The 70,751-nt window shown below is 48.4% G+C and overlaps 2 protein-coding genes across 3 annotated transcripts; both read right to left on the reverse strand.

Moving 5' to 3' along the window:
* Positions 1-817: 817 nt before the first annotated feature.
* Positions 818-19,006, reverse strand: RBCK1 (RANBP2-type and C3HC4-type zinc finger containing 1). Of its 2 annotated transcripts, XM_052650673.1 has the most exons (13): positions 18,952-19,006; positions 18,274-18,505; positions 16,729-16,873; positions 9,115-9,208; positions 8,813-9,011; positions 7,539-7,660; positions 7,286-7,459; positions 5,974-6,134; positions 4,844-4,955; positions 4,038-4,217; positions 3,181-3,279; positions 2,689-2,832; positions 818-1,515 (listed from the first exon to the last, which is right to left on the reverse strand). In XM_052650673.1, the coding sequence occupies exons 2-13, from the start codon at positions 18,293-18,295 to the stop codon at positions 1,435-1,437; spliced, it is 1,533 nt and encodes a 510-aa protein (XP_052506633.1). In that variant the 5' UTR covers positions 18,296-18,505; positions 18,952-19,006; the 3' UTR covers positions 818-1,434. The 2 variants fall into 2 exon arrangements, with proteins under 2 accessions (XP_052506633.1, XP_052506634.1); XM_052650674.1 differs by lacking the exons at positions 818-1,515; positions 18,952-19,006 and having other exon boundaries at positions 2,695-2,832; positions 3,171-3,279; positions 18,274-18,765.
* A 12,956-nt stretch (positions 19,007-31,962) lies between these two features.
* On the reverse strand, positions 31,963-43,228 carry TRIB3 (tribbles pseudokinase 3). The gene is made up of 4 exons (XM_052651131.1): positions 43,099-43,228; positions 39,120-39,410; positions 35,261-35,553; positions 31,963-33,229 (listed from the first exon to the last, which is right to left on the reverse strand). The coding sequence occupies exons 2-4, from the start codon at positions 39,408-39,410 to the stop codon at positions 32,740-32,742; spliced, it is 1,074 nt and encodes a 357-aa protein (XP_052507091.1). The 5' UTR covers positions 43,099-43,228; the 3' UTR covers positions 31,963-32,739.
* Between the last annotated feature and the right edge of the window lie 27,523 nt (positions 43,229-70,751).

Consider the following 70,751-nt stretch of genomic DNA (forward strand, 5'->3'; position numbering starts at 1 on the left):
CCCTGGGTTGGGAAGATTCCTGGAGGAAATGACAACCCACTCCAGTATTCTTACCTGGAAAATCCCATGGACAGAGGACAGAGAGGGCTACAGTCCATGGGGTCCCAAAGAGTTGGACATGACTGAGCGACTAACACTTTCAAAAATCCTGGAGCCTGGAGTCTAGACTGTGAGCCGCAAAGATGCCCTCCACCTGTTATAATGATGCTCCACATCCTGGCTCAGACAGTGTGCTGGCCTTCATTGGGGGCAGGGGGGAGTTAGAGGGGTCCAAGTAGGAGGTAAAAACTTCCAGAATGAACACCCAGAACCATATTTTATTCATCTGACCAGCACAGAATAGGTCTAGTAAAGAGCACTGGACCAATAATGTGCCATCTTATCTCAGATGTTAAAAATGCTCACAGCATCACCCTGCAACAGCGGCATGTTCACCTCTTCCTGAAATATCTCTGTTCCCTGACAGTGGATGCCCACTGAGAGGCTAGAAATTCACAGCAAGAATTTCCTGCCAGCCTGTAGCTGCTGCCCCAGCCCCTCCCTCCCCGCCTGAAGCCCACACACACCTGCAGACACCAGCTGGCAGACTCTCAACACAGTGCAAGCTGCCTGTCCAGGTCAAGGTTGACCCAGAGGATGCTGCCCTCAAGTGGCTACAGGGTTGCCAAGTCCGGAGCAAGGATCCCTGTGCTCTGTTCGCACCCTCGTTCTACACTGATAGGGGTGACATATCAACTTTTGACTGCAATTCCCAGAGAGCTTGGGCCCCTGCCTGTCTCGGTGCAGAGTCCCAGCCCATGACCCCTCTGCTCTCTCTCATGACATCACACTCAGGCCTTCCTGGAAAACCATTTTAATCAGTGTACACAGGCAGCGAAGAGGGAGTGCAGAAGCTGAACTGGCTGGGCTGTCTTCAGGATGCCAGGTCTCCCTCCTGGCTCTAAGCAGAATTAGCAGCAATTCTAAGAGGCCCCCAGGCCTCCAACAGCAAAGCCAGAGAAAAGTCACCCCCAGAAAGCCAGTAGGAGAGGCCGCAGGCTGAGAGCGTGGTGGATGAGGGGTGTATGGACTCATCCAGAGCTCTCAGAGGCTCCATCCAGCAAGGCCGCCGGCTGGGGCTATATTTAAGGCTGGGTCAGACAGATAGGAGCCGCAGAGAGATGAAAGGTCTGGCTGGTGAGCCCCAGGGGAAGGACAAAGGCACTGGAGCAGATGCAGCCATGGACAACGGCCAGCTCAGGCAGGGCCCTTACAATGCCCACAGCAAACAAGGCCATCCACGCAGCTCAGGGGCCTTGGCCACTTCAGGGCCCCTGTCTCAGCCGAGCGCAAAGGCATCTTCCCGGCCAGAAATCAGAGCCAAAGCACCAGGCCTGTCTCACAGAAGCCTGTAGATGTGAGGCTGGGTCAGCAGGGGGACCAGGCCATCCCAGCTTAGTGGCAATTCTGACAGCTGGGGTGGCACGGAATCCCATTCACCCGGCAGCGGCAGCCCCCGCTGGTGTCTCCCGGGCCCTAGGGGATGAGGGGGGAGAAGAGAGAAGGTCAGGGCAGAGAAGAGAGCAGTGCCCCTCCCCCGCCCCAGGCACCCCATCACACCCATGAAGCGCACTCGCCCACCCTGGGTCTTGGCCTGGGCACATTCTGCTGCTAAGAATGATCCTCATAGCCTCAGCTACCAGATGGAGGCAGTTCTCAAGGCTTTTCTGGTCTCTGGTAGCACCCTCAATTATGTGGTCTCTATCTACCCAACCTGAGACCCAGAGCCACAAAGGACCTGATGAATTTTTGCATATTTGGAGGGGGTCAGCGCGCTGGTGGCAGGAGGGAGCACTCCTTCCACCTCTACCTGTCTCACTGCCTGCCTGGACATGAACAACACCAGCCCCAACTCCAGGAACACTCCTCACGATGACAGATACCACTGCTCTCGCATGTTTTCCATTTGATTCTGACAGGAAGCCTGAGATGGGCTCTGCTATCATCTCCATTTTACAGAAGAAACTGAGGCTCAGAGAAGGGAGTAACAGCATAACCACACGGTCAGTGTGCGCCAGAGCCAGGGACCCACTCCTCCACTTCAGAATCCCACATGCACCCTCTAGGGCAGCGGTGGGCAAATATTTCTGTAAAAGATCAGACAGTTATCTGAGGCTTTGCCAGCCAGACGGGCTCTGTCCTTGTAGCACAAAAGCAGCCACAGACAGTATGCCAATGAATGTGCGGGGCTCCCACAAAACTGTACTTATGGACACTAAACTTCGGGTTTCATATAATTTTTACATGTCACAAAATATGCTCCTTTTAATACGTTCAACCATTTTAAAAATTGTATTTCTTTTATTATTCTCATTTAATCAAGAATATACGCACAATTAGTTTGTGGAAAAGTTAAAACCCAGGCTTTCTAGCTTCAAGCCTCCCTCGTTTTATAGAAATTAATTTATTTTTAATTGAAGGATAATTGCTTTACAGTATTGTGCTGGTTTCCGCCAAACATCAACATGAATCAGCCATAGGTATTGATATGTTCAACCATTTTAAAAAATGCAAAAAGCTTTCTGAGTTCACGAACTTCAAAAATGCAGGCGCTGGGGTTAGACTTGGCCTATGGGCTGACTTGTCCGAACTCTACTCTCGAGCACCCTTCCCCAGTACTCCTGAGCCCTCTGCTCTCAGGGCACTCACCCCGGGGCCCCAGCGGGGGCCCTTGGTGACCCAGCAGATCTCAGTGCGGCAGACAGTGCACCGGATCCAGTCGCAGCCGTCCTTCTTCTGCACCACGATCTGGCACTGTGGGCAGTGCATGGCCTCACCCTGCTGCAGCATGGTCTGGAGCAGAGAAGGTGCTGACTTCAGAGCCAGCCCACTCCCTGGCCCTCGCCCCACTGCAGAGAGAAACCGGCCACCCTCTAGAGTCTCAGATTCACTCTCCCATGCTGCTCTACGCAGGCCCAGCTGCATGCAGCCTCCTCTCCTGTGTCTGCAGTCTCCTCCCTTTACCCTGACACTCCCTGCTGCCCGCCACCTGACCACGTGTCCTGAGTCCTGTCTCTGGACAGGAGAAATGCCAGCAGGCGCTCAGAACCTCCAGGGCTGCATGAACCACAGCCCTGACTAAGAAGCCCCCATTGCTCCCCAATCTCAGATCCTCGGCCTTCAGCCCTGACCCAGTCTCACTCTCAGCATCTCCGTCGTCTGCCGGGCAGCCATATCGTTCTGAGCTCGCAGGGCCAGGTCATCTTGATACTCCTTGCAGTTCATCTGCTCATGGATGGCCTGGAGCGGATGAGGCGCTCAAGATGAGAAAGTTCCCAGAAAGTTAGGGCCAAAGCAGGCATCCGCACAAGCACTTAATGCCTAGATGGTGTCAGTGACACAGCCTTCCTTTGTAAACTACATACCCACTTTATAGAAGAGGACACTGAGGCCAGGGTGGTGAAGCAAGGGTCATCACATATGATAATAATCATATATACCTATTTAAGTCCTGAGAGGCACAGAAATCCCTAAAGCACCTCTCCCCCAGGGCACAGCCCCTTGTCCCCAGCTGAGCTCTGCCCTGGTTGCCGGGGTAATGTTCTAAGAGTGAGCTTACTGGACTGCGACCAGGCTCGGCCCTGTCTACCCGCTCAAGACCAGTCTCTATAGTGGTCACCTGTTAAGAGAATGATGTCGGGGATGGCCTGAAGTGAGGGTCAGGTAGGGCTGTCTGGGTTTGGGGTCAGGGCTCATTCAGGACAGAGGTTGACAGCCTGAGGCCAGGGCTGGGGTTGGTCTGTGACTAGGCTCAGGGTTAGTCAGAGGGCAGGACTGGGCTCAGTCTTGGGCCAGGGTCAGTCCAGGTTCAGGGCTCAATCTAAGAGTTAGGCTCAGGTCAGGACTCAAGCCACACCCGGCCACTGACACGCAGCTCTAAGCCATGGGAACCAGGTCAGTATATCAGCTCCCTTCTCTTATTCCCATAATAAGCTTGGACTTGCAATGAGCTCCTGGCAGGACCAGAGTGACTGGGCAGGGTGGGTCCCTGTCCCCACCTTGCAAAGCAGGCAGTTGACATGGAAGCACACAGGGCAGTGGAACGCATTGACATCATCCTCAAAGAAGCACCATCCCTTGCAGTCCGGGGTCTTGCAGTGGTAGCTGAAGGCACTGCGGTTTTCCGCAATGGAGATGCCCAGGTCCAGAAACCGCTGGTATTCCTCGGGGCTCAGGAGCTGCCAGCAGACCACAACCTTGGTGCATGCCCTCTTGGCCACCCTCAGGAAGCCCCCAACCCATGAAGTCCAACACAGCAGTGTTGACAAACTCTATCCAAAGAACAGGTTAGTGCCTTCCCTGGCGGTCCAGTGGTTAAGACTGTGCTGCCAATGGAGGGGGTGAGGGTTTGATCCCTGGTTGGGAACCGTGAGGCATGGCCAAAAGGAACGCCATGGACAGAGGAGCCTGGCGGGCTACAGCCCACCGGGTCGTAAAGAGTTGGACACGACTGAGCCACTAACACTTCTGCTATCACTTCAGATGAGCAGACCAAAGCACCGAGGGGCTGTGTATCTGCCCTTGAGGTCACCCGGGCCATCTGGCCCCAGAAGTCCTCTCCCCACTGTTGTTAACTTCTCTGCTGTCTTTTCCTCACAAGGGTGGTTTCTTTACTAGCTATTTCCCCCAATTTCTATCCTGACCACTACTTGGGCTGCCAGCATCCCACACAGAGAAGGCTCTTGACAAATGTCTGGAACCCAAGACTGGGACTCTCAAATCCGTTCCCACCAGCCAGCTCCCAGCCTAGTTCCCTGGGATGGGGGGGCGGTAGGGGGCTGCCCCTCCGTCCCCCAGGCCTTACCGCTCGGATCTCCCTCTCCAGCAGCTTGCCCGAGCATGAGTAGGTGTTGTCAATGAACGGGCAGGACACCTCGGCCTCCTGGCTGTTGCGGATGGTGCCCTGCAGACACTCCCTGAAGGAAGGGGGAGGAGGGGGGAGGGGTGGGGGTGAGGGGTCATCTGAACCCCACCCATGAGGACTCCGGCCCGCGCATGGTGAGGCCTGACCTCGGGCTGGCTCCTCCCCAATTTCTTCCTTTCTTCCGGTGCCTCCCATCAACCCACCTTGTCTGTCCACCTCACTGCTATACATATTGCTCCAGCCAAGGTTGCCTCACCCCTCACCTGAGAACTGTAGAAGCCTCTCACTGGAGTCCCTGGATAGGCCACGTCCTTCCTCAAAGCCTCCCATCCGACCCCACCCAGAGCAAACCGGAGAGCCCTGGTGACTCACCCCCTCTAATACCTCTCTGTCCCTATGCCTCACCTGCTCCATCCCTCTGCTCCAGACACACTGACCCCTTACTGCTGCAGGCAGGCCAGGCACGTGCCCACCGTGGATCCCCTGGTCTGCTCAAGCACGGCTTCCCCAAGGGTTTCCCTGACCTGTTCTAGGGCAGGGCCTCCGTTGCTTATTAAAAGCCACTGCCACTTATGACACAATTTACAATTATATCAGTGATTATCTGATTAACATCCGCCTGCGCATGGGAAGGTAAGCTTCAGGAGGCAGAAACTGAGCTTTTGTGGGCATTTGGGGATTCCCAGGCCTAGTCCAGTCCCTGGCACCCAGCGCAGCTCATCAAATGTGTGCTGTGAAGGAGGACATGCTCTCTACATCCAGGGCCAGGAGGAGAGCCTCAGAGGTCAGACTATCCACCAGCAGGCGGCAGGGCGGGGCTGGCCCAGGCTGTCAGGCAAGGGACTCACCGCCCTTGCATGGGCCCGGCGGTGGTGCGGAAAGGTGCGGGCTCTGGCGCCAGAATGTCTGAGCTGAGCAGCCTCTCTGTACCTCACATCCTTCCTCGGCAAGACGAGGAACTGGTGCCTACCTCCCAAGTTTGTGAGGATGCCCAACTAGCTCTGAGTCCTGGGCCCCACCCCCTTCCAGCCCCGGGTACTACATCCCCGGGGCCGGGGCCGGGGCCGCACCTGCAGAAGGTGTGCAGACACTCGCGCAGCACCACGGCCTCGCCGGGCGCCAGGACCGAGTAGCACACGGGGCACTCGGCGGGCTCGGTGTTCAGAACCAGGCTCCGCTGATCCAGCTGCACGTGCTTGTCATAGTTGCTTTCCTGCTGCTGCTGCTTCAGCTGGGCACACGGGGGTGGGGCCGCGGGGCGGGTCAGGGTCTCAGGGGCGGGCGGACCAGGAAGGGGGCAGGACCAGGTGGGGATCAGGACCGGGTGGGGGGTGGGCGGGATGGGTCAGACCACCTAACGGGAGGCAAAGGGGGGCTCATGGAAGGATCCTGGGGTTAGGGTGGGGCTGGGCATGGGGCAGGCAGTGAGCAAGCACAGGAGATGATGAGAAGGGTGGGACCAGGAGCGAGGCGACCAAACACGGGCGTGGGGCAGGAGGTGGGCCAGGCAGGGGCAGTTTAAGGCTAAAACCTAGGGTCAAGTCAGGGGGAGATGGGGTCTGGGTCTGAGTGGGGAGTCAGGGGTAGCAGGGCTCCCATTTCTGCCGAGAAGTACGGCAGGGGTAGCTCCAGGGGGAAAGGCAAGGGGTCGAGGGGTGGTGATAAAGCGAGGGAGCAGAGCAAGGCGGGAGCAAGGCCAGGGTCTGGGCCACGGTTGTAGATGGGACCAGCAGTGAGGTCACGGCCAGCACTGGGTCCAAGGGCGGGATGGGGACATCGGATCAGAATAGGAAACCGCTCAGGGTTACGTATCTACGTAATCTGTGAGTGTGTAACACGACGGTGGGATGGGGCAGAACAGGGGGCGGGTCAGCCTCCAAGTGGGCAGCGAGAGGCTGGGTCCAGGCTCTCAGGAAGTCTAGGAGGGCTACAGCCAGGAAGGAAGGGGTGGGAGGGTGGGGGTCAGGAATAGTAGGATTCAGGATGAGGTCAGGGCTAATGGAGCAAGACCTAGGTCACAGCTGGATAAAGCTGGGGCGTGGTCTGGGTCTTGTCTAGGATGCTGGGATCAGAGCCAGGTACCCTTGAGTGCACGATGGGAAAGTAAGTCAAAGCCAGGGGTGGCGCCACAGCTCACGGGGACGGAGGAGGGGGGAGCACAAATAAGCTTGCATGTGCATCACAGCCGGGGAGGAGGGTCTCAGCGATAGTATGAATGACCTCAGGGAGAGGCCGGTCACAGTCAAGTGTAGGGTCACCACCATCGGTGTGACCACAAGGGGGCAGCAACGGGGGCAGGAGCAATGTGGATGTGTCTCCCTTTCTGGCCTATGCCTCCCCCGTCCAGGCTGCAGGTGTCTTTCCGGGGACTTCGGCGCCCACCTGCTCAAACTGGTGCAGCGCCTCCTTCTCACCGGCCAGGCGTGCTCGCTCCTCCTCGTCTGGCTGGTACGAGGCGGGTACCTGGTAGGCCTCGGGCCGCGCCTGGCAGCACATCTCGCAGCCGGGCCTAGTGGGCTTGTTGATGAACGTGCAGCCGGGGCACGTCCAGCCCACCTGGGGGTAGAGGAGCAGTGATGGCAGGGAGACTAAATGGGGGGGCGCGGGGCACAGGGGCGCATGTGGGACAGCTTACCGGCGGGGGCTCTGGCACTGCATCAGGCTGCCCCCGACCTGGCTCTTGAGGGGCCTCAGGCTTTGGGGGAACTGGGTCCAGGGGGCCCCGTGGCTGCAGCGTGAGGTCCTTGAAGCCCAGATCTGGGGAAAAGGGGTCAAGGGGTGGTGGATCCATGTAGCCAATATCATCCACACCCTGAGCCAGCCAGGAAACCCCCCTTCTATCCTCTCCCTCTGCTCCAAGGAATTTCCAGCTCTGTCTTGCCAGGTGTGCCCAGCCATGGCTGAGCGTCCGGGCTCCCACAGGGTGAAAGTCCCTCCTTCCACCCACCACTGCTCCTAGGTCCACCCGGCTTAAGAACCCTGCTTGAAAATAGATCTCCTGTGGGCCTAAGTGTCCACACAAGTGTCCGCACCAAGAGGGATAAACAACACTTCTGAAGTGGCCCTGCCAAAATACTGAATCTGAATCCATTCCCAAGGGCACATAGGACAGAAAAGCTAAAAACAAAACTGGCCTGGAGAGTCAAGACCGGAGATCAAAGACCGAAAAAGACTGAGAAACACCAAGGCCAAGAGCCAGGTCTTTCACTATAAAGGACATGAGTGAGACAGCTGGTAAAATTTGAGCAAAATCTGCACATTAGATAGTGGTAATGTATCAAAATTAATTTCCTAAATCTGCTAACTGTACAATAAATGGAAGAAAATGACCTTTTTTTTTTTTAAGGAAATATAAACTGAAGTATTTAGGGAAAAGGGACATCATGTCTGCAACCTACTCTCAAAACAGTTCCAAAAATTATTTAGGCATTAATAAATAATTTTACATGGAGACAATGATAAACCAAATACAGTCAAAATATTAGTATTTGGGGAATCCACATGAAAGGTACATGGGAATTCCTTATGCAATTCTTTGTACAATTTTGCAACTTTTCTGTAGGTCTGAAATATTTCAAAATAAGAAGTAAAAAATTTAAAAACTAGCTATTACATCCAATTTACAGATTTAGAAAACTGAGGAGGAGAGATAGGAGAGAACTTGCCTGAGGTCAAGGAGTTGATAAATGCCAGGGTGGGGACTGAACTCAGCCCTTCTCCCCCAGACTGGCTGTTCTCTAAAGGGTTCCCCAGGTGGCTCCCTCCTGGGGTGTCCTTTGTCCTCTCTTCCCCACTATGGATAAGGTCCTCCAGGCAAGTCCCTGATGGAAAGCCCCTGCGCTCTGCTCCTTGCTCCTTCCTGCTCTGCGACCACAGGGAAGTCCACGTCACCAGGAAGCAGAGCCTTACCTTCCAGCATCCGCAGCTGCCTCTCCCGCTGCAGCTCCTGAGGGTTGAGCGAGGTGTTGCAGGCAGACAGCAGGTAGAGGTAGGCGCTGTCCCCATTCCGCCTCACACCGTGGGAGTGCAGAGTCTCCTGGTCCCGAGCCAGCCGCTGCCCAATCACCCACTGCTGCAGGGTTGGCGGGAAGCCATAGTCTAGGAACACCTGTCAGGGAGGGTGGACAGGAACCGTGGGGAGGGAGGAGCAGAGCAGAGACAGGTGGGGGCCAAAGGGGAACCTCTGCCCTCCCTTTCACCCCTTCACTCACCATGTCCTTGAGGGAGGCCACCGTCATGTCCGGCCGCACGGTGAGCCAGATAGTGACCGTGTGCATCTGTGCATCCTCCACGCTCACCCACAGCCTGCAGGGAGGGCAAGGGCTCTGGACAAAGGTCCAAGCTCAACCACCAGCTAGCTCCTGGATTCCCACTCCCCTGCGCTTCCTCCTGGATCAGAACTCGCTGCTTAGGCCCTGCAATGGCTCCACACGGCTCTCAGAATAAAACCCAAACTCACTGCGGCATCAAGGGCCTCAATGCGCTGGCCCCTCCAGTCTCTTGTATTACTGGCTATTATTGGCTCCTTAACCAAACCACAGCAGCTATTATTAACTGTATGCTAAGACTCTTTAAAGCACTTAACACGTATTAACTCAGTTCTCTCAGTGAACCCATGAGACACGTACTGTCATCTCCCCTATTTTACAGATAAAAACAAGAGGCACAGAGAGGTTATAGTGACTCTGCTGAGTAAACAATAACTGTTAAGAGGCAGGATTGAAATCCAAACAGAAGTATTTCAGAGAAAGTGGTTTTAAACACCAACCTTCTCAAAGATGTGAAAACTGTTTGGGAAGACCAATGGCACGAAAATGGATGGCTGAGATGAAAAAACAGAACTGATTTCAGGACACAGGAAAAAGCCCGCTTAGAACCTCCAGAGCAACTTGGGAAAACGGTGCATCCTTAAAGCAAGAACAGCAAAAAGCAATCCGAAAATGAAGAAGAGTTGCTGGGAATCTCACAGTAACTCCTGACTCATCTAACCTTCACAGGACCCATCTACAGGTTCACAAGGAAAATGAGAAATACCAAATGACACTCCAAGGAGGCAATTCGTAAACTCAGAATGTGGGAGAATTCTGGAGATCAAAAACCAGATTTCTAAAAAATTAATGCCACTAAAAATAGAGAAAGTGGATAAAAGAGACTCAGACAACATTAAGAAATGCTATGTGTCGATTCTCATTTGGCTCCTAATTAGAACAAACCAACTATAAAAAATACTAATGAGATAATCGAGGAAAGTTTAATACAAATAGAGTATTAGAGGATTTTAAGGAGTTGTTAACGTTTCAGGTGTAATAATGGTATTGAGGTTATTTTTTAAGTCATTAGTTTTAAAGACATAGCAAGTTACTTATGAATGAGCTAAAATCTGAGACTTGCTTTAAAATACTATAGAAAATACCCTCAAAATTTCTCAGGATAAAGATTTTCAACATCTAGCCAACTATCAATGAAATGAGCAAGTTTTAGACACGTAAAGACAACAAACGTTTACCATCCACTTCTCCACATGAAAAGTCTTTGAACACAAGAAACAAGAATAGCTGAGTCTGACGCAGAATAGAAAACTAAAAGAGAATTTAAAGAAGGAAAGGAAATTTAAAGATCTTAACCTTCAAGACATTCTTCTTCAAGCAACAGGGGTTTTGAAACATGAAAGATACAGTGTCAACTGCACTACTTATTTTATACTGAGTAATATTTCCATAATCAAAATACTATAAATGCTATTTTACTGAGTTTATGTTTTTAGTATCAACCTAGAGGCAAAGCATAGAAGCCTTAATTTTACTTAGAAAACAAAATCTAAAAGCTATAACCAACACTTCCCTGGTGGTCCAGTGGCTAAGACTCCGAGCTCCCAGTGCAGAGGGCCTGGGTTCGATCCCTGGTCAGGGAACTAGAGCCCACATGTCACAACTGAGAGTTCGCATGCCACAACTAAAAAAAAAAATTCTGCATGCCACAATGAAAATCAAAGATCCTGTGTGTCACAACTAAGACTCAAAAAATAAATAAAATTTTAAAAATAAAATAAAAGCTATAACCTTAACACCAGTAACAGAGAAGCACAGTTGGAGCCCTCATTTCTGCTGTCACCAGACCAGTAGTGATCAGTTAGTCAGAAAATTCATTACAGCAGAGAAATGCAGACACAGTTGCAGACTCCAACACTTAATTTTACCTTATAGGATACAAATGCACATTCAGTGGCCAATCTCTAGGCAAAAAGGCCACTGTTTTTTTTATTTAGTACAAATCTGCTACTGGAGTTTCCCATGATTTTTTTTTCTTTTTGTATGAACTATACCCATTATACAAGGTTTCTGATCTCTAGTATCAGCCTCTTTAAAGTGGAGCAAGAACGTAAGACTCTCAAAGCATCTGAGTACAGAGAGCCCTTTTGGATTTTTACCTTTTTTTTTTTCACAATTCACTCACCCTCAAATGAATGGCTTTTTTTTTTTTTGGTGCCTCATCTCTATTTTGTCTTTCTAAAGCAATCAGTTTAAGTTTTCATAGACAAAATTCTCTTTTAGCACTCGTGTTTTATTGATTGATATAACAGCTATTAAATTATAATATGGAAATAACAAGTACAACTGATATAAACAAGCTGTGTGTGGTGGTATGTTTTACAGCAGCAACTATAGTGTCATTTAATTGGGGGAATCAAGTGGAGGTCAACTGGGAGCACTTCTACTACAGTACTAAGAAAACCCAGGAAGTTAGGAAAAGGGATCAGTGAGATGAGTATGTCAAATTCCTCATTTTTCATAACAAGATGTGTACACAGATACCATCTTAAGTGGATATATCAAGAAATGGATATACAAGTATTTTATTTGAAATCAAATGGCCAATTGATCAACAGATGCAATGTAATCCCTGTCAAAATTCCAGCTCACATTTTTTTGCAGAAATTGACACACTAACCCTAAGATTCATATGGAGATTCAAGGGGCCCAGAATAGCCAAAAAAAAATCTGGAAAGAGAAGAACAAAGTTGGAGTACTTATGCTTCTGTTTTAAAATTTTACTACAAAGCTATAATAATCAAAACTGTCTTACTGGTATAAGGACAGACATATAGAGCAAAAGACAAGAAATTAGGTTTCAGAAATAAACTTTAGACTTATGGTCAAATAACGTTCAACAAAGGTGCCAAGATATTAAACAGAGACAAAACAGTCTTTTTATTTTTAACAAACAGTGCTGTGACAACTAGATATTCACAAGCAAAAGAATGAAGTTGGATCTCTGTCTCTCACCGTAACAAAACTTAACTCAAAAAGGATCAAAGATGTAAATGCAAGAGCTAAAACTATAAAACTCTTTAAAAACAAAAATAAGGGTATACCTTTATGACCATGGATGAGGCAGTGGTTTCTTAGATGACATCAAAAGCACAAACAAGAGAAAACAGATAAACAGTATTTCATCAAAATTGAAAACGTGTGCATCAAAGGACACTATCAATACAGTGAAAAGACAACCCACAGAATGGGAAGTGAAAATAGGTATCCATTGTATACATACACACCACAGTTTCTTTACTTAGGTTGTTTCCAAATATATACACAATGAAATATTATTCAGCCATAAAGAGAAGGAAATTCTGGCATCTGCAACAACATGGACATTGTGCTAAGTGAAATAAATCGGACAGAGAAAGACAAATTCTGTATTATACCACTTATATATGGAATTAAAAAAAAATCAATGTCAGAGAAACAGAACAGACGATTGGGGAGGCGTGGGGGTGCAGGTGGCCAAAAGCTCCAAACTTCCTGTTTTAAGATAAGTAAGTTCTGGAGAAGAGATGTACAGCATGGTGACCATAGTTAACAATATCGTATATTTGAGAACTGCTCAGAGAGTAAGTCTTAAAAAGTTGTCACAAGAAAAAAATAATTTGTTACTATGTCAGGCAATGGATGTTAACTAAACTTACCGTGGTAATCATTCTGCAATATATACATATATTAAAGCATATGTCATACACCTAAAATGGTTCTGAGGCTCGATTTCCAACACGTGGAAGGGGAAAGAGAGGGAAGGCTTCCCACATAGCACCAAGCAATTTTCAGACACCAGCAGGGCATCCTACAATTCAGCTTGATTCTGGCCCTCTCCACCCAGAGACAGTGTCAGCTCCCACAGGCTGTGGGCTCAGTCCTACAAGGCTGCCCCCACCACTTCATATACCAATCGAAACCCCAAGTTGTCACCTGTTCTCTGACTTACTGGATATAGATTAGGGATTCCAATGACCTCCTCCATGGGTTGACTATTTTGCTAGAACAGCTCACAGAACTCAGAGAAATATTTACTTACTATATTATGAAAGGATATAATAGCCAAATGGAAGAGATGTATGGATCAAGGTATGTGAGAAGGGGCATCATTCTCTCCAAATTCCAAACCCTGTCTTTTTGAGTGTTTATGGAGGCTTCATTACATAGGCATGACTGATTAATCCATGGGCTACTGAGATTCAACCTTCAGCCCTCTTCCCCTCCCTGGAGATCAGGGTGATGAGACTGAAAGTTCCAATTCTTTAACCACAGGGCTGGCTCCTCTTATGACCAGCCTCCAACCTTAGGCAATTTAGGGGAAGTTCAAGAGTCACCTCACTAACATAACAAAATGCACCTTCATCATTCTCATCGCTGAAGAAATTCCAAGGGTTTTAGCAGCTCAGTGCCAAGAACAGGAAGAATATACCTTTCTTACCGTAAGTAAGTCACAATACCTTAAACTAACTCTGTTTTATATGTCAATGATATCTCAATAAAACTGGGGAAAAAATTATGTCCATATAAAAACTTATACACAAATGTTCATAGCAGCATTGTGTATGTTAGCCAAAAAGTGGGAACAACCCAAATGTCCATCGACTGATTAATAAAGAAAATATGGTATAACCACACAATAGATTATTATTCAGTCATAAAAAGGAATGAAGTTTTGATACATGCTACAACATGGATGAATCTAGAAAACATGCTGCTAAGTGACAGAAGCCCAGACACAAAAGGCCACATAGTGTATAATTCCATTTCATTTATATGAAATTCCCAAAGTAGGCAAATTTCTAGAGAGAGAAAGTAAATTAGTTGTTGCCTAAGGTTGAGGGGTTGAGGAAAGAAAACTCGGGAGATAGGGAGTGTCCATTAATGGGTATGAGGTTTCTTAATGGGATGATGAAAATGTTCTGTAATTGGTTTTGGCGATGGTTACACAACTGTGAATATACTAAAAGCCTTGAACTATGCACTTTAAATTGATGAATAGGGTCTGTCAATTATATCTCAATAAAAAATCAAATGGGATCCAATACTGAAAATTAGAAACTGTAAAAGTGTCTTACTACACAGCAGGAAAAAAACATTTGAGTGTTTAATATGTGCCAGGCACTGTACTGAGTATTTCAGCATCAAGTTTAAGTCTCCTGGGGCAGACAGCCTCCCTTCAAGCTGCGTGTGGCTGTGCAAAAAAGTTCTGGCCATGGGAGTTAAGTGGAAGAAGTGTGTGCAATTTTGTGAGCTGTGTTCTTAAGAGGAGAGTGGCAGGGTGTGCCCTTTTTCCTTCCTATTGACAAGAATGGTGATGCAATGGCTGGAACGGGAAGAGCCATTCTGGATCATAAGGTGAACCTGAGAAAGGAGGTCATGAATGGCATAATAATAAAACAAAAGAAGCAGGAGCTCTGAGAACTACAGAGAGCAGAGCTTCCACATCTGGAGTGCCTACCATCAAACTTGTTTATGCCACTGTTAATATGTTTTTTCCTGTTCTATGAGACCTATCATTCTAATACACCTCCTAACAACCCTATTAACAGCTCTACTATTACTGCTCCATTTTTTAATTAAAAAATAAAAAACTCTGACAGCCCAGAGATAAATCCACACACCTATGGACACCTTATCTTCGACAAAGGAGGCAAGAATATACAATGGATTAAAGACAATCTCTTAAAAAAAAAAAAAAAAAGACAATCTCTTTAACAAGTGGTGCTGGGAAAACTGGTCAACCACTTGTAAAAGAATGAAACTAGAACACTTTCTAACACCATACACAAAAATAAACTCAAAATGGATTAAAGATCTAAACATAAGACCAGAAACCATAAAACTCCTAGAGGAGAACATAGGCAAAACACTCTCTGACATAAATCACAGCAGGATCCTCTATGACCCACCTCCCAGAATACTAGAAATAAAAGCAAAAATAAACAAATGGGATCTAATTAAAATTAAAAGCTTCTGCACAACAAAGGAAACTATAAGCAAGGTGAAAAGACAGCCCTCTGAATGGGAGAAAATAATAGCAAATGAAGCAACTGACAAACAACTAATCTCAAAAATATACAAGCAACTTATGCAGCTCAATTCCAGAAAAATAAACGACCCAATCAAAAAATGGGCCAAAGAACTAAATAGACATTTCTCCAAAGAAGACATACGGACGGCTAACAAACACATGAAAAGATGCTCAACATCACTCATTATCAGAAAAATGCAAATCAAGACCACAATGAGGTACCATTTCACACCAGTCAGAATGGCTGCAATCCAAAAGTCTGCAAGCAATAAACGCTGGAGAGGGTGTGGAGAAAAGGGAACCCTCCTACACTGTTGGTGGGAATGCAAACTAGTACAGCCACTATGGAGAAGAGTGTGGAGATTCCTTAAAAAATTGCAAATAGAACTGCCTTATGACCCAGCAATCCCACTGCTGGGCATACACACCGAGGAAACCAGAATTGAAAGAGACACGTATACCCCATTGTTCACTGCAGCACTGTTTATAATAGCCAGGACATGGAAACAACCTAGATGTCCATCAGCAGATGAATGGATAAGAAAGCTGTGGTACATATACACAATGCAGTATTACTCAGCCATTAAAAAGAATACATTTGAATCAGTTCTAATGAGATGGATGAAACTGGAGCTGCTTATACAGAGTGAAGCCAGAAAGAAAAACACCAATATAGTATACTAACACATATATATGGAATTTAGAAAAATGGTAATGATAATCCTGTATGCGAGACAGCAAAAGAGACACAGATGTTTAGAACAGACTTTTGGACTCTGTGGGAGAGGGAGAGGGTGGGATGATTTGGGAGAATGGCATTGAAACATGTATACTATCATGGAAGAAACGAATCGCCAGTCTATGTTTGATACAGGATACAGGATGCATGGGGCTGGTGCACGGGGATGATCCAGAGAGATGATATGGGGTGGGAGATGGGAGGGGGGTTCAGGATTGGGAACTCATGTACACCCATGACTGATTCATGTCAATGTATGGCAAAACCAATACAGTATTGTAAAGCAAAATAAAGTAAAAATAAAAATTTTAAAAATAAAAAATAAAAAACTCTGAGAGTTGAAATGACCTGCCTTAGATCGCAGAGCTGATTTGTGACAGAGCTGGGTTTGAAGCTAGGGCTCTTGACACAAGAACCTGCCATTAAGAATAACTTAACTGTTCTATGTGCTCAGTTGCTCAGTCATGTCTGACTCTTTGTGACTCCATGGACTGCAGCCCACCGGGTTCCTCTGTTCACGGGGATTCTCCAGGCAAGAATACTGGAGTGGGTTGCCATGCCCTCCTCCGGGGGATCTTTTCAACCCAGGTATCGAACCCAGGTCTCCCGCATTGCAGGCGGATTCTTTACCCACTGAGCCACCAGGGAAGCTCTAACTGTTCTACAGGCCAACACTACATTGCAGCCCACTGGGGTTCAGGAAGCTCCGAACCCTGGGCTTCCTGGTCAGCCACGCACTCCTCACCTGATGTCCTGTGTCGGAGAGACCTCAGGCTTCAGTTGCACATTCAGGGGCACCCGTTGCTCTGCCAGCCAGATGGCACACTGCATAGCCACCTGTTCATCCCCACCAGCCACTGCTCGGCTGAGTCTCTGGGCCACCTCCTCAGCTGAAATCCACAGTGGAAGCAGGTTAGCACAGGGTTTATTTTTCTTTGGGGGTAAAGAGGGTGAGGAAGGAGGTGATTCTTTATACATGCTGCTTCCTCTCTGTCTTCTTGGTAAACTCCCACACATCCTTCAGCACCCAGCTTAGAAGTCCCTTTTTTCTGAGAGGCCTTCGCTGACACTCCCCACCCCTGCTTGTTTGGTTCTGTTTTCTCTTCATACTCCCAGGTCCCCCATACTTGCACGTGTTTATCCAACAAACATTTATTGAGCTCTTGCTGTTCAGTCACTAAGTTGTATCCAGCTCTTTGTGACCCCCATGGACTGCAGCACACCAGGCTCCCCTGTCCTTGCCTATCTCCCGGAGTTTGCTCAAACTCATATCCGTTGATACCATCCAACCATCTCATCTTCTGTTGCCCCCTTCTCCTTCTGCTCTCAATCTTTCCTAGCATCAGGGTCTTTTCCAAAGAATTGGTTCTTTGCATCAGGTGACCAAAGTATTGGAGTTTCATCATCAGTCCTTCCAATGAATATTCAGGGTCGATTTCCTTTAGGATTGAGGTCTTACTGTTTGCCAATTACTGTCACAGAAACTGGGCTTCAGCAGTGAATAAGATAAACGGGGCCCTCTTCTCATGGACTTCCCAGCCCAGTAAGAAGACAACTAACAAGTTAACAAAAGAAAAAGATTCAGACTGTGATTCATGCTGGCAAGGAAATGAACAGGATAAGGAGATGAGGAAAGAGAAGAGGAGGTAACATTGAAGCTGAGACCTGAAGCAGGTGTTGGATAATGTCAAGACCTGGTTGGGGAAAAGTGTTCCAAGGAGAGAGAAAATGAAAGGCCTTGGTCAAGAAATGGTCGGATTAGAACAGAGAAGCTGATGAAGCTCCAGCAGAATGAGCAAGAGGGCAGATGGGGGAAGGCAGAGATGAGCAAAAGCAGAAGTGAGCAAAGTCAGCAGGCACGCAGGCTACCCAACTGCTCTAGGCTTCTGTTCTAAGAACAAACACAGGGGTATGTGAGCAGGTTGGTGACATGACCTAACTTAAATTCTCCAACCTGAGTGGAAGGCGCGAGGTGGAAGGCAAAGACCCTGGTATTCAGGTCAATTGAGGTCTGGTTCCCCCACTAGCATGGGTGGTCTCTTGCCCTCTGGGAGCTCCCCACCCTCTTCTCAGCAGAGCTGGCCCATGGGAGGCCTTAGGGACATCAAATAAAAGAATGACAAGATGCCCTTGGAAGCAACCGGCCTGCAAGGGAGGAATCTGCGAGGCAAGTGGGCAGGAGGAGGACAGATTAATACCTCTCTCCCAGGCCCTCCTGGAGGAGAGGCCGCGTTCTGGCAAGGCCCACCTCCCACCCGAAGCTTCTCAGCCGCCCCCAGGCTGTGCCCACCTTTCTTGATCTTCTCGTCCATCTGGCGTGGTTGTGCCCATCCCCCCGCGGAGGGGGGCGGGCTGCAGCTCCGGGGAAATGCTATCTCCCAGTCACCTGCTAGAGGACGGGCAGACCACGAGAAACTCAGCCCCAGCCGGTGGCCTCTGGCGCGGCTCGGGCCTTCTTGGTGCCTCAGGGTCCCGGGTGGCAATCGGGTAGCATCACATTACCCGAAGATCGGGGATGGGGCCTGGGAGGAGGAATGGGTGGGAGGTGAGAGGGAGCGCCAAGCCGAGCCGGCTCTGGGAGACAGAGGAAACTGGACAGGCCTGGCTGCGGGGAAGGGGAGGAGGGGCGCCGCACAGCCAGGGCGCTGGGCCGGAGCCCTTCTCCCTGCTGGGAGCGGGAGCGCCCTCCGAGGTGCGGGATTTCAGCCCAACTCCCTCCCGCCCGCGGCGGCCCCTGTCAGTCATGAGAAGGAGCGCGGCAGCTTCAGCGAAAAAGAAAGTGAAAGTGGCGGCTCCGGAAGTGGGGCGGAAGACTGTCCCCGGATCCAGGTCTCCCCGCCACCCCCGCCCGACCATCCAGCGGCGGCCCCCGCCCCGGGTCACGGGAATCCAGGGCGCTCTTGTCCCGCCGTCCGGGGCGTTCCCACGCCGCCCTCGGCCAGACACGGACACTGTGACCCTCACTCACCCGCTGGGTCCAGCCAGCAGCGCCGGGGAGGGGCGGCGCCATGAGGGGCGGGGACTGGGCCGGGAGGGCGGGGACTGGACCGGGAGGGCGGAGCGCGGCGCGGAGACCGCCCTTGCTCAGTTCAGCAGCCCCAGCCCTGGTCGGCTTGCCGGTCCCTACTCCTTTGGCAGAAGAAACCGAGGCTCTGTTTCTGATCTGCCCGAGGCCACGCAGCCGGATTTAAATGCAGGTTGGGCGGCCTCAGGAACCCATCCTTAGCCAGCCGGACGCTGCCTCTCGGCGGTTAACTCTCCACCTTTTAATAGGGCCACTAATGAAGCCTCCCTGGTGGCTCAGAGGGTAAAGCGTTTTCCTGTAATGCAGGTAGACATGGGTTACATCCCTGGGTCAGGAAGATCCTCTGGAGAAGGAAATGGCAACCCACTCCAGTACCTTTGCCCGGAAAATCTCATGGACGGAGGAGCCGGTAGGCTACAGTCCATGAGGTCGCAAACAGTCGGACACGACTGAGCGACTTCACTTAGCGAAGTTTTCTTCATTATTCTTACCACTTCAGTATTCTTGCCTTGAGAACCCCATGAACAGTATGAAAAGGCAAAATGATAGGATACTGAAAGAGGAACTCCCCCGGTCGGTAGGTGCCCAATATGCTACAGGAGATCAGTGGAGGAGTAACTCCAGAAAGAATGAAGGGATGGAGCCAAAGCAAAAACAATACCCAGTTGTGGATGTGACTGGTGATAGAAGCAATGTCCAATGCTGTAAAGAGCAATAGTGCATAGAACCTGAAATGTTGGGTCCATGAATCAAGGCAAATTGGAAGTGGTCAAACAGGAGATGGCAAGAGTGAACGTCGACATTCTAGGAATCAGCGAACTAAAATGGACTGGAATGGGTGAACTTAACTCAGATGACCATTATATCTACTACTGTGGACAGGAATCCCTTATAAGAAATGGAGTAGCCATCATGGTCAACAAAAGAGTCTGAAATGCAGTACTCGGATGCAATCTCAAAAATGAAAGAATGATCTCTGTTTGTTTCCAAGGCAAACCATTCAATAGCATGGTGATCCAAGCCTATGCCCCAACCAGTAACGCTGAAGAAGCTGAAGTTGAACGGTTCTATGAAGACCTACAAGACCTTTTAGAACTAACACCCAAAAAAGATGTCCTTTTCATTATAGGGGACTGGAATGCAAAAGTAGGAAGTCAAGAAACACCTGCAGTAACAGGCAAATTTGGCCTTGGAATGTGGAATGAAGCAGGGCAAAGACTAATAGAGTTTTGCCAAGAGAATGCACTTGTCATAACAAACACCCTCTTCCAACAACACAAGAGAAGACTCTACACATGGACATCACCACATGGTCAACACCGAAATCAGACTGATTATATTCTCTGCAGCCAAAGATAGAGCTCTATCAGTTCAGTTCAGTTCAGTTGCTCAGTCATGCCCGACTCTTTGCAACCCCATGAATTGCAGCACGCCACGCCTCCCTGTCCATCACCAACTCCTGGAGTTCACTCAGACTCACGTCCATCGAGTCAGTGATGGCATCCAGCCATCTCATCCTCTGTCATCCCCTTTTCCTCCTGCCCCCAATCCCTCCCAGCATCAGAGTCTTTTCCAATGAATCAACTCTTCGCATGAGGTGGCCAAAGTACTGGAGTTTCAGCTTCAGCATCATTCCTTCCAAAGAAATCCCAGGGCTGATCTCCTTCAGAATGGACTGGCTGGATCTCCTTGCAGTCTAAGGGACTCTCAAGAGTCTTCAGCACCACAGTTCAAAAGCATCAGTTCTTCGGCACTCAGCTTTCTTCACAGTCCAACTCTCACATCCATACATGACCACTGGAAAAACCATAGCCTTGACTAAACAGACCTTTCTTGGCGAGTAATATATCTGCTTTTCAATATGCTATCTAGGTTGGTCATAACTTTTCTTCCAAGGAGTAAGCATCTTTTAATTTCATGGCTGCAATCACCATCAGCAGTGATTTTGGACCCCCCCAAAATAGTCTGACACTGTTTCCACTGTTTCCCCATCTATTTCCCATGAAGTGATGGGACTGGATGCCATGATCTTTGTTTTCTGAATGTTGAGCTTTAAGCCAACTTTTTCACTCTCCTCTTTCACTTTCATCAAGAGGCTTTTGAGTTCCTCTTCACTTTCTGCCATAAGGGTGGTGTCATCTGCATATCGGAGGTTATTGATATTTCTCCTGGCAATCTTGATTTCAGCTTGTGCTTCTTCCAGCCCAGCATTTCTCATGGTGTACTCTGCATATAAGTTAAATAAGCAGGGTGACAATATACGGCCTTGACATACTCCTTTTCCTATTTGCAACCAGTCTGTTGTTCCATGTCCAGTTCTAACTGTTGCTTCCTGACCTGCATATAGGTTTCTCAAGAGGCAGGTCAGGTGCTCTAGTATTCCCATCTCTTTCAGGAGAAGCTCTATACAGTCAGCAAAAACAAGACCCGGAACTGACTGTGGCTCAGATCATGAACTCCTTATTGCCAAATTCAAACTTAAATTGAAGAAAGTACGGAAAACCACTAGACCATTCAGGTATGACCTAAATCAAATCCCTTATGATTATACAGTGTAAGTGTGAAATAGATTTAGGGGACTAGATCTGATAGTGTACCTGATGAACTATAGACAGAGGTTCTTGACATTGTTCAGGAGAAAAGGATCAAGACCATCCCCTGGAAAAGAAATGCAAAAAAGCAAAATGGCTGTCTGAGGAGGCCTTACAAATAGCTATGAAAAGAAGAGAAGCGAAAAGCAAAGGAAAAAAGGAAAAATAATCCTATTTGAATGCAGAGTTCCAACGAATAGCAAGGAGAGATAAGAAAGCCTTCTTCAGCAATCAATGCAAAGAAATGGAAAACAACAGAATGGGAAAGACTAGAGATCTCTTCAAGAAAATTCTAGATACCAAGGGAACATACCATGCAAAGATGGGCAAATAAAGGACAGAAATGGTATGGACCTAACAGAAGCAGAAGATATTAAGAAGAGGTGGCAAGAATACACAGAAGAACTGTACAAAAAAGAGCTTCACGACCTGGATAATCACGATGGTGTGATCACTCACCTAGAGCCAGACATCCTGGAATGTGAAGTCAAGTGGGCCTTAGAAAGCACCACTACGAACAAAGCTAGTGGAGGTGATGGAATTCCAGTCGAGCTATTTCAAATCCTGAAAGATGATGCTGTGAAAGTGCTGCACTCAGTATGCCAGCAAATTTGGAAAACTCAGCAGTGGCCACAGGACTGGAAAATGTCAGTTTTCATTCCAATCCCGAAGAAAGGCAATGCCAAAGAATGCTCACACTTTTAGGGGAAGCACACTGACTGAAACCGCCCACCCACCCTGGCCAGGCCCTTTAGTAACCATTCACACGAGTTGTTTTATGACAGGAGATCCTGGTAAGGAATATGGAACTAGTAAGCCACCACCAACTGGAAGAGTTCAGGAAAGGTCAAAAGGAGACACCGCGTGTCTGTCCACTTCCCAGAATCCCTCTCACTAGCATCCATCTTGGCTGGGCGATGCATGTGCCACCAGGAAAGACTCTGAATTAGAATGATTGGCCAAAGACAACCCAGAAACTAAGCCCATCACCATAAAACCTGAGACTGCAAGCCACGTGGCAGAGCAGTTCTCCAGGGTTCCCTTACCCTACTGCTCTCCACCCGCGTGCCCTTTCCCAATAAAGTCTCTTGCTTCATCACACATATGTCTCCTCGGACAATTCATTTCCAAGTGTTAGACAAGAGCCCAGGTCCGGGCCCTGGAAGGGGTCCCCATTCCTGCAATAAAACTACTGCACAATTGTACTCATCTCACCAACTCCAGTACTCTTGCCTGGAAAATCCCATTAATGGAGGAGCCTGGTAGGCTGCAGTCTATTGGGTCGCTAAGAGTCGGACACGACTGAGCGACTTCACTTTCATGCATTGGAGAAGGAAATGGCAACCCACTCCAGTGTTCTTGCCTGGAGAATCCCAGGGACAGGGGAGTCTGGTGGGCTGCCATCTCTGGGGTCTCACAGAGTCGGACACGACTGAAGCGACTTAGCAGCAGCAGCAGCAGCACATGCTAGTAAAGTAATGCTCAAAATTCTCCAAGCCAGACTTCAGCAATATGTGAACCGTGAACTTCCAGATGTTCAAGCTGGTTTTAGAAAAGGCAGAGGAACCAGAGCTCAAATTGCCAACATCTGCTGGATCATCGAAAAAGCAAGAGAGTTCCAGAAAAACATCTATTTCTGCTTTATTGACTATGCCAAAGCCTTTGACTGTGTGGATCACAATAAACTGGAAAATTCTGAAAGAGATGGGAATACCAGACCACAAGACCTGCCTCTTGAGAAATCTGTATGCAGGTCAGGAAGCAACAGTTAGAACTGGACATGGAACAACAGACTGGTTGCAAATAGGAAAAGGAGTATGTCAAGGCTGTATATTGTCACCCTGCTTATTTAACTTATATGCAGAGTACATCATGAGAAATGCTGGGCTGGAAGAAGCACAAGCTGGAATCAAGATTGCCGGGAGAAATATCAATAACCTCCGATATGCAGATGACACCACCCTTATGGCAGAAAGTGAAGAGGAACTCAAAAGCCTCTTGATGAAAGTGAAAGAGGAGAGTGAAAAAGTTGGCTTAAAGCTCAACATTCAGAAAACAAAGATCATGGCATCTGGTCCCATCACTTCATGGGAAATAGATGGGGAAACAGTGGAAACAGTGTCAGACTATTTTGGGGGGGTCCAAAATCACTGCTGATGGTGATTGCAGCCATGAAATTAAAAGATGCTTACTCCTTGGAAGAAAAGTTATGACCAACCTAGATAGCATATTGAAAAGCAGAGATATTACTTTGCCAACAAAGGTCTGTCTAGTCAAGGCTATGGTTTTTCCAGTGGTCATGTATGGATGTGAGAGTTGGACTGTGAAGAAGGCAGAGCACTGAAGAATTGATGCTTTTGAACTGTGGTGCTGGAGAAGACTCTTGAGAGTCCCTTAGACTGCAAGGAGATCCAACCAGTCCATCCTAAAGGAGACCAGTCCTGGGTGTTCATTGGAAGGACTGATGCTGAAGCTGAAACTCCAATACTTTGGCCACCTCATGCGAGGAGTTGATTCATTGGAAAAGACTCTGATGCTGGGAGGGATTGAGAGCAGGAGGAGAAGGGGATGACAGAGGATGAGATGGCAGGATGGCATCACCGACTCAATAGACATGAGTTTGGGCAAACTCCGGGAGTTGGTGATGGACAGGGAGGCCTGGCGTGCTGCGATTCATGGAGTCGTAAAGAGTCAGACACAACTGAGTGACTGAACTGAACTGAATGAAGTTTACTTTTGCGGTACACAGGCTGGAAGCTCTTCACATCCTCCTGTCTTCCCACCCTTGAACATTTCTCCCGCCCCTCATCCTGTAGATTGGCAGATCCTATGGGATCAGCTTGCAGAATAGATCCAGAATCTGTCACCTCTCACCTCCTCCACCCAACATCCCAATCCACCTCCATCCTTTTTCCTCCAGCACCATGCTCCAGCCTCTTGAGTAGGCTCTTTGCATCCCCTTTCAGTCACTAAGGTCCACTTTCACCCAGATGCCGGAGGCCCTATTAGAATCAAGCCATGCCACCTCTCAGAACACTCCCCATAGGCTTCATCTTTCTCAAAGTAAAAACAAAGGTCCTACAGAGTGCTGTGGCTCCTTCTCTGACTACTCTCCCCTTGGCTCAGTCCACCCGCTGGCCTCCAGATCCTGGAACAAGGCAGACACCCTTCCATCTCATGGCCTTTGCACTTCCCATAGCCCAGATATCTTCATGGCTTGTTCTTGCCCTTTATGTCTTTAGCCAAAAGTCTTTATATCGTTTACCAAAAGCCTTTTCCTGTCCACTCTATCTGAAATTTCACACACATGCACATACATCCAACATTTTATCTTTCCTTCCTGGCTTCACTTTTTCCTAAAGCATATATTACTATCTAATAGCATATTTTACTTCTTTATCTTGTTTTTGTTTTTGTCTGTTTCCTTCTTTCAGAGGGTAGGGACCTTTGTCTGTTTGCTCATTGCTGTGTTCCTGGTGTCTAGTCACAGTTCCCAGCACCTGATAGGTCCCCACAGATTATGTTAAATGAATGAAGGAATCTCAGACTTTCTTCTGGGATCACTTTCTTTTTTCCTGAAATAGATCCCAAAACACAGAGGTTCTCAGCCTGAGGTATACTTTTGAATCATTTGGGGAACTTTTAAAAATGTTATGCCCAGATTAATACTCAGATCAACTGATATCAGAATGTCTGGGGTAGGCCCAAACATCAGGAGTTTTTAATGTTCTCTGGTGAGCCTAATGAAAAGACAAGTTTGAGAACTGCTGTTTTATAATTCCCTGTGGGGTTAGTCTTCTGGTGACAAACTTTCTTGGTTTTTGTTTGAAAAATCTTTATTTAGACCTCACTCTTTTTTAAAAAAAATTTTATTTATTTATTCATTGGCTATGCTGGGTTTCCATTGCCATGCGGGCTTTCTCTGTTTGCAGTGAGTGGGGCTAACTCTTTAGTTGAGCTGCACGGGCTTCTCACTGCAGCGGCTTCTCTTGTCATGGAGCACCGACTCTAGGGTGCTTCAGGAGTTGCAGTGCAAAGACTCAGTAGCTGTGGTTCCCATGCTCTAGAGCACAGACTCAACCGTTGTGAGCCACGGGCTTAGTTGCTCCTTGGCATGTGAGATCTTCCCATATCAGGGATTGAAGCAATGTCTCCTGCATTGGCAGGCTGACTCTCTACCACTGAACCACCATGGAAGCCCTTGGGCTTCCTCACTCTTGGTAGACATTTTTCCTGGATATGGAATTCTAGCTGGGCACCTTGAAGATAGCATTCTGTTGTCTTCCAACTTCCATGGTTGGTGTTGAGACATCATCACCTGTCAGTCTAACTGCTGTTCCTTCTTTAAATAGCTTTACCAATAAATAAATTATATAAGATCCACCCATTTAAAGTGTACAATTTAATGGCTTTTAGTACAGAGTTGTGCAACTATCTCCATCTCATTTTAGAACATTTTTACCCCAAAGAAACCCTGTATCCATTAGCAGACACTCTCTGTCTCCTACTCTCTTACCCCCCAGCGCTAGTTTACTTTGGGTTTCTATAAATTTTCCTATTTTGGACACTTTATATAAATTTAATCTTACAATATATGGTTCTTTGTGATTGATTTCTTCCATTTAGCATAATGTTCTTGAGGTTCATCCACGTTGTACTGCTGTTCTTTTGAAAGTAATCTCGGTTTTTTTCTTTTCCCTCTGACTGCTTTTAAAATCTCTGTCTTTGGTATTGTGCATTTTCACTATGATGTGTCTGTGTGTAAAAACATATGGACTCTCTTAAATCTGTGATTGATGTCTGCTTTCTATCTCACTAGTTCCCTCGTAGCCACATCTAATCTGTGGTTTAACCCATCTGTTGAATGTTTTATTTTGGTTACTGTATTTTTCATTTTAGAAGTTCAAATCCATTTAGGTTTTCATCATTACATTACTTGATATAACTTCTTATACTTTAGAAATAGTTTCAAGCTTGTTATAGATTTAAGTGCATTAAATATTTCTCTTTTATCATATGTATCTGATAGTATTGCTATATGAACTCTGAGTGTCTGTTTCTGCTGGTTTTCACTCCTGTTGGCTTTTCTCTTCTGAGCCTGCTGGTTTCCTAGGTTCACGTTCCTCTCAGCCAGAACACATTTGTACTGGAGGCAGATGCATTTTTTTCAGTGTTCTGGTTGTAGCCTTGTTCCTTCACGGGAAGAGTTGGCATTCAGTTTGGACATCCTTCACCTCACTGGGTAGACTCTGTGATCACGCAAGCCTGGGTTCAGTCCTATGTGTGTATTAGTTGCTCAGTCGTGTCCAACTCTTTGTGACCCCATGAACTGTAGCCCGCCAGGTTCCTCTGTCCATGAATTCTCCAGGCAAGAAAACTGGAGTGGGTTGCCACGCCCTTCTCCAGGGGAATCTTACTGAATCAAGGATCAAACTCTGGTCTCTTGCCTTCGCCAATAATAAATGTGAAGATCTCACAGAGCTCCTATCGTTAGAATTTCAGGAGCAGCTTCTTAGGTAGTTTGAGTGCAAGGTCTCTCAGGAGGTATAGTTAAGATGTTGGCTGGGGCTTCAGTTATCTGAAAGCCTGACTGAAGCTGGAGGAGTAAAGCCCACTCACAGACTTGGTTGGTGCTGGTTATTGTAGAATGCATAAGTTCCTTGTCACATGCATCTCTCCATAGGCTACTTGAGTGTCCTAGCAACGTGGCATTTGGCTTTTCCTAGAATAGATGATCCAGAAGAGCAAGGAAGAAGCCATAATATATGGTCTATCCTTAAAGTCATGCTCTTTATTTTTAGTTTCCTATTAGTTACTGTCACCCCAGCTTGGGGTAGGAGGGAATTATACAAACCCATGGATACCAGGTGCTACGGATCACTGAGGGCCATCTGGCTATCACGTATCAAATGAGATAAGGCACATAAAGCACTTAGAACCATGCTTGGCATGTCATATGTGCCCAGTAAACATTAACCATGCCTAATAAGTGTCCTGGCTCTGCTCTGGGCATGTAGGATCTGCACACTCACAAACATTTATTGGGCGGCTCTGTGTGCCAGGCACTGTTATTGGAGTCAGGGAGACAATTATAAGCAAAGCAGATACTTAGACTTATGAAACCTACACAGACAAACAGAGGAGAATGTCCTGCCAGGTGGTGCTAAGTGCTGTGAAGAACCACAAAACAGGGTGAGTGGAGAGGGAGCAAGGACGGAATAGGCCTATGCCTCTTTCCACGGGAAGCTGGCACAACTGAGGTGGTGGTTCAGATTTTGACCCAGTAAAGCTCCCCACATCTGTGAGCCCATCCTAGCATCACAGGCAGGTAGAATTTATGCCCAGGTTATACCAATTTTACAAACAGACACAGAGAGGAGCTAACATGAGTTCTCTGAGTCCCCGAGGAGGCAGGCTTTCTCCAAACACAGAGGTTCTCCAACTTGGATGCTCAACAGCATCACCTAGGGAAATTGTTTTTATTATTATTATTATTTATGTATTTATTTATCTTTGGCTGTGCTGGGTCTTTATTGCTACACGTGGGCTTTCTCTAACTGTGGCGAGCGGGGGGGCTATTTTTTTTGCAGAGAGGAAGCTACCCTTTGTGGTGCAGGGGCTTCTCATTACAGTGGCTTCTCCCATTGCAGAGCACAGACTCTAGGCACACAGACTTCAGTAGTTGCAGCTCGAGGGCTCTAGAGAGCAGGCTTAGCAGTTGTGGCACAGGGGCTTAGTTGCCCCTGGGCATGTAGGACCTTCCCAGTCCAGGGATTGAACCCGTGTCCCCTGCATTGGCAGTCAGATGCTTAACAACTGGACCACCAGTGAAGTCCCCTTGTTGCTTTTTGAAACCCCAAAACCACAACATGAAGGAGCCGGCACTGAGATCACATGGAGCAGAAGTGATCCTCCCCAGCTGAGGCTCCCTGGAAACAAGTGAGTGAGGCTGAGCTGCCCCATGGAGCTGTCCACTGTTTGCAATTGCAGGAGTGACCAGCATCACATTGATTGTTGACCCAGACAATCACAAACCATGACGTTTAGGGAGTTGTAAAGCAGCAAAGACTGATACAGCCTAGTTACGGGGAAAGAGAATTCTCCTTCCTTCTCTTGTAGCAAGTTTTTCTTATTCTTGGTAATTAACACTAAGTGCCCAACAGGCAAACTCCAAATTGTAGACTTAACACAGGAAGCTTCGTTTCTTGCTCAGTAAAATCCAGTGTGAATCTGGTAGTCCTCCTCTTGGTTCAGTTCAGTTCAGTCATTCAGTCGTGTCCAACTTTCTGCAACCACATGGACTGCAGCACGCCAGCCCTCTCTGTCCATCGCCAACTCCCGGAGTTTACTCAAACTCATGTCCATTGAGTCGGTGATGCCATCCAACCATCTCATCCGCTGTTGTCCCCTTCTCCTCCCGCCTTCAATCTTTCCCAGCATCAGGGTCTTTTCAAATGCGTCAGTTCTTTGCATCAGGTGGCCAAAGTATTGGAGTTTCAGCTTCAGTCCTTTCAGTGAATATTCAGGACTGATTTCCTTTAGGATAGACTGGTTGGATCTCCTCTATCTTATAGCTAAGGGAACATGAGGCCTAAGGTGGAAGGGAAAGACTGGTATGGAGGCCTACCAGCTCTCAATTGATTCAGCCCAGAAGTGACCACCCTTATGTCACCTACACAGACATTATTGGTCAGAACTTGTCCCGTTGGCTGAAAGGGAAGACAGGGCACGTATGGGAGCACGGGATACAGTGGTGATGCCTGTCTTTGCCTCAAAGAACATACCACAGATAGAATTAATTTCTTCATTTGTGCGGTTACCTGTTTAACATCTGTCTTCTCTGTTGGACTGAAGTCCATGAGGGCATGACCATGTTGCATCCATCTCTCTGGGGCCTACCTTACAACTGGCATTAGGAATAGTTGTTGAATTGCTAGTTGAATGAATAATTGGGCAGGTCACGGTGTGATCTTTTGTGTTTAGCTCCCAGTTGCAGAGAAAATCCCCAATTAAATGTCTAACAGTTCCTCCCTCCCAGTAACACATATGCATTACCTTTGATATTGTAAATCTCTTACACAGTGATCATCCAAAGAATACAAACAGAACATGAAAGTCCCTACTAGTTGCAGCCAGGGGTGTGGCTATGTGCATTGCTTGGTGAGAGAGGATTTACACTTTTATGTGATAGTTCTCATACAGCTGCCTCAGAGTGGACTTGGCAAAATCTCCTGCTTCAAGGCAAAAACCAGGTGAGTTTTTCTCTGTTGTGTGGTTTTGGATGAATCTTCTGCTCTCACTGAACCTCATTTTTCTTGTCAGTGACGTGACAAAAGCATTTGCTTCATAGGGTTGTTGTGAGATGGTGATGAGTCTCTGTGTAATATAGATGAAGACCTGCCACTTGCAGCCCCCATTTTATATGAACTGTCCCCTCTTGCCCTTGCTACTTGGGCACAGCTTGCTAACTGCAGACAGGTGAGGGAGGCTATCCTAGATTGCCCAGCCATCAGCTGGGGCAGGGTCTTTTGGAGGCTGGATGGAAGGGTGAAGGTTGGAGGCAGCTCCATGAGACCCTAGATACAGCTGGGCCCTCTTCTGGGTGATGCTGGGTGCACAGAGAGGAGGCTGACTTGTCCCTGTCTATATCAGCATTTGCTGTGTAACAAAACACTAAAACTCAATGGCTTAAAACAATCCTCATTTTATTTAGCCCATGATCCTGTGGGTCAGTTGGGGAAATTTTCTGGTCTGGGTCAACCTAACTGAACTCTGCATTTTCAGTCAGTTGGAGGGTCAACTGATGGCTGGGCAATCTAGGATAGCCTCCCTCACCTGTCTGCGGTTAGCAAGCTATTGAGGGAGCTTCCACAGTTCTCTTCCTCTGCACTTTTTCCCATCCCTCCTCCCTCTCAGAATTTGGTTTTGTGCAAGCATCTTTCCCCCACCATGTAGCATGAGCCTCAGGGAAATTGCTGGAGAATTGACACGATCATTAGCATAACTGCATTTCCCTTGCTGGTGATTGGTCAGGAGAGGGCACATGGCCCAGGTATGGCCAATGAGGAATGTGGGCAAGTCTGTTCAGAATACTCCCGGGAAAGCTTTCCTCATTCAATGGAAAAGCTATAGAGAGAAACACCTAACTCTGATTGAGGACCTGTTATGCCTGCTGCTGCTGCTGCTGCTGCTGCTAAGTCGCTTCAGTCATGTCTGACTCCGTGCGATCCCAGAGATGGCAGCCCACCAGGCTCCCCCATCCCCGGGATTCTCCAGGCAAGAACACTGGAGTGGGTTGCCATTTCCTTCTCCAATGCGTGAAAGTGGAAAGTAAAAGTGAAGCCACTCAGTCGTGTGCGACTCTTCGCGACCCCATGGACTGCAGTCTACCAGGCACCTCCATCCATGGGATTTTCCAGGCAAGAGTACTGGAGTGGGGTGCATTGCCTTCTCCACTTGCCATTGCCTTCTCCACTTGCCATTGCCAGGCACTGTTAATTCTAAGTGCTTTAAATAAAATAACGCATTCAGCTTTCTTGGGTTAGGTACTATTATCTCTCATTTTACAGATGAAGTCTCTGCAGTATAGAGTAGTTAAGAAACTTGTCAAGGGTCAAACAGCTAGTGAGTGTTGGAGCCAGGATTGAATTCCAGGCAGCCTGACTCCAGAGTAGAGTTCTCAGGTACCACCCTCCCCCTTCCTCTGGTCTTGGGTCTGTCTTAGGTGACCCCACAGATGGTTGTAGCCATTGTGCCAGCAGTTACCTGGGACAACAGAGCCAAGATAGAATGAACATAGGGAGCCAGGCTCCTTTCTAACAGCCCCGTGGTGGTTTAGTCATCAAGTTGTATCCGACTCTTGTGACCCCAGGGACTGTAGCCCACCAGGCTCCTCTTTCCATGGGATTTTCCAGGCAAGAGTACTGGAGTAGGTTGCCATTTCCTTCTCCAGGGAATCTTCTTGACCCAGGGATCAAACTCAGTTCTCCTATATTGCAGGCAGATTATTTACCGACTATACCAGATGAATAAATGAGCTCTGAAGCCCATCCCCTCCCTGCCTGTCGACTTCCTGATTCGTCTCCTTCTCTCTTTCCACTTTGACTCAAGATTTCAGTGACTTGCAGTCAAACAGTACCCTGAGACATCAGAACATCCAGAAAGAACAGAGTGAATGAGAGAAGACCCACTGGGTCTTCTATTCTCACAAACCACTCAGCTGAGATTGACACACAAGGCCTCTGACCTTTCACCCTGAAGCTGGTTTCAGATGCACGGAAAACTCATAAGAGATGGGGAGGAGAAGATGGATGAAATATCCAAGAGAGATGACAGCATTTCATAATTCCTTTATGAGGCACAAGATAAAAAATACATACTCATGGCATATAAACCCATAGTGTTAAAGTAGAGTCCTGAACCTGAGACTTTCCAGGAGGCCAGGGGACAGAACTTGCCTGATCTTGGTGCTTGGTCCACAGAGGTGGACAGGCCTGGACCCTCACTCCAAATTACTCTTTCAGTAAGATGAGGACCAGCCTCACGGTTTGCATTCCTGATCCTCCAGCCCAAATCCTTCACTCAAGTCTGGATGGAGAAGCCCTTGGCCAAGAGGACAGAGCTGCTGGGAGGACAATTCCCAGCCTGGTCTGGGCTCTAGGGTCCTGAATCACAGGGGAGAGGCCTGGAGCCTTTGGCACAGGGATGCTTCCATTCCTCTGAAAAGGCATGAGATACAAAAGCAGCTGGGTTGTTTGTGACAGGGTCTGTCCCACGTCAGAGGTGCCTGGGCATCAGCACGAGTGGATGCCAACCCCTGCACTGTGGGTGCTCAGTGTAGACACTGATTCATGGGCATGGAAAGTATTGTCAGCTCTGAGCAGGACTTTGTCTCTGTCATTCACTGCTGTGTTCCCAGTATCCAGAACAGGGCTTTGCACAGGGAGCTCCTGAGGAGGACTCGGTGGGGCACGAGCTCATCTGCACAGGTGTGTGTGTCCAGCATGCTCTGCACACACCTCCTTCTCTCTCCCTCCCAGAAGGCACTTAAGGTTTGGCTCAGCTCAAAGAGGCAGAAGAGAGCTTAGAGATACCCCAGACTCAACCCGCTGTCTGCAGCTGAGAGTCCAGTTAGGTGACATCAGCCATAGAGACCCATCTCTCTTTCTCCCTCCTCCTCTGCTTCCTCCAGCCCCGGCCCTTCGGGGACCACCTGGTCAGCCTCACAGTGGCGGGACCGAGGTGGGGCTGCAGGGATGGCATTCTCCCGCAGCCAAGGGTGCAGCAGGATACCCGAGGCCGTGAGCCGCTCAGTTGGCTCCCTTCGGAGGAGACAGCGGACCAGGCAGCGGGCGGGGGCCGAGAGGCCCTCAGGCAGGGCAAAGGCGCCACGGCGGATCTTGCCAAAGAGCAGGGCAGGCTCTGAGTCCTGGAAGGGGTAGCGGCCAGCCAGCATGGTAAAGAGTGCCACACCCAGGCTCCAGACATCTGCCGCCTTGCCTGAGTAGGATGCCCGGGAACTGAGGATCTCGGGGCCTACATAGGCTGGGCATGCGTGCTTGTCCCACAGGGAGTCGTCAGGCCCAGTCAGCACACAGGCATCTTCCAGGTTCTCCAGCACCAGTTTCGTCCTACACGGGCAGAGAGACAGGGAGTCAGCTAGTGGGACACCCCTCCTTCTACCACCCCACATTTCCACCTGAGTGGCACACATTTCCCCAGTACCAGCTGGCATTTGTCAGACATGAGTCAGTCCTGTGAGGCTGGTTGGCTGATCTCATTTTACAGATGAGGAAGTCTAGGCTCAGAGAGGTTTATTCATTTCTCAAGGTCACACAGCAATTAAATCTGAACTAGGACTCTGAGAGGAACACATTTTTCCAAATGTCTCTGGGGTCAAATTCAGTTTCTACCTGTTAACTTGCAATTTGGCCTTGAGCGATGGCTTCACTTGCCTGAACCTTGACTTGGGGGCTGGGGAAGTGGGGCTGTGCTGAGGGGCTGAGGGCATTAAAACTCTCTGAAGCCAGATGCAAACTTGGGGTCTAGGCAGGAAACAGAATGAGAAACAGGAAGTGGGGACTGTGCTAACCGTCTCAGCACAAACCTACAGTTAATATTTGGGAGTGTCCACAGCGTACCTCACCCTGAGCTAAGGTTGTATCTATCACACCTCATTTCACCCTCATACAGCCTGTGAGGACGATGCCATTTTGCAGCCAAAGGAGCAGGACTGAGACTGAACCTTGGCTCTCTCCTGCCCAGAGCCAGTGCTATAAGCTGCTCATATGGTTCCCAGGGTGCCTCCATGGAACCCCTTTTCCACAAAAGAACCCAGAAATCATATTTTAAAGGAAAAAAAAACAGGTTTTAAAAAGTTGGCAACCAATTTCAATTAAAAACACAAACAAACATGACCCATATTGATGTATGGCAGAAACCAACACCACTGTAATTATCCTTCAACTAAAAATAAAGAAAGAAAGAAAGAAAAGGAAACAAGCAAAAAAAAAACAAAACAAAAAACCCCACAAATGAACAGGTATGGGATGCAAAGAAAAAAAAAGTGTGTGTGGACCAACCTTAGCAACTTCTGCTTTAAATAACTCCCACAGAGTGCTCTAGATTACTTTAATAGTAAGCATAGCATTGCCATCGCTACTAATCTTATTCCTGTGGCACTACTTCCTGGGTGCTGGTCTGAAAATGCTGACCAGTCCTGTCAATCACTGCACTGAGGGTGAGCAGAGATGACAGCATTATTGGCCCATTTTACAGATAAAGAAGTCAAGGCTCAGGCAGATGAAGCTATTGCTCAAGGCAAAACTGCAGGTTAAAGAAGTAGAGCCAGAATTTGGCCCCAGGATGATTCCATTATCTATCATTTACTGATGGTGCTTCTCAAACTTTTGCCTTGAAAAGGGAAGAAAGCACTTTTCTCACTTCTGGGAGGTCTGGGGGTGTTGTACTCACCTTAAGCTTGAAATTATTTGAAAAGCTGCATATTAGCTTAAAAATCATTATAAAACTTACATTCTAATTGTTACTCAAAGCATGGTCATTTTAGTATAAAATGTAAAAGGAAATACCATCTTTAAAAGGAAAAATCACCTTCACGGACTTCCCTGGTTGTCTAGTGGCTAAGACTCCACGCTCCCAATGCAGGGGGCCCAGAGTTCAATCCCTGATCAGGGAACTAGATCACACATGTTGCAACTAAGACTCGGTGCAGCCAGATAAATAGTAAAATTTTTAAAAAGAAAAGAAAACCACCCTTAGGCAAATATCATAAGCGTAACTGCTATAGAATGGATGGCAGGTGAAATTAGTGGGCAAAAGTGTGAGCAGAAACAGGATATTCACACATAAAGCCTTAAAAACCCTCAAGGTTTTTAATAGCAATGACAAAGAATTACCCAAGGTACACAAAGGGTAAATTAGGAGCCTTCCAATAGACAACTTGGCAGAAGCCACTGGAACCAAAGACCAAGGTTAACATCACAGTAGTTCCTCTCAACAGCCTGAATCTCCTGATAGAACCGGCTGAGAGGGCCCCATGGCTTCTGTGGTATTCTTGCCAAAAAATGCATCACCTCAATCTAAGTGTGACCAGAACATCAGTCAAGGCCAAACTGAGGGGCCTCCTCGGCCGCCACACTCACCTCTCCCGGTCGGTGAAGACGAAGCGCCGTAGCTTGAGGTCGCGGAGGACCAGCCCGTGCTGGTGGCAGTGCGCCAGGGCGGCGGCCATCTGGCGGAAGAGCGCGGCGGCCTCGGGCTCAGGGAGGCGACGCCGGCGGCGCACCAGGCTGTGCATGTCCCCGTGCGGCCGCGGGAAGAAGGCGTAGAGGTGCTGCGTGCCGGCCAGGACCTCCGCCGGCCGGGCCACGTGGCCGTGATGGGGCAGCCTCCGATAGGGCTCCAGCACCGCCAGGCTCTCGCAGGCCGGGTACACCTGTGGGCAGAGCGTGGTGTGAGCATGGGTGGGGACTCCAGGGGGCAGGCAGCAGGGGCCGGCCTTGCAGCAGGTCACAGCCCATCCCTTAGGCACTACTGTGGGCTGGGCCTTGTGCCCAGCGCTTCCACTGCATGTCACTCAATACTGACCAAGCTGAGGGCTGCATGACCAGCAAGGAGCAGAGCTGGGATTTAAATCCCTGTTCTCCATCATCTGTGCTCTTAGCTACAAGCTCATGTGCTCTTAAACTTGAGATAATTCAAAAAGATATCAGGTAACCAGAACAGAAGTAACTAAAACAAGAGGAATCTGGAAGAGTAGACGATACAGAAGTAACGTTATGTCCTCATCATCCATCGTGGCTACCATTCTCTAGCATTCACTTCCCACCCACCCTTTCCTTCATCCCACAAGCAGGCATTGAATGCCCACCTGTGCCTGCCACTGGGACTATAACTTGACTGACAGCCACGGTCCCTGCCCTCCTGGTGCCCACAGTCCAATACATGAGACAGTTAAACAGGCCAAAAAACGAAACACTTACAAATTCTGATGAGCATTGCAAAGGAATGCTGGAATCAAGAAGATTTTGGCAGGAGACACCTATTTTAGAAAGTATAGTCCAGAAGGGACTCTGGGGAAGTGACCTGAGTGACTGAGATGCCCAAGGAGTAAGCTTTCCAGGTGGGAGGCACAGGCAGTGCCAAGGCCCTGAAGTAGGAAAGAAACTGAGCTGCTCCAGAAACCCAGCCAAAGCTCAGTGTGGCTGGAATGCGAAGGAAGGTGGGGCCTGTGATGAGCGTGGTGAGGTTGTGGGGAAAGATGCTAGGGGCTTATGGACAGTAGATGGAAGCCATTCCATAGTCCTGAAAGGATGTTCAGAGGATGGTGACTTGGAAGCCACATGGCTCATCACTGGCAGAGCAGTCTACGCACTTTGGTTTATCTGCCTTTAAACCCTTTGCTTGTCATTTTGTCTAGGACATATAGCCAATAAAAATAAATAAAGCATATACACATTTAATCCATGAAAAGATGTAAGTACATGTCTTAAAGCAATTGGGGTGGCTTTGAGTAGACAATTCACAGACGGAGACTTTTTTGAAAATCAGGGCAAGCGCATCCCTGCCTCTGAGCCTTTACACTTGCTTTTCCTGCTACCTGAGCATTCTCCACTAGATACCCACAGGGCTGGCTCCCCCAGTTCAAGACACTATTCAAGTCACTTCCTCCAAGGTGGACTTCCCACCTAAGATCACCTGCACCTTCTCCCCTTCCCTCTCCCCTTTCTCCTAGCTCCTAGTTTTTCTCCATAGCAGTTAAGATCACCTGATGCATATGTTACTCATTCACCTGCAGCATGAACTGTGGTGGCACAGCTTGGCCCACTTTTTAGCCATATGTGGTGCATATTGCATGATGCACGGAGTATACAAGTGCTCACTGAGGGTTTGTTGAATTAATGAATAAGGCAATAGCCTAGAAAGACAGGATGTTGATCTTTCTACATGCCGACCAGAAAAGCCTAGGCAATGTGGAAACAGAAGGTCAGCTCCCACAGTTCACGCTGGGTGTAGGGACAGGCACTCCCAGTAGATTGCCCTAAATGTTCCTGAATATCTGGGGTCATGTGAAAGCTTCTGACTTCAGCTTGCCATGGTCATTCCTTTCAGTATGGACCAGAAAAAACCTGTGATGGTACAGGAAGGGGACCCAGAGTTCATGGGTTCCCTAGAACACCTGGGGTAGACCTCGGAACCTGCATCAAGCGGCCAGAGCCCAGGTAAGCTGGTGTCTGATGTCCAGATGTGGCCCCGCCCACTGCACCCCCATGAGCAGGAACAGGAGCCACTGCTGCTTCTTCCCCTCATCCCCCGGCCAACTGGATGGAGGCGTCAGTCCCCCTGCCTCTCTGTGCCTTCCCAAGGAGTCCCAGCTCCCTTCCACCCCTCCCTGTGTACCTGGGTCTCCCCTATCCTCCTTACCTCTGCCCGCCAGAGCAAACCTGCCCTGCTTGTATCTGAACCACCTGTCCTAGCATGAGGTCCAAGGCTCTGGGTTGAACCTGCCTTGGCCCAATTTCAGCTCTGACACCTCCTGGCTTTGTGAGGTGGCAAGTAACCCCCGGGCTTCCTTGGTGGCTCAGACAGTAAAGAACCTGCCTGCAATGCAGGAGACCTAGGTTTGATCCCTGGGTTGGGAAGATCCCCTGTAGGAGGGAGTGGCTACCCGCTCCAGTATTCTTGCCTGGAGAATTCCATGGACAGAGGAGCCTGGTGAGTTAGAGTCCAAGAGGTCGAAAAAAGTCAGACACAACTGACTGACTAACACTTTCACTTTCGAGTAACCACAGCTTTCTGAGCCTCAGAACCTGTCCTCTCTCTGTAGAATGGGCCCTATAATAGTAACTACCTCGTAGACTGTGTGAATATTAGAGAGGATGCAGACTGCACGATCAGTAGGGTACCTCGTGCACAGTAAATACCTACGATTATGCTTTCTCAGGGCCTTCCCTGGTTGCTCAGTGGTAAAGAATCTGCCTGCCAGTGCAGGAAATGCAGGTTTGATCCCTGGGTTGAGAAGATACCCTGGAGAAGGAAATGGCAACCCACTCCAGTATTCTTTCCTGGGAAATCCCATGGACAGAGGAGACTGGCAGGCTATACAGTCCATGGGGTTGCAAAAGAATCGGACATGACTTAGCAACTAAAACAACAGCAACAAATGCTTTCTCATCTCTGTCCTTGTGGGCTGAGACCTGGCAGTGTCCTGTAGGGGTCACAAGGCTCTGCCTATTGCCTGAATTCTGTCAAGAACCCTGATTTCTGTCAGGAACCCTAGATCTTGCCCTAGGATCCACGTCTGATGCCATGTGGCTTTATACATGGCCCTTCTCTCTTGACCTCAGTTTTTCCATCTATAAAATGGTCACGAGTAGGCCCAATGACCTCCAGGGTCCCAGGAGTTCTAATGTCTACCATATCTCATCCTTCCCTGGTGCAAATACCTTCAGTGGCTGCCCACAGCCTCCGGGGCTTCTTCGTAATGCTTTCATAATCCGCGGCTGCCAGCTCTCGTCTGTCAGCCCTGTCTGCATCCCTTTCCCGCTCTAGCCATAATGAAGCCCTTTTCATGCTCTGAAGTGCCATGTTCACTCCTCTTGGCCTCTGACAGCTATTTCCCCTTCCTGCAACCCCCTTTATCCCACTTCTCCTTGGCTGACTCCTCCTCAGCCTTTTCTGACTCTGCTTTCTAATATACTAGAGGTTTCTCTTTGCACTTCTGGCCCCTAAGCCTCACCCCAACAACATTTATCACACTATACAGCCTAAGCTCTGTATTCCCCCAGGGCTGGGGCCATCTGGTTTACCGGGTTTTCTGGTTTCAGCTTGGCCTGGGTATTCACTGGCTGCTTCCCCAGAGAGCTGGGTATTCACTGCGTGCTTCCCCAGTAAACACAAACTAAATTAATATAAGGGGCCCTCAGCCCTGGCAACTCTTTGGAGCCAAAGCCTTTTCCCAGCCCCCGTGATGCTCATGGAGATGGCCTCTGGGACATGTACCTTGCAGATGTACTCCGTGCCTGTGGGGCAGTGCAAGGCGCGATAGGTCCGGCTCCCCTCCTCGGGCTCCAGGAGAACATAGGGTCCAAGCCTGGAGGGAGTGGTCACATTGGGAGCATGAACAGGAGCTGGTGATGGGTTCAGGGTCAGCGGGCACAAGGGTAGCCTGGGCTGGGGCCCACTTCGAGCTTGTTTCCGGCTGGGACACTCAGTGTCTAGGTCATCATCCAGCTCCAACTGCTTCTTTCTGGAGGGGGCATTTGCTGGAACAGCCAGAGGGCTTGTTCGCATCTAGAAAGAAGGGGAGAAAGGCACTGAAGTCAGGCTACTCGGCAGCTCCTCTCTTCCTCTGCTGGTGGGAGGTTACACTGGCACAGCCTTTATGAAGGGTGACTTGGCAGTGTGCATTAAATAAACAAAAGCATATACCCTTGACTCGGTGTCCCACTTTTGAGAATTTATCTTCCAAATAAAATGCTCACCAAAAAAATTAAATACATGAAAGGCTGCTCATCAGTGTCTTGTGTCTAACAGCAAAAAGTAGGACACTCTCCCACAGGTCGAGCAGTTGGAGGTTGGTCAAGCCATCATGATACAGCCACATAGTGGAATACTATACAGCTCTAAAAAATGCTCAAGAACTCTCTATATACTGATGCAATGGTGCTAGTACAAAGTTATTCCTACAGCCCATATGATAGAATCAATTAAACATCCATTGTTAGGACTGGTTAAATACATTATATTTCACCATACGTAAAATAGTTGTAGCCATTTAAGAGACTGAGGAAATCCTTTATGTGCTAATTGGAAAAATCTCCAGAGTGAACTGTTAAGTGAAAAAAAAAAAGTACAGAGGAGAGATGGACTTGATGATTGGTGAGAAGAGAAAGAAAGACTTTGTACTGTCTCTGTTGAGTGCTGTAGCACAGGCAGTTATTACCTCTGAAAGGGAGGGAGGAATGGGAGGAGGGAGAGGAGGAGAATGGATGATGAAGGATGATGCATGAATGATGTATATACTGAATGTACATATGAATGGATGTTTCTGGAATGACTAAATGTATTGTCAAGTGAACAGAGCTAGCTCTGAAATACATGAAATGATCTCATTTGTTTAAAAACCCCACAAGTGTGTAATATGATATGTGTGAAAGTGTTAGTAGCTCAGTCGTGTCTGACTCTCTTTGACCCCATGGACTATAGCCCTCCAGGCTCCTGAGTCCATGGAATTCTCCAGGCAATAATACTGGAGTGGATAGCCGTTCCCTTCTCCAGCGGATCTTCCTAACCCAGGGTTGAATGTGGGTTTCCTGCATTGCACGCAGGTTCTTTACCATCTGAGCCATCAGAGAAGCCCTATTTGTATACACAGGTGTGTAAATGCACAGGAAAAGGTCTAGAAGAACCCAGGCTAAATTGGCCACAGCAGCTTCTGGCCTTCTGGGAGACTCCAGGAGTGGAAGGAATTTAGTAGGGAGGCAAGGGAATGTTCAATTTCAGTATTTTAAAATAAAGATTCTACATTTATTTAGTGCTTGGGTACTTCAAAACAGATGGAGTTTATTTCTTTTCTCAAATGTGAACTTCGTCTGCAATCAACCGGTGGCCAAAGAGCTACCAGAATCACAGGATCTACGTGTGGAGTTAGTCCACCAGCCAGCTCAGTTTTACCATCAGGTGAGAATGAGGCAGGGAGGCAAGGTGGCTGGAAGCCCCAGGATCCAGTTACTCAGCTGCACAGGAAGCACCTCCCCCCACCCCGCCCCCACACAGCTATGTCACTGTGTGCCAGTGTGGTGCGAAGAGGAGAGGGCAATGGCACGTTAGGGCAGAAAGGTTCTCTCCAGGACCCATCTGCCCACCCATCCAGGCTCCAGGGGAGGAACAAGGAGCTCAGGTATGAGGTGTTAAGGACAGTGGACTGCAGCCAAGTGAAGACCTTCCCAACAGTCCCAGGTAGGATTAGAGGGAACATCACTCAGAGACAGTTCTCAGGCTGATGCCCACCTCTCCAGTCTTGCTGCTCCCAAATGCATGGGCTGCCTTGGGAGGGAGGGAGCCACCATCTTGAATGAAAAGGCATAATCCCGTTTTGGTGAGAATGCAGTAGGGGGTGGCTGTCATCAGATATTCCCTGGATCTCATCCTGTCTCTGACCCTTCCTGGCTGGATAGCCCTAGGCAAGTTTTTCAGACTTTCTGTGCCTCATCTGTAAAGTGGAAACAGGATGCAAAGCCCGTAAGATTTTGTGATGATGAAATGAAAATACAAATAAATTAACATGGCCCTGTTGCAGGGTGAAAGTGAAAGTGGAGCCGCTCAGTCGTGTCCGACTCTTAGTGACCCCATGAACTGCAGCCTACCAGGGACCTCCGTCCACGGGATCTTCCAGGCAAGAGTACTGGAGTGGGGTGCCATTGCCTTCTCCACTTGTCACTGCCAGGCACTGTTAATTCAGGAAATGGTCACTACCATTGTCTCATTACTATTATTATTCACAGCTGAAGATGCTGAAGTGCTACCTTTGGGAGTCTCAGAAACTTCCTCAGGGATGAGGCTAGGATAACACTCTTTACTGCACTGGTTCTTCCAAGAGTAAAGCAAGATGATCCCTAGGTGTGTAGATGTTTTGTGTCCTGCAAAGCGAGACTCCCTGGAGTGACTCTCCCATGGCTACATCTGTACCCCAGGCTGCTGTGGCCTTATCTAGGGCTCAGGGTCTGGTCCTGCTCGGGATGAGCTCCACTGGACAGATGGGGTAACTGAGTTTATAGATGAATATAGGAATTTGCAGGCCACAAGGCAAGATTAGAATCTCTGCAGTAGGATGCAGGCAGCCCCTAGTTTCTACCTCTTGCTGGTCCCTGACCCTCTCAGGGGAATAGGGTGGGTCACACCAAACACACATAGTCACATAACCCAGGGCAGACAGGTGTACACGCGCCCCTCCCAGGCACATTCGTCCAAACCGGCCCGCCACGGGACACACAGCTGGCCCTCCACCGGCAAGGGTGCAAGCACACGCACCGAGAGCTCTCCCAACTATACTCACGACTGTAGGACGGATACCAACAAGGCCACACGCTCAGTCTGTACCCCCCACCCCCACCCCAAGTTCCCACCGAGAAGGCAGTGGGCGGACTCGCCACACCCTCAGCAGCTGGGCTCCTCCCTTGGGAGCGGAAGCGGCGCGGCGGCAGGAGTACCGCTAGGTCCCCGCCCGCGACCCCCAGCAGAAGGTTGAGCGGAAACCGAGGGGCTGCTAGAGGACTGGGAGGGGACCGGCAAAGGGAAGGAGGCTGGGCCCTGGCGCTGAGATAAGCGGCCTTGCCCGCACACCCCAGAATCAACAGGCATACCACACACCATTGGCAGAAACAGAATACGCGCGCATCCTACAGCTGGCGAACCGGTGGTCATCAGACCCGGCACATCTGTGCGCTCGCACAGCGTCCAGGACGCCCTTGACCCAGCACCAGCCCCGCCCACAGGCACCCCAGTGCGTCCCGGCACGGCCAGTACCTGCCGCCCAGTGCCCAGGCCTCCGCATGGTCCTCGGACACACGGCCCCACCCGGAACCCACCGGCCCACGCGGACTCCGGGAAATCCTCACGAACACTCTCACAGGTACTCGGGACCACCCGACACCCAGGGACCCCACAGACCTCCCCGCACCCAACCACACACCTCTCCTGCCCGCCCCACACTCAGACAGACTCTGACCGCGCACACCCTCCTCCCCGGGACACGCCTCCCCGCCCCGAGGGGATCTACCGTCCTGCAGCCAGATCGGCCACACTTGGCGACCCCGCGCCCTGCGGAGCCGCGTCACCTGGACCCAGCGGGAACACTCAGCCAGCGTCGCTCCCTGGACGGCGGGCTTCCTTAAAAGTTGTGTGTGTCTGTGTGTGTGTGTGTCACTCGCGGCAACTTCAGCCGCCCCGCCTGCCCGCCCCTCCCGCCCCCACCGAGTACCTTGCCCTAGCACGCGGCAGGGTCCTGGCGCAGAGAGAGCTCAGGGTCGCCTGGCACCCCTCGGTGGCCCGTGCTGCTCCGCCGCCGCCGAGCTCGGCTCCGGGTGCGGCTCTGGCCTCGGTCCCTAGCAGCCGGACGTGTGCGGAGCCGCCGCCGCTTCCGCTGCGAGTGTCTCGGGAGCGCGGAGAGCAGGGCTCCAGCTCCGGCCCGGGTGATGTAAACCTGAGTTAATCAGCCACCGCCTGATGCCCTCAGGCCGGGGATTGCACCATCCCTCCCCCCCGAGCCCCGCCCCCACCGCCTGTCACCTCCAAGCGCGCCCCGCCCCTCCGCGAACAGCTAGCTGTCCCGGAACCCCTCCCCATGGCCCTCTAGGGGTGTTTTGCCTCCACCCCCGACCCCTCCCGCTCAGCGGTCGAAGATTGAAAGCGATGCCAGAGGCTGGCTCTCCCTATCACCTTGGAAAAAGCATTTTGCTTTTCTGAGTCTCAGTCTTCCCACCTGTTAAATGGAAGGAAGAACACCCTTTCTCAGGATGGGTGGAGGCGAAAAAAAGCAAACCCTAACAGTTCCCTGGGTACTTCCCTGGTAATAAAGCACTTTCCCAGCAGTGCTTTATTGAATGTTTAGGAGAACCCTGGGCCAGCAGGAAGCTCCATTCTCCACATTCTAGTAAGGGGCAGCCTGAGGCCCAGCTATGAGAAAACAACCCAGGAGCTTTGCAAAGACCACAGACTTAGGGGCTGACTCCCGGCTCAACAGAACCATTGTGGTGCCCTGGAGAGGCCTGGGGTCCAGTGGGCTTCACAGCACTCACTTGATGCAGGCACTGTAGCCTGGAAGTTAAGAGGAAGTACCCTGGAATCTGATGTTTTCAAACTGTGGTGTTGGAGAAGACTCTTGAGAGTCCCTTGGACTGCAAAGAGATCAAACCAGTCCCTCCTAAAGGAAATCAACCCTGAATATTCATTGGAAGGTCAGATGCTGAAGCACCAATACTTTGGCCACCTGGTGTGAAGAGCCAACTTGTTGGAAAAGACCCTTGTGGGAAAGATTGAAGACAGGAGGAGAAGGGGACGAGAGAGGATGAGGTGGTTGGATGGCATCACCAATTCAATGGACATGAGTTTGAGCAAACTCCGGGAGATGGTGAAGGACAGGGAAGCCTGGCATACTGCCGTCCATGGGGTCGTAAAGAGTCGGATGAACGACTGAGCAACAACAACAAAACCCTGGAACCAGTCTGCGTAAGTAAGCCCAGACTCTAACTCTGCCAAACCCACTGTGCTACGTCAGGAAATGGATTAAATACGTTAACACGTGTCAAATGCTTTGAACTCTGTGGCACACAGTACTGCTGCTGCTGTTCAGTTGCTAAGTCGTGTCTGACTCTTGCTGTCCCAAGGACTGTAGTCCACCAGGCTCCTCTGTCCATGGGATTTCCCCGGCCAAGAATACTGGAATGGGTTGCCAGTTTCTTCTCCAGGGGATCTTCCCGACCCAGGGATCAAACCTGTGTCTCCTGCATCACAGGCAGATTCTTTACCACCGAATGGTGGAAGCTCAGTAAACAGAGTGGGAGACTGTAGAGGCTTAGAGAGGAATGGTACCTATAATAGGACTTGCACCCCAGGCTGGGAAGCCCCGGTGCCACTTGCTGTTTGGTGAAGCATCCCTATGCAGCCCCAGAGAGTCCAGTCTCCTTAAGGCCCTGATGTTTGAATTCACCAATGTCAAAAAAAATAACTCCTGCAGGCAGAGGTTAATGGGAGGCAAGTGGAGTCACCTTTGTTTCCCTGGTTGCAGACCTCCAGAGACCAGCTCACCTGTGTCTCAGAGTCTTCAGGGCACAGCAGGAGTCTGTTCTCAGGTCTCATTTAACCCTGCTGCTGCTGCTAAGTCATTTCAGTCGTGTCCGACTCTGTGTGACCCCATAGATGGCAGCCCACCAGGCTCCCCCGTCCCTGGGATTCTCCAGGCAAGAACACTGGAGTGGGTTGCCATTTCCTTCTCCAATGCATGAGAGTGAAAAGTGAAAGTGAAGACGCTCAGTCGTATCCGACTCTTAGCCACCCCATGGACTGCAGCCCACCAGGCTCCTCCCTCCATGGGATTTTCCAGGCAAGAGTACTGGAGTGGGTTGCCATTGCCTTCTCCATTTAACCCTAGAGACTCCCAAACCTGGGAGGAATGAATGAACTCATTTTCTACACCAGGACCTAGATTCCTATGGACACATCCACAGCTCTAGAGGGCAAGGAAAGATTGGCATATTGTTTTCCCAACACCTCTCTGAAACCAAGCTGTGGCTGGGTTTGCTTATACAGTCATAACTTTTGTTTCATGCTGTGTCAGACCCTGATCCAAGTGCTGGGAACTCAGCAATGACAAGACCAACTCATCCCTGCCCTCACTGATCTTATAAATCAGTGGAGGAGACAGACATCTCTCAGGAAAATAAAATCAATAAACCAGAATCATTTAAAATAGATTATGCATCATGCGTTTTCTTAAATAAATAGCATAGATTTATTCTCTATCAGATAAGACTGAGAGGTGGCTATTTTTAGTAAGACTTATCAGGAAGGTGATATTTAAACTAAGATCTTAAAAAAGATAGGGAGTGGAAGCATGTGAGAAGAGACAGAGGAAAAAGTATGTGCAATGGCCCTGGGGCACTTACAGAACTGTAAAATGGGCAGTGTCACTTCTAGTCTATAGATGAGTCAAGACCACCCAGCTTATTATAAGAGGCAAATCTGAGATTTGAATCTGGGGCAACTGACTCCAGTCCCCACAGTGTCCAGGGACATTTCACAATCTTTGCAACCTGACAGCCTCCTCTAACACTTGTGGTATGGTCACTGGAATTGTACCTTGGGCATGGACCCCAGGTCTGGGGACCTACAGTTAGGGGTATCAAATCCCAATTCTCTAGACCAGGACTTTTCAATAGAACACAGCATGAACCGAATATGTAGTTTCAAATTTTCAATTATGCATAATATAGTCTATTTGATCCTATTTGTGTATGTATATATATATATATAGCTTATAATCATTTCAACAGATGGTAAAAAATTGTTAACGAGATAACCTAAATTTTTTTTCATAGTAATGTCTTCAAAATCTGGTATAGGACTTCCCTGATGGCTCAGTGGTAAAGAATCCACCTGCCAATGCAAGGGACATAGGTTCGATCCCTGATGTGGGAAGATTCCACATGCCGAGGAGCAACTAAGCCCATGCATCACAACTACTGACCCTGCAAGCCCAGCCAGTGCTCCGCAGCAAGAGAAACCATAGCAGTGAGGAGTCGGCGCTCTGCGATGAAGAGTAGCCCCATGCTCGCCGCAACCAGAGGAAGCCCGTGTACAGCAACAAAGACCCAGCACACACAAAAATAAATAAAACTTTAAAATCTGGCATATATTTTACACTTAGTTTGGATACAAATCAACATGGACGCTAACTGTCAGTGACTAAAGTAAAATTGTCAGTGGTTATAGTAAGTTAAAGTATCAAAACAGTTAAGTTGTGTTTAATGGAGAAACTGTTTCACTTGTTTTAAACTTAAAATTCAAAAAAATGAAAAGTTCAGTTCCTCTGTCACCCTGTGCCTGTGTGCATCCTCAGTCACTAAGTTGTGTCTGACTCTTTGTGACCCCAAGGACTGTAGCCCTCCAGGTTCCTCTGTCCGTGGAATTTTCCCGGCAAGAATACTGGAGGGGGTTGCCATTTCCTCCTCCGGGGGATCTTCCTGACCCAGGGGTTGAGGCTGTGTCTCCTGTGGGTCCTGCACTGGTAGGTGGATTCTTTACCATGAAGCCACCTAGGAAGCCTGTCCGTCACCCTAGCCCCATTAAATGGTCAATAGTTACCTGCAGCAAATGCTGTCATACTGAGACTAAGAATCCTTGGCTCAGAATCCAAGGAGTATAGCAAAATGTGAAGAGCCTGTTGAGTCTACAACAAAGATGCCAAACAATCTTGAGCCTCAGTTTCTGCATCTATAACATGAAATTAATGATACCTTCCTTGCACTGTGGTCCTGAGGACTAAATGCACTGAAGCATCCTTATGTTCATAGTCAAACCACATTTTCTGGGTTCAAATCTCACCACTCCTGAGTAGGGAGATTTGGGGTAAGCTACTTAAACTCTCTGTGTCTTAGTTTCCTCATCTGTAAAATGGAGATAATAATAGTACCTACTTCATTATTTTGTCAGGCTTCCCTGGTGGTTCAGATGGCAATGCAGGAGACCTGAGTTCAATCCCTGGGTGGGGAAGATCCCCTGAAGAAGGGAATGGCAGCCCGCTCCAGTATTCCTGCCTGCAGAATTCCATGGACAGAGAAATCTGCCGGGGCTACAGTCCATGGGGTCACAAAGAGCCGGATACAACTGAATGACTAACACATGAATATTGGTTTGTTGTGAGGATTAAATGACAGTGTTTGTGAAGTGCCCGGAATATAAATCTGATATAAGCATTTGTTAAAAAGTGAGAAAATAAATGGTAACCAATACTCCCTCCTCAAATTAAATGCAAAATATGTGCACTTTTCTGAAAAGAGAGTTTGGCTTTCATGAATTTCCTTCTCTCCAGGCTCAGATCATCCCTCTACCTAGATGCCTGAGCCAAGCAGGCTGCATTTCTGTTTGCTGTAGTTCTGAGGATGCTCGGCACCTCCAGGAGGAACTCGAGGGAGGAAGGGAGAAGGGATCGTGAATGGCTGTCATAGCAGCCACTCCTGCTTCCTTCCTCTGCACCCAGACCTCCCTGGTTCCTGCTCCAAGCCTGAAATTCCACCATTGGTGTCCTTCAAAAGTTCCTCTTTAAGTTTTTCCCCACAAAAGTGAAATGATGGCTTAGGAAGAGTTCTGGTTGCATTCCAGGTCTGGCTGAAGTCATTTGCCTTGTGAGATGGTGGGCAAGTCACCTCCTCTCCTTCTTGGGAGCCTTCATTTTCTCATGTGTAAAATAGGAAGAGAGTTGTATTAGGTCAGGGTTTTCCCCAATACGTTACACGCATACAATGCCAGGAGATTTTAGGGTCTCAAGACTATTAAATAACATTGAATCATATTGTGATATGCGTATTTCCTTCTGATTTTCTTCTAGTTCTTGCAGCTACTGGGGAAGAAAGTCTCATTTAACAGCATCTGTCTTTTTAACACCTCACTGGCAAGGAAGGGAGAGCAGAGCTCAGTTCAGAACCTTCAGCAAGAAATGAGATTTGGCTGGGATTTAAGAATTTTGTTTTGCTTTCCTCATATTTAATTATACAGTTACTTCCTCTTTATGGCAAATGATAGCAGTTTTCCAGTTGAGGTCAGTGATTGAAATTTTCCCTTTTACATAACTTTACCTATGGGTTTGTTTGTTTGTTTTTTAAATGACCTGACTGAAAGAAAAACACTATGAAACTATATAATACAGATGGGTAAATGGATTTGGGCCAATCAATTTGGGAGAAATTGTGGATTATTCAAGAGTTACAACTCGATGCCTGGGCTCCTCTTGGGGAGCATTTATTAGGAGACTGGATACCTCCCCCTTCTCTAGGGTTTCCCAGGGACTCGGCAGAAATCCCTCAGCATCAGGATCTGGCTCAGGCTGGGCGCCAGGAAAGGCAGGAAAACCAGTGCTTGGGCAGAGCACCAGCCTAGTGGGGGCCCTGTGGTGACAACGGCTTTGCTGGGTGATCCACCTCTACCCCACGGGCCTGGGTTTTCTTCACGAGAAATGTGATTCTTGTGCCCATGGATCCAACATGGCCCCGTGTGGGTGCCTCCCTTACATCATCTCTGCCTCCACAAACTTCTCCACCAGCTTGCTATTTTCATCCCTGGAGGCAGGTGAGGAAACCAGGGCTCAGAGAGGTGACATCACTGGCCTAAGGGAGGGGCTAGGCACTGGGATTTGGAGCCAGACGGTCTTTGGATGCACAGCCTCCTTGGCCGGTCCCAGTTGGATGACACTGAGCAAGTCACTTAACTACTCCGAGACCCAGAGCCCTCATCTATAAATCAAACTGAGGATAGATTCCTCCTGGTAGGGTTACTGGACTGCATACCATTATGGAGAGCTATTATTGGATTAAATGGAGAGTTACATGAGTGAGTTCATTCAGGTAAAGAGCTTAGAAGAGTTCCTGGCACATGGTAAGCACTTGATGATATGTGATTAATATTATTTCCATGGGGCCCAGGCTGCTAACTCTGCCCCCAAACAGACAACCCTTGAGAGCTGAGCATCCCCCTGTGGCATACTTGAACTGTGCCTTCCATCTACTTTCTCTCTGGAATCCTGACTACAACCCTGTGAGCTAAAAGTAAACTTATGCCCATATTATAAGTGAGAAACCAAGTATCAGAGAGAGGAGGTAACCCGCCCAGGTTCACACAGTAAAGCGGGAGTGTTGAACCCAAATTTGTATGGCTCCAAAACTCATGTCTTTTGAAAAGCTCTGTTTTTTCCAGTAGTCATGTTGGACCATAAAGAAGGCTGAGGGTCGAGGAATTAATGCTTTAAAACTGTGGTGTTGGAGAAGACTCTTGAGAGTCCCTTAGACTGCAAGGAGATCAAACCAGTCAATCCTAAAGGAAATCAGTCCTGAATATTCATTGGAAGGACTGATGCTGAAGCTGAAGCTCCAATACTTTGGCTGATGGGAAGAGCTGACTCATTAGAAAAGACCCTGATGCTGGGAAAGATTGAAAGCAGAAGGGGATGACAGAGGACGAGATGGTTGGATGACATCACCAATTCCATGGACATGAATTTGAGCAAGCTCCGAGAGATGGTGAAGGGCAGGGAAGCCTGGCCTGCCACAGTCCATGGGGTCGCAAAGAGTAGAACACGACTGAGCAACTGAACAAAAAGCTCACGTCAGTCCACCAATTCAGGAGTCTCAACAAGAAAGAGCGAAAGTTCCCGGGGAAGTCCCACGCCCTCTTCAAGTGAAAGTGGGTGGAGCCGGGAACCCAGGAGAAAAGCTCGTTTCTGGTTCTGACCTTGCCTGGGACAGTTGGTGACCTTGTTTGGCTCAGGGTTCAGTCACATAATTACGGTTTTATGTGTGCTGAGGTGGCGCTCTCCGGACTTCCGGGGATCCCCACTCCCACCTTTACCTAACCCCGGGGGGTGGAGGAAGCCCCGGCTCTGCCCCCTCGCTATCCTGGAGTCCAGCCCCGTTGAGTTGCTGACTCATCTGATCCCTGCCCTGCCTTCCTTCTGACCTGCCTCCTCCCTGTCCTGAAGCCACCAGGGTCAGGAAAAGAAAGGGATTATGAGTGTTCAATCCAGGCCACTGCCTGGCCTTCCCTTTCTGAGAAAAGCTTGCAGAGTGTGGGGTGGAGGGTGCTGAGGTGTTCAGCCAGCAGCCTGTTGCATCAGAGAGCCTTGCGCAAGGCACCCTCCTGGGTCAGGCACAGAGCCCTGTCCCACAGCCCTAGCCCCACCCCACGTTACCCCTACCCCATACCCTGGGGTAACAGTGGGGATGGTTAGCTATTGTTGGGGACACTGAGCCAGGCTTGGACCCTGGGGCATGACCTAACCTGGGCCAGAGATGGAGGGGAGGGTTGTGGCTCGTGCTGTTCATCTGTCCGCGGGTGGCAGAGGCATGGAACCTTAGACTAGAAGATGCTTCTCAACCAGTCCAGGCCAACCCACCCATTCAGCCCCTCCCTGGAGAAAGAGGAGACTAGTCCGGTGCCCTGGACTGAGCCCGGGTCATAGACCAAGCCTTATTCCCTGACTGTGGACTCTGACTAAATCTTGACCTAAACCTTCAGATGTGGCCTGAGCCCTGATCACTGTCCCCAGTCATGGCTAGATCCTGACTCTGGTCCCAGGCTGAGTGCTGAAAGTAGATGGGGCACCCACTTTCTCCCATCTTGACCCCTGACCTAAATTCCAACGCCAGCTCCTGACAGAGCTACAGTCCTGCAGACAGACAGAGCTCTAATCCATTACCCTTGACCCCAGTCTCAGCTAAGCCGCAACTTTTAATTCAGGCCCAGAGAATCAGGAACTGCACTCAGGCACAAGCATCGAGAGGCTGGCATCTGCTGGCCTCCTTTCTGAGCATCTTATGCCTTCCTAGGATGAGGATGGCCAAGGGGCTGGGTTGAGCTGGGGCCCCATGGAGCTGTCCTCTGATTACCCCAGGACTGTGACTCAGCAGGGTGGGGGCTGGACAGAGTCAGGCAGGGCCTCTGCAGGGCGGGGATGGGTGGGAGGGGAGCGATGCAGGGGAGGAGGCCTGGGGCTGAGGCAGGTGCTGAGTCAGTGCAGGGAGAGAAAGGATGATGTCCCTCAGGTTAGAGATACGGGTGGCAGTGAGGGGGGCCCTGTGTCTGGAAACAGGTGGTGTATGTGGCTAGCTGAGACCATTAAGATTAAGCAGCTCAGCCCAAGTCCTATCTACCTCCATCTTCCCATTTATTGCCATTTTCCAAGGAAAGGGAGATAGTGAAGGACAGGGAAGCCTGGCCTGCTACAGTTCATGGGGTCGCAGAGAGTCTGACATGACTCAACCACAGCAGCATCTATGTTTTTCTCACTCAGAGCACCCTGCTTTTTCCCTTCATAGCACATGTTACAATTTGAAATTATACATGTGTTTCAGTTCAGTTCAGTCACTCAGTTGTGTCCGACTCTTTGTGACCCCATGAATCGCAGCACGCCAGGCTTCCCTGTCCATTACCAACTCCTGGAGTTCACTCAGACTCACGTCCATCGAGTCAGTGATGCCATCCAGCCATCTCATCCTCTGTCGTCCCCTTCTCCTCCTGCCCCCAATCCCTCCCAGCATCAGAGTCTTTTCCAATGAGTCAGCTCTTCACATGAGGTGGCCAAAGTACTGGAGTTTCAGCTTTAGCATCATTCCTTCCAAAGGAATCCCAGGGCTGATCTCCTTCAGAATGGACTGGTTGGATCTCCTTGCAGTCCAAGGGACTCTCAAGAGTCTTCTCCAACACCACAGTTCAAAAGCATCAATTCTTCGGCGCTCTGCCTTCTTCACAGTCCAACTTTCACATCCATACATGACCACAGGAAAAACCATAGCCTAGACTAGATGGACCTTAGTCAGCAAAGTAATGTCTCTGCTTTTCAATATGCTATCTAGGTTGGTCATAACTTTTCTTCCAAGGAGTAAGCGTCTTTTAATTTCATGGCTGCAGTCACCATCTGCAGTGATTTTGGAGCCCAAAAAAACAAAGTCTGACACTGTTTCCACTGTTTCCCCATCTATTTCCCATGAAGTGATGGGACCGGATGCCATGATCTTAGTTTTCTGAATGTTGAGCTTTAAACCAACTTTTTCACTCTCCTCTTTCACTTTCATCAAGAGGCTTTTGAGTTCCTCTTCACTTTCTGCCATAAGGGTGGTGTCATCTGCATATCTGAGGTGATTGATATTTCTCCTGGCAATCTTGATTCCAGCTTGTTTCTTCCAGTCCAGTGTTTCTCATGATGTACTCTGCATATAAGTTAAATAAGCAGGGTGACAATATACAGCCTTGACGTACTCCTTTTCCTATTTGGAACCAGTCTGTTGTTCCATGTCTATTTCTAACTGTTGCTTCCTGACCTGCATACAGATTTCTCAGGAGGCAGGTCAGGTGGTCTGGTATTCCCATCTCTTGAAGAATTTTCCACAGTTTATTGTGATCCACACAGTCAAAGGCTTTGGTGTAGTCAATAAAGCAGAAATAGATGTTTTTCTGGAACTCTCTTGCTGTTTTGATGATCCAGCGGATGTTGGCAATTTGATCTCTGGTTCCTCTGCCTTTTCTAAAACCAGCTTGAACATCAGGAAGTTCACGGTTCACATATTGCTGAAGTGTGGCTTGGAGAATTTTGAGCATTACTTTACTAGCATGTGAGATGAGTGCAATTGTGCAGTAGTTTGAGCATTCCTTGGCATTGCCTTTCTTTGGAATTGGAATGAAAACTGACCTTTTCCAGTCCTGTGGCCACTGCTGAGTTTCCCAAATTTGCTGGCATATTGAGTGCAGCACTTTCACAGCATCATCTTTCAGGATTTGAAACAACTCAACTGGAATTCCATCACCTCCACTAGCTTTGTTCGTAGTGATGCTTTCTAAGGCCCACTTGACTTCACATTCCAGGATGTCTGGCTCTAGATGAGTGATCACACCATCATGATTATCTGGGTCATGAAGATCTTTTTTGTACAGTTTAATTATATATAATTATTATATATTATTTATGCATGTATCTGTCTCCCCTGCTAAGCTGTAAGCTCCCTTGGGGCAGGCACCTGCTAATTCGGCTCACCAGTATATCTCCAGTACCTGGTATAGTGCCTGGCACAAGGTAAGTACTCAGTGAATAGTAGCTGAATGAATTAAATCCCTCCACCTATTTATTCATCGTTCATCCATCCATTTACTATTCACCTGTAATCCATTCCCCATTGCTTATCCATTCAATTTTCTCCGACCGTAGCTTTATTCTTCCATCTACCTGCCATTCAGCCCTCATCCATCCAACTAACCACCACCTATATATCTTTCCAGCATCAATCAAACCATTTATATATTAATTCAAGAAATATATATTGAGTACTTACTACTTGCCAGTCATTGTTCTAAAGGCTGGAAATACTGCAGGGAAAATAACATGTATACATCTGATGTAACAGATGATGTAATAACAAAAAAGAGCTTATAGCAACTTAGTGACTCTGACATGAGCAGTTTCAATGAAGGTGGAATGGGAAGGTAGAAATAAGATCAGAATGGATTTAAGAGAGACTAAGAATCAGAGACAGTGAGTACAAACAACTTTTTCAAAGACTTTTGCTACAAAATGGAGTACAAAAATGAATGGTAGCTGTGGGGAAGGTTGCATAGTCAAGGGAAGCCTGTTCTCTTAAAGATCGATCCATTTACTGTATATTGATGAATCCATTCAACCATCATTTACCATCAACCTGTCCATCCACTATTCACCACACATCTGCCCAAACATCCATTTCTCTTTCATAAGCTAAGAAGTTTGTCCTGAACCTCTACAGGAGACCAACTCCCATGCCAGGCACTGCCATGCTGAGTGGAGGGAAAGAAACGGAGAACCCAGAATCTGGTGATGGTGGCTACTCAGTTTAAGTGAATTGAATGAATAAAAGAGCGAGAAAACAGGGTGTCTGCTTTCCAGGTCCTTGGTCTAGCAAGAGGACACAGGATGTCAGAGCTGGGGCATTGTATGCATGTCATCTAGTACAAACCAGAGAGGAAAATGTCTTGCCTGAGGTCATCTGAAGGGCCCACAAAAGAACCAGGATTCATACCTGGTCGCCTGTCCTGGCAGACAGGTATTTTTTCTCTCCCAGGACGTTCTGTCCAGGGGGACAGAACTTAACTCGGAGCAGTAAATGTGTGAGAATACAATATTTTCAAGAGGGCAGATTTGAAAATATTTTTATTTATGTTTTGGTGCAAAATCCAAAAGGTTCAGTTCAGTTCAGTCATGTCTGACTCTTTGCCACCCCATGAACCACAGCACGCTAGGCCTCCCTGTCCATCACCAATTCCCGGAGTCTACTCAAATTCATGTCCATTGAGTTGGTGATGCCATCCAACCATCTCATCCTCTGTTGTCCCCCTCTCCTCCCGCCTTCAATTTTTCCTAGCATCAAGGTATTTTCCAATGAGTCAGTTCTTCGAATCAGGTGGCCAAAGTATTGGAGTTTCAGTGTCAGCATCAGTCCTTCCAATGAATATTCAGGACTCATTTCCTTTAGGATGGACTGGTTGGATCTCCTTGCAGTCCAAGAGACTCTCAAGAGTCTTCTCCAACACCACAGCCCAAAAGCATCAATTCTTCGGCGCTTAGCATCCTTTATAGTCCAACTCTCACATCCATACATGACTACTGGAAAAACCATAGCTTTGACTAGATGGACCTTTGTTGGCAAAGTAACGTCTCTGCCTTTTAATAAGCTGTCTAGGTTGGTTATAACTTTTCTTCTAAGGAGTAAAAGTTGAAAGTTAAGTCACTCAGTCATGTCCGACTCTTTGCGACCCCATGAACTGTAGCCTACCAGGCTCCTCCATCCATGGGATTTTCCAGGCAAGAATACTGGAGTGGGTTGCCATTTCCTTCTCCAGGAGATCTTCCTGACCCAGGGATTGAACCCAGGTCTCCCGCATTGTAGGCAGACACTTTACTGTCTGAGCCACCAGGGAAGTCTCTAAGGAGTAAGCGTCTTTTAATTTCATGGCTGCAGTCACCATCTGCAATGATTTTGGAGCCCCCCCAAATAAAGTCAGCCACTATTTCCAATGTTTCCCCATCTATTTGCCATGAAGTGATGGGACCAGATGTCATGATCTTAGTTTTCTGAATGTTGAGCTTTAAGCCAACTTTTTCACTCTCCTCTTTCACTTTCATCAAGAGGCTCTTTGGTTCTTCTTTGCTTTCTGCCATAAGGGTGGTGTCATATACATATCTGAAGTTATTGATATTTCTCCTAGCAATCTTGATTCCAGCTTGTGCATCACACAGCCCACCTTTTCTTATGATGTACTCTGCATAGAAGTTAAATAAGCAGGGTGACAATATACAACCTTGACGTACTCCTTTCCTGATTTGGAACCAGTCTGTTGTTCCATGTCCAGTTCTAACTGTTGCTTCCTGACCTGCATTCAGATTTCTCAAGAGGTAGGTCAGGAGGTCTGGTATTCCCATCTCTTTCAGAGTTTTCCACAGTCTGTTGTGATCCACACAGTCAAAGGCTTTGGCATAGTCAATAAAGCAGAAATGGATGTTTTTCTGGAACTCTCTTGCTTTTTCGATTATCCAGCGGATGTTGGCAACTTGGTCTCTGGTTCCTCTGTCTTTTCTAAATCCAGCTTGAACATCTGAAAGTTCATGGTTCACGTACTATTGAAGCCTGGCTTGGAGAATTTTAAGCATTACTTTACTAGTGTGTGAGATGAGTGCAATTTGTGGTAGTTTGAGCATTCTTTGGCATTGCCTTTCTTTGGGATTGGAATGAAAACTGACCTTTTGCAGTCCTGTGGCCACTGCTGAGTTTTCCAAATTTTCTGGCATATTGAGTGCAGCACTTTCACAGCATCATCCTTTAGGATTTGAAATAGCTCAACTGGAATTCCATCACCTCCACTAGCTTTGTTTGTAGTGATGCTTCCTAAGGCCCACTTGACTTCACATTCCAGGATGTCTGGCTCTAGTGAGTGATCACACCATCGTGATTATCTGCGTCGTGAAGCTCTTTTTTGTATAGTTCTTCTGTATATTCTTGCCACCTCTTCTTAATATCTTCTGCTTCTGTTAGGTCCATACCATTTCTGTCCTTTATTTTGCCCATCTTTGCATGAAATGTTCCCCTGGTATCTCTAATTTTCTTGAAGAGATCTCTAGTTTTTCCCATTTTATTGCTTTTCTCTATTTCTTTCCACTGATCACTGAGGAAGGCTTTCTTATCTCTCCTTGCTATTCTTTGGACTCTGCATTCAAACAGGTATATCTTTCCTTTTCTCCTTTGCCTTTTGCTTCTCTTCTTTTCACAGCCATTTGTAAGGCTTCCTCAGAAAGCCATTTTGCTTTTTTGCATTTCTTTTTCTTGGGGATGGTCTTGATCCTTGTCTCTCGTACAATGTCATGAACCTCCATCCATAGATCTTCAGGCACTCAGAAGGTACAGGGGGTTAAAAATCTCCCTCTGATTTCTGTCTCCAGCCCCTTTGTTCCTCTTTTTGGAGGCAATCAATCTCATGTGTTTCCTTTAAGACATAAGTTATGACTATTTCCCCCTTTTTATGCAAATGGGGTCATACATACAGTCCTTCAGGTTGCTTTTTTCTTCCTATTTATCTAACAGTTTGTCTTGTGGATTATTTCACATCAGTTCAGAAAAGCATTCCCTGATTTTTTTTTCCAGCTTTGTAATATTTCCTTGTGGGGATGTACTGGTTTATTGCAACCATCCCTTGTGATTGAACATGTCATTATTTCCAGTCTTTCACTGTTACAAACAATGCTGTGATGTTCATCCATGTGGGAGTAGAGAGAAAGGCAGAGGTAATTTCCCAGAAGCTAAATCAAAAGTTTGTTCAGGGCTTCCCTAGAGGCTCACTGGCAAAGAATCCACCTGCTTGCGAGAAGTTTGTCCTGAATCCCTACAGTGCACCAACTCCCATGCCAGGCACTGGAATGTGGGGTGGAGGGAAAGAAATGAAGAACCCAGAGTCTGGCGGTGGTAGCTACTCAGTTTAAGCGAACTGATCAAATTAAAGAGCAAAAAGACACGGTGTCTGCTCTCTAGGTGCTTGGTCTAGCAGGAGGACACAGAATTTCAGAGCTAGGGCTTTGTCTGCATGTCATCTAGTACAAACCATAGAGCCCTAAAGCCCATGCTATGCAATAAGAGAAGCCATCACAATGAGAAGCCCATATACCACAACTGGAGAGCAGCCCCCACCTGCCACAGCTAGAAAAAAGCCCAAAATAAATAAATAAAATTATTTTTTCAAAAAATTTGTCCATTTGCACTCTTGGTGCAAATTTCTGGATGATACTCCATTAAGATTGTGCCAATCTACCTCCTGATGCGAAGCGTGTGAGAGCTTTTTTCCCCGCAACTTGGGCAGCACAGGGTGTTATCGAAATTTTTGATCTCTATCTATCTGATTCAAAAAAAAATGAAAGTGACTTCATGCAGATTTGTATGTTTCTCTCGCTCTGACAGGTGAATCTTTTCACATTTTATAGCTGCCTATGAAGCAGAAGTGGAAGAGGAAGTCCTCAAATTTTGTCCTGCCCTGGCTGTCTCCGTGGTGGGCAGTGAGTGACCCATCTTGGGAGGTGACCCCAGGGAGGTGCAAGGAGGCCCAGAGGTCAGCTTGTCAGGGGCTGTGCTTCTGAAAATGCTCAACTCCCTCTGCTCCCTCTGATCCTGGTTCTCCTCCTCCTCCCAGATGGGCTGTCTCTATCATCTTCTCCCATCTCTGCACCCTTATAGGTCACCCCAAATCTCCCACACCCCTTCCTCAGGAAGCCCTTCCCCTCTTCCTGCCATTTAACCTTTCCTTGGCCCAGAGCTTTTGGAAGGCTGGGTGAAGGTAACATCCAGCCCTCCTGCCTGGTCCCTTAAGACATCAGGGAAGGATTTCCCTGGTGGTCCAGTGGTTAAGAATTTGCCTTGCAATGCAGGGGACATGGGTTCGATCCCTGGGCAGAGAACCAGGATTCCAGATGCCTCGGGGCAACTAAGTATGAGAACTTCAGCAAAGACCCAGTGCAGCAAAAAAAAAGAAAAAAAAAAGATAGGGAAAACACTAGAATCTCAGGCTGTCTCAGCTAGTCACTCTGTATTTGGGTACTTAGCGATGGTCAAGCCCACACGCCTCATTGTGGGTCAGAGTGCAGAGTGAGTGTGTGCTGATGTGCATACATTGGTGTGAGTCATATGGATGTGTCTCTGAGGCAGCATGGACAGACCTGGGCTGGAATCCCTACTCAGCCTCCAATCAGAATCTGCACAGTTCCCAGGAGCAGTTTCAGACCCCTGCCTGGCTTGCTGAGTCATCTCCTTCTCCACCTACCTCATTCCTTCCACTCCAGCCATTTGTCCTTTTCTCTACTCCTTGAACAAACCAACTTTTTCCTGCCCCAGGGCCTTTGCTTTGGCTGTTCCATCTGTCTGGAACTTCTTCAGGCTCCTCCTCCTCCAGGTTGCAGGTCAAGTATCACTTCCTCAGAGAGGCCCTCCTTGAGCACTCTGGAAGCACGGTGCCCCACCCCAGTCCCTGAGGTCTGTTCTAAGCCATGCATGCATGCATGTTCAGTTGTGTCTGACTCTGTGACCCCCTGGACTGCAGTCCGCCAGGCTTCTCTGTCCATGGGATTTCTCAAGCAAAAATACTGGAGTGGATTGCCGTTTCCTTCTCCAGGGTATCTTCCTAACCCTGGGATTGGACCCGCATCTGCTGTGTCTCTTGCATTGGCAGGCAGTTTCTTTACCACTGAGCAACCTGGGAAGCCCTTTCTAAACCATAACTCCATCTTATTTTATTCATAGTACTTGTCAAGGTTTGAAATGATCTCTGTGAATTAAATTGCTGTTGCCTGTCCCTCCTGCCCCCACTGGAAGGAAGAAACCCTGAGGGCAGAGGTGCTGCCTCTCCGTGTCTAGAACACAGCTGGGCACCTTCTACGTATCCAATTAATAACTGTTAAATGAGTGAATGCAAAGTGCTTGGCACATGCCTGACATATAATAAAAGCTCAAAATTGTATGATTATATAAAGGCTAGGGGCTAATATGATTATATATGAAAAATAAGCAACTTTGCTCAGCAGTGCTTACAGTGAGTCCCGTGTGATGCTATGTCTTGGGAGAAACAGAGATATGAGACCCAGTGGATGCTGTTGAGGAATAGGTGATATAGCTGGGAAGACAAGGACTGAGAAAAAATAATTGTCATATATTGAGATCATGATGCTTTGAGTTATTCGAACAGCAAGATTGGAAGTGGTTATTATCAATCCAGTTTTTAGATTAGAAGCTGAAGGCCATGCCTAAGGTTACCCGGCTGGTCAGGGTATCTCCAAAGCACTTAGCACAGTGCCTGTGCCCAGAGTGGGGACTCAGTGGCCACAGTGCCATTTACACACCTGTTTGGGCCTCCCTATGTTTCCAGTGCTTGGGATGCGGGGCACATGCCTGGGCACACCCCTTGCACACAGGACTAGGAAGGTGACTTTGGGTTGCATGTGTTCCTCATAACTCTTGGGGCTCCTGGTGGAGAGGTGGGCGTTGAGAGCACCGGGGGCCTCTCTGCTGGGAGGTCTTTAGCCCTGGGGTCCAGCGTGTGGGCTGATAGGAAGGAGCAGCTTCGATGTAGGGCAGGGCAGGGGCAGGTGGGGGCTGGAAGAGGAAGGAGGAGGCTGCACTGGTGTTCACAGGCATTAGCAGATACCAGGCTGTGAGTGCATGTGCGCGCACACACACACACACACATTGTAGCATGCTGAGGATTGCTCACACTGTCTGAGCCACTTTGTGGGTCAAAGGTCCTCCCAGGCCTCCAGCCTGACTGGTCTCCCTGGAGTTCTCAGCTTGGCAAGGCAGGACTGTGTCCATCCTGTTCACCGAGCATCCCCAGGCCCAGCCCCGGGCCAGCCCAGGGGAGACGCTCAAGGCTTGTAGAGAAGATAAATTCTCTCCCTTCCTCTTTCCATCATTAACATATTACCCCTTCCTTCACTCACCATTCACTCAGGGCCTCCAGGATGGGGCTGCGCTGCTCCCTCCCTCCCTCACACAGCCTGCATCCTCAAAGTGCCCCTTTGATTCCAGGTCCTGGCAGCTCTTCTGCCAAACCCGGTCCTGGACACTCCCCGGATGCACACCCAGTGGACAGCCTGGTTTCCTCCCTCCTTGTCCCTGTCCTGATCATATGTCCTGGGCCAGATACTTATGAAACCTTGTGAGTTCTTCCATCAGCAGGCTCCTGATGGCCTGATGCCCAGGGCCTGGCTTTGAATCATGTGCTCTGGGGCTTGGTGAGGCTGAGACAGGAAGTTTGCAGCCCTCAGTTGATGCCAACCCAAGCTGAGACTTGGAGCGGAACCAGAGTCAGTGGTCCCATCAACACACACACCCATGGAGCACACCTGTGAATGGACACGTGAGGATGTGGCCGGGAACAACACGTGATATGTTCAAGGTCATAGAGGATGTCAGTGTGGGAACCATGAACACAGTCGTGCAGAGTGTTCACTCATGAACACATCTGCACAACAGAAGAGAGAGACTCCACTTCCTAATATCACAGGACCAGAGCTTCAGTATCATCTATTTAGTAGCCGTGTGACCCTGGGCAGGACATTTCACTTCTCTGAGCCTTATCTTTACTTACTTACACACTGTAGATAGTCAATACATGTGGCAGCCAAAAAAAAAAAATCAATAGTAACGTAAGTGCAAATACACACTGTGTCGGTATGTCTACAGAATGTCATCACAATAACTTATACCCCCACTGGAGTACACGTGAATATATATTGGTGTACACCCACTCATGTAACATGCTTATCCGAAGGCTTGTGTATGGTCCCATCAATATGCATATGGATATATGTGTCTGTGAAGTCATTTTTTTCTAACAGTGCATACCATCCCTGGGGTGGTTTTCCAGAGGATTTTCTCAGCATCTGCCATGGCAGGAATTGGTGCTTATTTGGGTAGACCCATATATGTTTGCCTTTGTCTGTGTGGACCTGTGAGGGATTCTGAGTACAAACCTATCCCTTATCAGGCCGACTAGCTGGTAGAATCTGTGCTGATTGGGTTATTTCTACAGTTATGGATGCCAGTGTTATGGAACATTCTAGAGCTGGGCTGTTTGGGTTCCGATCTCATCTGTGTGAACTTGGGCAGGATGCTTCAACTCTCTGAGCCACTTTTCTTTTTTGGGAGTTGGAAATCATGGCAACTACGTTATGGATGTCTGAGGGCCAGAAGAGTTAGATAATGAGAAGTGGTGAGCACACAGCCCGCTGCAGACAAGCGCGGGGTGTGCTCCTCCCTGAGTCTCCCCGAGTCTCTCCTCTGTGATGCCACATTGCCCCATCCTTCAGTGACAGCAGTGGCTCTGCTGTCTGCCCACAAGGCTGTCCTGTCCTCTAAACTGTGAGGCCCTGGAGGGCAGGACCTTGCCTGAGTTATCTCCAATTAGAACCTGTGCATTGCCAGCTAATTCTGAACCACAGATTTCTGTTCTTCCTCGACAATAACTGCCATTTATTTAATATTAGGCATTTCTGGGTGTCAGGCATGGCTGAAAACTCACGTCTTCAAACAATCTCAAGGGATTGGTATCCTTGTTGTTCCTATTTCAGAGACAAAGAAACTGAGAGGTTAAGAAACACCCAGGCTCACACAGAGACTTGAACCCCAGTAGACTGCCTCACTCTCAGCCCGCTCTCATTTGGGATGAAGAGTTTGGGGCATGAATGTTGCTGAATTCCTGGCTCCTGGACTCCTCAGCAGGCTCTCACTCCACCTCTGCTAATACCTCCCCACCCATGTGAACATCCTTTGTTTCTCTCTCACACCCTAGGGCATCTCAGCTCCCTGCCCTGGCACAGCGCCCCCAGAGGCAGACGGTATCTCCAGGTCACCCCTTCTTTGATCCAGTAAGGGGTGAGGTGGACGAGCTCCCTTGAATCTGGACTTGAGAAATAAACACACACATGCCCCCCACCACCCCAGCAGGAATAAGGGAGGAGGTGCAAGCCCGCAGGAGGGAGGGACAGCCTCTGGGTGGTGATGTGTTTGGTGTTTGGGCTTTGGACGCTGCCCATTAGCCTCCCTGCCTCTCCCAGGTCTTCCCACCTCAGAGATAAGAGGGCATGTAGGCTGGTGGGAAGAGATGGGAATACCAAACCACCTGACCTGCCTCTTGAGAAATCTGTATGCAGGTCAGGAAGCAACAGTTACAGCTGGACATGGAACAACAGACTGGTTCCAAATAGGAAAAGGAGTACGTCAAGGCTGTATATTGTCACCCTGCTTATTTAACGTCTATGCAGAGTACATCATAAGAAAAGGTGGGCTGGATGAAGCACAAGCTGGAATCAAGATTTCCAGGAGAAATATCAGTAACCTCAGATATGCATATGACACCACCCTGATGGCAGAAAGAGAAGAAGAACTAAAGAGCCTCTTGATGAAAGTGAAAGAGAAGAGTGAAAAAGTTGGCTTAAAGCTCAACATTCAGAAAACGAAGATCATGGCATCTGGTCCCATCACTTCATGGCAAATAGATGGGGAAACAGTGGAAACAGTGACAAACTTTATTTTGGGGGGCTCCAAAATCACTGTAGATGATGACTGAAGCCATGAAATTAAAAAAACACTTATTCCTTGAAAGAAAAGTTATGACCAACCTAGACAGCATATTAAGAAGCAGAGACATTACTTTACCAACAAAGGTCCATCTAGTCAAGGCTATGGGTTTTCCAGTCATCATGTATGGATGTGAGAGTTGGACTGTGAAGAAAGCTGAGCGCCGAAGAATTGATGCTTTTGAACTGTGGTGTTGGAGAAGACTCTTGAGAGTCCCTTAGACTGCCAGGAGATCCAACCAGTCCATCCTAAAGGAAATCAGACCTGAATATTCATTGGAAGAACTGATGTTGAAGCTGAAACTCCAATACCTTGGCCACCTGATGTGAAGAACTGAGTCACTGGAAAAGACTGACGCTGGGAAAGATTGAAGGCGGGAGGAGACCGGGGAAGGGGGGAGAAGGGGACGCGACAGAAGATGAGATGGTTGGTTGGCATCACTGACTCAATGGACCTGAGTTTGAGTAAACTCCGGGAGTTGATGATGGACAGGGAGGCTTGGCGTGCTGCAGTCCATGGAGTCGCAAAGAGTGGGACAACGACTGAGCTACTGAACTGAACTGAGGCTGGTGGAAACAGCTTCCCTCAGGTGCAAGGAAGCTGTCAAACTGCTGAGTCGCCATCACCTTTCAGGAACACTAGAGGGCACCCTTGAGGCAGCTATAAGCTGTAAGTCTATTTAGCGTCCCCGTGGAGAAGGCGCTGGCACCCCACTCGAGTACTCTTGCCTGGAAAATCCCATAGACAGAGGAGCCTGGTAGGCTACAGTCCATGGGGTCGCGAACAGTCAGACACAACTGAGTGACTTCACTTTCACTTTTCACTTTCATGCATTGGAGAAGGCAATGGCAACCCACTCCAGTCTTCTTGCCTGGAGAATCCCAGGGATGGGGAAGCCGGGTGGGCTGCCGTCTACGGGGTCGCACAAAGTCGGACATGACTGAAGCAACTTACCAGCAGCAGCATGGGCTCCTTGGGTTTCCAGGAGCCACTGAGGCCCAAAGCCTTGAGTATTCTAGTGTTGTTGGGTGGCACCCCCTACAAATGCCAATCAGATCAAGGTGGTTGATAGTGTTCAAGTCTTCCATATCCTTACTGATTGTCTACGTGTTCATATTGAGACAGAGAATAGAAATCTATGCCATGGCTTTGAAACTCTCTCAGAGAGGTCAGTGGGGTGACTGTAGGTCTCCTGCCATGTACTGGTTTTCCTGGCGGATTCCTTGGTTCATCCAGTGGGAAGGGTGAACCTAATTCCTGTTACTCCATCTTAACCAGAACAATTATATTATTTTTAAAGTTTTTTTTTTTTTTAATAATTTTAGAGTTACAGAAGACTTGCAAACTCGGTAGGGGGAGCTTCTACATACCCTTCAGCCATGTCTCTTTGCTCTCCTGCAATCATTCAGTTTCTTGGCCTATCCTTGTTTTTGTGACCTTTACAGTTTTGAGGAGAGCTTGTCACATGTTTTGTAGAATGTCCTTCAGTTGGGGTTTTCCCATAATTAGGCTGAAGTTCTGGATTTGGAGAAGAACCCAACACAGGTGAAGTATACTTCTCATCGCATCATTTCAAGGGCCCATATGTTACAGGGAAGAACAAAAATCTAACTATATGTTGGATCTGTTTCTTTTACTTTGTTTAACCTGTGTTGCTTTTGTTCACTAAAAGTATACTGTATATATACAATGGCCTGCTTTGGGGAACCCTAACCCTCTGCCTAAAGGTTAAGCCAAAGTGCCTTTGTTCAGGAAAACATTCTGACCCTGTCCACCTGTGAATGGCTACCAGAGAGAAGAAATTAACACATCCCCTCCCAGGACTGGCCATTCCAGGAGATACTTGTAAGACTTACGGACTTCCTCACCTCCTCCCACTGAAGAAGGAATTCATAGGGCCTGGACTCCATCTTAGGCCTGTTCATGCTTATCATGCTCGGCCACCTTTCCAATGGGCTCTGAACTCTGTGTTTAGTGCCTATGAAAACAACAACAGAAGGATAAGACCCCCTCCAGACAGGGGAACCTTGAAGATCGTATCTAGGTTACTCATCGCCTAGGAGAAAACATACACTAATTACCCCTTCCTCCAAACAGGCCATAAATTTTTCTGTATCTGTCGGAGTGTAACCTCGGGTTTATTGATTGTTGGTGAATTCTTTGACTATTTGAGCACATGAGCACATAGCACGTGAATGATGGGGTTATTGGGATTGTATTTTTCTTGGTTTATGTAAGTCTCAAGGAATTTGGAGTGGTGGGTTCAGACACGTACACATGGGGTATAAAAGATTTTCACAAATGCTGGTCAGGGTCCTTGGCTAACAGGTGACTCTGCCTTGGGCCCGCCAGTGTAATAAACGGCACTCCACTATCTGCACTGTCCTTCTGAGTGAGTTTGTTTCCTGGAACTCATGGCTACAACACCCCTCTCTGCTCTATAAAAGAAATTGCCATCCAGACTCTGATAAGAGCATTATTTTGAGACGTTAGTCTGCCATCTTCTCCATTTGTCGGCTTTCCTTGTAAAGTCTTTATTCCCTACCTCAACACCGTCCCCTGAATTACTGACCTGCCGTGAGGCAAGCAGAGCAAGGCTGGACTTGGTAACATATAAAACCAACTAAACTTGATATTGGAGACACGAACGTTGATCATTTGCTTAAGGTAGTGCCTGGCAGACGTCTCCACTGTGAGGTCACCATTTTTCTCTTTCCACATTCAGAAAACAAGTTGCCGAGTCTGGCTCACACTCTAGGGGGAGGAGAGCTAAGCTTCACTGCCGGACGGGGTGGAGGTCGGGGGTGTGGAACATCAAAGGACCTGTGGACACATGTTAACTGCCACTACCATCCCACCTATGGAAGTTAATAAATATTTGGAGAGGAGATACTTTGAGACTAAGAGATCTACTGTTTAGCTTTCAAGTTTCACTCGCTCATTTTAGCATTCATAGGTGGGTTCCACCCGCAGCAATGATTCCTGCAGTGTGCTCAGGGTGATTTCCCTATTTCTCTCAATTCTTCTGCATTTATTAATTAAAAATTCTTCTACAAGGAAGATCTGTACCTTCTCCCTTATTAAGTGTATTCAGTTATACTATTTTTAAAATGTTAATATTATTTATTTTTTAAAATGTAATATTCACACCATTCAAAATTCAAAATGGATAAAATAGCATGTGGTACTAGGGTCCCTCCAACCCCGATCCAGCCACCCAGCCACCCAGTCCTCAGTGCCCTCCCCAAAGGCAACCGAAGTCAAGAGAGATTTTACACATATACCAGCAATGTCCATACCTGTTCTTCTTTTTATGCAAGTGGCTTAGAGGTGGTCATAGTGCTGTACCTGGCGCCTTTTCACCTAACAGTTTAACCTGGAGATCAGTTCAGATCAGTTCATGAAGTGCTTTCTCATTCTTTTATGTAGAGTCCCAGTATGTAAGGCTACCAGGGTTTATGAACTAGTCCCTGTCAATAAACACGGGTGCGTTATTTCAAAATGTTCTCTGTTACAATGTTGCAGTTCCAACATGTAGAACTGAACCTTCAGGTTTACCTGCTCAAGAGGTAGGGGTCTACTTTCTATTTGTATGTTGCTAAGCTGCCTCTCTTGTAGGCTGTACCAGTTCACACCCCACATTAATTTCCTGGGGTTGCTGCATACAAAGTACCATAAATTAAAACAAAAATTTATTGTTGCATAGTTCTGAGGCCAAAAGTCTGATGTCAAGGTGTCAGCAAGCCTTGCTCCCCTCTGAAGGCTCTAGGAAAGAACCTTTCCTCGCCTCTTCCAGCTTCTGGCTGCCACGAACAAACCTAGGTGCTCCTTGGCTTGTAGACACATCAGTGCACCCTCTGCTTCCATCTTCATGTGGCTGTCTTCCCTCTGTCTGCATCACATCCGAGTTTACCCCTTCTTTTTAGGACACATGTTATTGAATTTGGGCCCATCCTAATCCAATATGGCCTCATTCTGACTTTATTATAGCTGCAAAGACCTTATGTTCAAATAAGGTCACATTCACAGATTCCAGGTGGATATGAACTTTGGGGAAACACTATTTCACCCAGCACACACCCCATTAGCAAAGTATGAGAGTTAACCTCTTTCAACATTCTTCAGGGAGTCCAGAGAGAGTTGGCATTATTGGGAATGAATTCTGGTTATTGGATTCTCCTTCCAAAATGGGATGCTCTGTAGGGACGAGGCTATGGGGAGGCCTGAGACGTACTGGGGTTACAGACAAGTGCTGGCTGCCCATGTGGCAGGTGGAAACAAAAGATTACGTGACATAGATATTCTGTGTTGGAATGGAGTGGCTCCGTTTTCTGGACAGTCTTGTCCGCGTGAAATTCTATCCCTGGTCCTAATCAGCTGTGAGAGCAAACCCAGAAGGTCAATGGTCACACATGGCAGCTCAGAGTCTGAAGCTGTCCCAGAAATCTGTCACGTGCAGTGCTCAGATTCTGAAGCAGATGTTTAAAATGAATGCCACCTCATATAAAATCTTAGATTCTCAACTTCTCCGGAACAAAAAATCTCTGAACACTGTTCACATTTCCACCTAGCAACAAACATCTGGATATACTTGCGAGCACTTGATGTTGTGCCCCCAAGTCTGAGCCTTCACACCAAAAGGCAACACAGTGCAGGGCCCAAGCTGCAGCCTCAGGCCGATTGCCTGCATTTGAGTCCAGCTCTGCCCCTACTTGGTGGCCTTGGAGAAGTGGCTTAATGTCTCTAAGCCTCACAGTCCTCATTCATAAAATTAGGGTGGATCTATTCAACACTTTTCTGTTGAGTATCTACTAAGTGGCAGGCACTGTTGTAGGCACTTGGGATATGTCTGTAAACAAAGCAAAGATCCTTGCCCTTGTGGATCTCATATTATGGCAAGGGTAGACAGGTAACAAACGATGCTAGAACACGTAAGTAAAATTATCTGGTATTTGAAAAGTGATAAAAAATGTTATAGGAAAGCAAACACCCAAAGAACACAGGGAACAGGGAATGGGGGCGTGGTCACCTTTTAAAGGCTCACTGAGAAGGTGACATTTGCATAAAGACTTGAAGGAGGTAAAGGGACTGACCGAGTGCTAAACTAAGAGCACGCCAGCAGGGAAGAAGAGCTAGGCAAAAGGCTTAGCCAGATGTTGGGCTTGATGTTGGAAGAACAACCAGGAGGCTGGTCTGGCTGGAGGGGGACAGGACATGGGAGCTGAGGCCCCACAGGATGGTGGGAGCTGAGGCCACAGGAGAAGACAACGCAAGAAGAGTATCAGCAAATCGCATCAGGCCTTGCAGGCCACAGGGAAGATTTTGGCTTTTACTCCAAATGAGGGGGGAAGCCACGAGAGGATTCCAAGCAGAGAAGGCACACTGCCTAGCCTATGTCGTCCAGGATGTGTGCGAGTGCCCTGTAAAGATGAAACTCTGTGCGTGTTGCATACCTGCACACATGTATAGGCACACAGAAGCAGGAAGCTGGGAGACCGCAGAGAGGCAGGTGCAATAATCCAGATGAGAGTTCCCTGTGGCTCCATCCAGGGAACTGGCCTTGCAGACGACGGGGAGCACTGAGGTACCGATGCATCTCCAAGGGTGAGTTGACAGGACTGGCTGGTGGCTTGGATTCAGGCTATGAGAAGTCAAGATGACTCCAAGGTTATGGCTGGAGCCGCCACTCTCCTCAGGTGTGGGCGGCAGAGGAGGGCAGGTCTGGAGCGGGAGGGATGGCAAGGAGATTGGTTTGGCATAGCAGAGTTGAGATTCACCGTGTAGGTGAATTCATGTGGAAATCCAAGCCTGCAGCTTGGGACCCACCTCATAGGCGCTAGTGGTAAAAAGCCCACCAGCCAATACAGGAGACGGGAGAGACATAGTTTCGATCTCTGGGTTGGGAAGATCCCCTGGAGGAAGGCATGGCAACCCACTCCAGTATTCTTGCCTGGAGAATCCCATGACAGAGGAGCCTGGCGGGCTACAGTCCATCGGGTCGCAAGGAGTCGGACACAACTGCAGCAACTTAGGACACACCTCATATGTTGTCGTGAAGGTTCAGTGGGCTCCTGTCTGGAAGGCCCTGAAAACAGGGCCTGGCCTCCAGTGAGTGCCAGAGGAGGCTAACTGTATTTATTTTCCTGGAAAAGATCCCACTTTTAGCTCCAGCTCTGGCTCTCAGAACCCCCTCCTCCCATCCTTCTCAGAGATGAGGACAGATATTTGTCAAGTTGGCTGAGAAATTTCCCATCTCACCTGTAAAATGATGATAATCATCCACTTTCTCAAAAGATTATTGTGAGGAGCACATGAGAAATAATGGACCTAATTGCCCAGCACACAGTAGGTGTCATAAAAGTCTCCTTCCTCCCTTCCCAGCCCCTGGTGGTCAGGGAGAAGAGAAGCAAAGTCAGTATCCATGTCAGCTGTTTATTGAAAGGCAGGGGGAGGGGCGGGAGGGTGAAAGATGGGGAGAAGCAGTAAAGCCTGCCTGCTGGAGGAGGACTGAGGACCCTCCCAGGATGGCCTGCCCCAAAACCCCCTACCCTCCCATACCCCGACTCCTTGAGACTGAGGGGGGATGGTAGAGACATGAGCCTTGGGCCTCTTTCTCCAGCTGTCCTGGAGCTCCCCCTAGTGTTGGGAACAGAGATGCTGCATTTGGCTGAGGAGATGGACCAGTGCCTTCAGAAGGCACATTTGTTGCAGTGTGAGGTCAAGACCTGCGGCGGATGGTTTCTAGGTGGGTGGGCTCTGAGGGGCAAAGACATTCCAGTTCTCCTGTCTTCTAGCTCTTAGAGACCATTTAAAAGCATGTCCAAAGTATCTTCTGAGCCACTTGGGACCATTAGGCATCAGCCAGTCTCTCTGGGAGACTAGACCCTGATGTTGGGAAAGATTGACAGCAGGAGGAGAAGGGGACGAGGATGAGAGGTTGGGTGGCATCACTGACTCAATGGATACGAGTTTGAGCCAGCTCTGGGAGATGGTGAAGGACAGGGAAGCCTGGCGTGCTGCAGTCCCTGGAGTTGCAGAGTTGGACACGGCTGAGTGACTGAACAACCAGAGCAAGTCTCTCTGGGCCAAACCTGTGCCACCCCTGGGGGGTCCCCTGAAGGCCAGGAAGGTGTGGCATCCTGCTCTAGCTGTACAACAAGATCTAGAGTCTAGAGATGTGGGTCCAAGTTCCTGCCAGCCTCTCTCAACCACCTTATCTGTAAACTGGGACTAGCTCAGGATGGGGTGGACTCAGGGGCTCTGGCAGCAAAATGCATAGAAATGATACTGTAGGGGGTCAATGTTTTCACACCATTCTGGTCCTAGTGAGAATCTTTGACTCATCCCAGGGCATCCTGGTGCAGCTAACAGAGGGAGGGGTCATTGGGTAAGAAGGACCCTACTACCCCTCCCCCATTTTTGCCTATGGCAGGTAATACTTATATCCTGGCGAGAAAAAGAAAGTCATGGAACTCTAGAATCTGGTCCACATCGTTCATAGTACAGAGGCAGGAATCGATGGTCTGAAAGGGTAAGGGACTTGCCCAAGGTCATATAGAGGAAAGAGTGTGGATAGGGTGAGGGAGATGTTTTCTGTTTCTGAATGGCCTTGTAGAGGGGGGATGGGTGGGCAGTTTTGTGGGGACTCGGGGAAGGCTGGCATCTTGGATGAGTTAGGGCCTCACCCCTGGGAAGGGACACAGAGATGTGAGGTCCAGACTTTCTGACTTGGGGT

This window comes from Budorcas taxicolor, chromosome 13 (assembly GCF_023091745.1).
Source record: "Budorcas taxicolor isolate Tak-1 chromosome 13, Takin1.1, whole genome shotgun sequence".
Taxonomy (NCBI): domain Eukaryota; kingdom Metazoa; phylum Chordata; class Mammalia; order Artiodactyla; family Bovidae; genus Budorcas; species Budorcas taxicolor.

Excerpts from the sequence above, each read along its gene's own strand:
- RBCK1 (XM_052650673.1), bottom strand. The coding sequence starts at position 18,295 with ATGGACGAGAAGATCAAGAAAG. Across the intron at positions 9,209-16,728 it reads TCTCCGACACAGGACATCAG|GCTGTGGGTGAGCGTGGAGG; the intron begins GTGAGGAGTGCG and ends CCCTCCCTGCAG. Across the intron at positions 6,135-7,285 it reads CGCTGCACCAGTTTGAGCAG|CTGAAGCAGCAGCAGCAGGA; the intron begins GTGGGCGCCGAA and ends CCGTGTGCCCAG.
- TRIB3 (XM_052651131.1), bottom strand. The coding sequence starts at position 39,410 with ATGCGAACAAGCCCTCTGGCTGTTCCAGCAAATGCCCCCTCCAGAAAG. Across the intron at positions 35,554-39,119 it reads GCACGGAGTACATCTGCAAG|GTGTACCCGGCCTGCGAGAG; the intron begins GTACATGTCCCA and ends CTCTGCCCACAG. Across the intron at positions 33,230-35,260 it reads GTCTTCACCGACCGGGAGAG|GACGAAACTGGTGCTGGAGA; the intron begins GTGAGTGTGGCG and ends CTGCCCGTGTAG.